The following is a 62,500-nucleotide window of genomic DNA, read 5'->3' as shown; positions in this document are numbered from 1 at the left end:
TTTTGGTTAGGCAAAAACAACAGCAGCAGACAATACAACAACAAAATTCAGCTCCTGGTAAAGAAAAAAACAAAAAAAAAATAGTTTAAAGGAAAGGATGCCTGGAAAGTTCAGCCAGAGATGTGACATGAATCTGAAGCCATGTGCATGCATACAGAAAAAACACAATATGTTCTATGGTCAGACACAAAACTGAGAGCGACTTTTTCACCCTGGTCAATAACCACAGCTAGTTGAGCCAGGGGCAACTTCAGACTAATAGGCTCACCACACACACACACACACACACACACACACACACACACACACACACACACACACACACACACACACACACACACACACACACACACACACACACACACAATAGCCTCTACAATAAGGTTGTAGTTCTCGTAACAACCAGAGGATGGCACCTAAGGTCTTAGCAGTGATGATTTGAAACACAGGAAAAAGATAGCTCTGATTGGCTTTTTTTTTATCGTATAAACATATAAACTTTACAGTGGTGGTATGTTCTGAAATGAAAAATGTGGGGCCACTTTCCCAGAAATATTCACTTTGTAACTTCAAGGTGGCTTTCTGATGTTCTTTCATGAGTAAATCCCCAAAAAATAAAAAATAAAAAAATGTTGATCTTAATGAATCAACAGCATGAATAATTGTACAAACATGTAACTCGGCCCTCTTTAAGAGCTTGTAATAAATAGCACTTTTTATTTACCACTATAATGCTTTTTTTCTTGTGCTAATCTATGAAAATTGCTCCCAAAGCTATATTTTGAAATGATGGCATTGGTCAGCATGAAAATAAGTTTTAAGCACCCAAAAGAGTGCAGAAATGACATTTTAAAAGTAGTTAATGTATTTGATCACATTATTAGATTATATCATTTTTTTTAAATATCGTTTTATTTTGTTTAAAGAAATATGTAGAGTAACTATTATATAAAGTTACAAAAAATGCAGAGGAGTAAAATGTACTATGTAGTGGTGTAGAAAACGATAGCATTAAATAGATATAAACATCATTGTTATTTTCCACTCACTCACTCTTTTACTCTTAGTTTGTCTGATCTGTAAAACAAGGTTGTTAAAAATTGACTCTGTATCCGTGAATTGGTTCCTTACCAAATGAAGTTTTTTGGTTGTTGATGATGTTTGAACAATTTGGTGACCAAAACACAAGTAATAACACTATGAACTGCAATAAATCATTCAATGTTTTTTGTACAGGATTTATTTATTTGTTGTCAGGAAATATGTTGCACAGACTAGATGTAGCATAAAACATATTTACCCTTTTGTATTAGAATTCCTTCACGGTTATTTCTGTTCTTTATCACCTACACCTGTAGTCAAAGTTCAATCTGTGGCAAGGGGATTATTTACTTGGATATTTTTAATACATACTGGGTTTCACTTCTAGAGAAAGAGAAGGATAAAACAAACAAACACGCACTCGTAAAATGTTTGAAGCAGCTACGATTAATGCTAAAATCTTTCAGATGGTAATATGAAAACAATGAGACTGTGAAAAAGTAGCTTTTGGTGATCAATCTACAAATCACCAATCTACAAGTCTTTGGCTTTACAGAGTTTTACAGCCATAACAACGTTTAATTGTCCATCCTTCTATTTTCATGGGTTGTTTTGAGCTGCAGCAAGTAACTGTATTCAGGAAGAAAGCTCTAAAAATCTACTTTGCACCAAACAGTAGATAGACACTGTAAGTAACAGGCAGGTGGAGCATTTTGTTGAAGATCCAGATATTTGATATTTTTACAAGATGTTGGAAGAAACCAGAAATCAAGGTAAGAAACTGTATTACTGTAAATATTGGACTTTTTTAAGATAACTTTATATTGTGTTCATAACTTGTTAATGTCTCTAAGTGCCTCACAATATGAGTTAATGGGGACATTAAAAAGGAAAAAATCCTCTTTTTTACAATTATTGTAGTGGGGTCTGCATGATCCCAAGTATAAGTACATAAATTAATCATCAGTCAAGTTTAACAGCAGATAATCAATGATAATGTACTGCAAAAACTGTTCCAGAAAAAAGTTAGAAAATGAGTGAGAGTAAAAAAATGGAACTGAATTAAGAACAGACCAAGTGAGATGAAGGGTAGATATTTACTGATTTGATAACTGAGGAGTACAGAGGATCAGTGAGAGAGTTGGGATAGGTTAAAGTGTTTGTTAAAGGCTCTATCGGTCCCTATGGACTGAGGCATGAAGCGCTGAATAATGTATGTCCGCTCCTTGAGTAATGAAGTGGAAGAGATGGGGAGGAATACGTCTGGCCTCTCAGGGCTCAACGCAAACTGTACACACTCTTAAGAGCTGCCTGTAGCCTAAACCTCCCTCCCTCTGTCGATCTCCGTCCACTTCTTTCACACACACACACACACACACGCACACACGCTTGCGCACACACACACACACACACACCAACACACACACTGCACAAGACGGCTAAGAGGGTTAGCTTGTTTTTGTTCCCGTAGCCTACATCATTGATGAGAAAGGCCAGGGCATTTATAGCATCCCACTCAGAGTTAAGCAGCTCCAGATCTTCCATGAGGCTCTTCTTGGGAAGGAGCGAAGGAGCAGCAGATAGCATGGCTGCTGCTTGGTGGTCAGACAGGTACTTGGTGTTGGCAGCCTTGTTTGTGGATCAGAACAAGCCTGGTTTGCACTTGTACTCAGTTGATGCAAACTTGTGCTTAACAAGAGGCAGCCACTGTTGGCCGTGTCTTGCGGTAAAAGGAAGGGTCTATTTTCTTTCCTCATGATCCATTTATTGCTCGTCCTCCTTTGTCCTCTTCTTTCGCTCTGAAAATTCCCTCCCTTTTTCACAAAGCAGTGGCTTAAAAAGGTTGGAAAAGTTACTTTGTGTTACCCCAACATTCACATTCCTGGTAGTAGAAAGTGCAATGAAACGGCTGCGCTTCTCATAATGTTTCACTTCCCTCAAGAACACCTTAAGTTAGCTGCGCGTGCAGATTTTCAGAACAAAGATCCCATCGCGACACTAATCTGTTGTCGTAAAATGTATGCAGACAACATTAAAGAATTAGATCTTTCATCAGGAAATGAGAAGATTGACACCACTTTCATATTTGTTCTGTACAGTGTACGTGTTCCTGATCAAATCATGCTTCTCCCTGTGATGGGCTCTTTGCTTTTAACTGTAAATTGACTGATTTGACATACTCACCTAGTCTTCTAACCATTTAAATGACACTACATTGGTGTCACGTGTGGCCTTAACCACATGCAAGGGCTAGGCTTCTCATCAGGATCAAATTTATTGGCATTTACATCATAGACTGTTAATATTAAGGGACGAAGCCTGTGTGACTTAACCTGTCTTTACCTGCAGGGGGCTTTGGAAGCCTGTTGATGACGGTCACCATGCTGGAATTGCATTCTCCCCCTTACTTTCAGTCAACCTAACAACAGGCTAAGAGCTGGAGCTTAGGTGAATCATAAGCCTACTGACAAACAGCTACACTGCACACATCAGTCAGCTATAAGCCTTATTGTGAATAATGCTTATCCTTCATAAAATCAAATTGGATGAGTTATACAGTACAGTGTGTGCTGATAGAGACATGAGCTAATCAGACCAATTTATTTTTTTGAACCAGGCTGTAAACATGTTAATCTCTGCTGTAAAAACAGGCTTTTTTGAATGGTAGGTGATTTCCATTGCTTCTACAGCCAGCCTCAAGCAGGCATTCGACAAACAGCATTTTGCACTTCTGCATCGGCTTCATTTTGAAGTGTATTGCCCAAGAACACTTTGACATGTGGACTGCAGGAGACAGGTAGCAAGGCTTCAAAATCAGAATCAGAATCCGTAATACTTTATTAACCCCAGAGGGAAATTCGGTTGTTACAGTTAAATCTAAACACAATATAGCAGTAGAAATATAGCTACATACAATAAAATATTGCTCATAAAAACAATGCTCACCCTTTTCACCTGCAGCTCAGAAACCTTTGTGAGATGAGTTCCAGGTAAATGTAAGGCTGAAAATGAAACTACACCAGAAATCACAAATTTGAAAGTGTCATGTTAAAGTATCACTGCTGCTATTACTGCATTGCTTCCTCTTTAAAAGTGGCTTCTAGTTTTATTTCAGTTTGTTGTCACACACTGAACTGCTATTCAGTACTTTTTACAGCCAATGCTGAGACATATTCCTAAAATATAGGAAAGTGACTGACAGTGTGTTTGGTGTATGTCTATATGCATTGATTTGTTCAAGTTCAGGGGCTTGTATTAGCTGAGGTTACACCACAGGCAAAATTATAGGGGCAAATAACTTTCACTCAAATTGGCCACACCTCTAATTCTGCACAATAATATAATTCAAGCAGGTGAGTTATTTGTAATTTCTCTATACTTCCAATAGAAACCCCTCCCCCCCTCGAGATCGTTGATGGACGGCCTGCCTGAACAACACCCCCCCCCCCCCCCCCCCCATCCCATCTCTCCCTATCCCTTTTTCAAGCCCGGCGCAGTCTTGGCATGAGGGCTGTTTCGTCATGAGGCATCTGCCGAAGATTTCTGCCGGTTAAAAGGAAGTTATTTTCTTCCCACTGTAACTTTTGCTAAATGTTGCTAAAGTGCTACACTCATGATAGATTAAGCTGGGTCTTTGTAATATAAGTAAGGTATTTTACCTGCTTTTTGTAAAGTGTCTCGAGATAATACTCGTTATGAGTTGACGCTACACAAATAAAGATTGATTAATTGAATGATTGATCAGCTGATTTGGGGCGTTTACTCTTTAAATTATATAATCCAATCAGACTCTGCCAAAACCTCTCTCAACCAATCATCCTGCTGTGGTCACATTTTAAAACCTGTTCTCTCTCCTCCACAGTCAGTTTGTCATTTCAATGCACTCCTCCGCCCCAGCTCAGCAGAGTTCAGATACAGCCTCAGAAACCCACTCCTCATCACATCCTGCACTCTTCTTCTGCCACCACCACCACCAGTGTCTAGACTCTATAGGGGGGTATCCTATCTTGCTGTCTGCCTCATTACGCCTCAGAGTACATCAAGTCATCATGATGGAGTCTAGTCCCCAAAGACTTTGCACATTTATTTCCTAAATTGTTAAATAAATAATTGTTCATTCTTAATTAAGTCTCTCCTGATTGAAATACAGCTGTCATGGTTGGGTTGCAAAGCTTAAACATGGAGCTCTATGCGGGCTGATAGATAGATAGATAGATAGACAGACAGACAGACAGACAGACAGACAGACAGACAGACAGACAGACAGACAGACAGACAGACAGACAGACAGACCGACCGACCGATCGATCGATCGATAGATAGATAAATAGATAGATAGATATATAGATAGACATATTGATAGATATATTGATAGATAAATAGATAGATAGATAGACTGACTGACTCAAGCTGCCATTCCTGGAAAATAAGTTTTTGACACAGTAGCATCTGGTAATAAAGCAACCATGTGCACAACAACTTTTCTCATGCACTCAACTCAAAGGAGGGATATGTGGCACTATTCGAACTCCAGCTGTGTGCACAAACTGGTGGCAAAAATGCAGCATTGATATCATCAGTGGCTGTTACATCATAATGAATACTACACTATTAGTCAGCACAAATGAAATGACTTCAGCTCTTTTGAAACCTCCACACATTTTAACACAAAGATATTTTCCATTTCTGCTTTTTTAGAGCTTGAATAAGAGTTCAAATTTGTGAAATGCAGAAGCTGTTGCCTATTCTTAATTGCTCAGCTGAGTTAACAGGTTTTTGTGTTGTAGCTTCATACTGAACTAACAAAGAAAGTGGAGAATAGTAAAGTAGTGTTCTCACTGAGGTTGTTAGAAGCACTCTCACTTCACCACCCACAGAGATATTTCTTCAAGATGAAATAGCTAAAAACCAAGATGAGGCTCAAAAAGCATCTGCATGTTAAACAGTTATTAAAATTGCATAGATTTTAGACTTTGAGGTAAAAAAAAATTCAAATGTTGCACACTGTGATTGAAAGAACTTGTGATTGGAGTTGTTTGGTCCTCTATCCCAAACACTTCCTGCGCTCTCCTCCCTTTTACCCTTTTACATTAACATGCTTCTATCATTAACCCACTCGCCCCGCCTCCTGCATAATAGCTCGTGCTTGATGCAGGAAGGAGAGGATAAGAATGTGTTTCCTTTCTCTTTTTTTTTTCTTGAGAAGCATCTTGAATGAATGATTGATGTTAGGGGAGCAAGATCAGAAAGATATAATCACGGTCTAACGAACTCATAGCCTTAAGAAATATATACTGGAGGAATGCCATAAATTTATAAACACATCATATATTAATATATAAGTAGTCCACTGAATATTCAAAAAGAGGGAAATAGCTTCATCTTATATCCACAATGCAATGCATGCTTTTCTTTTCTTTTTTTTTTAACCCTGCAAGAAAGCAACAAACACTTGGAAGTTAAATCCTGCCTCTCTGCTTTTTCATCCATAGCTCACACGTTATTTTTCCTACAAACTATGATAAAACATAGCCTTGTTCATGGCCAGTGGCTTAATAAATTGCCATTCTCTGTGAGTGATGTGGGTTTTGTGTGGAGACGTGCAATGTCAGTGTTGGGGGATAACTTCATTTCCAAGCTTTGATCACAGATGAGTGGGAGACAGTAAGTCCGTGTTCAGTATATGAGCACCTTTCACGAGACAAATGGAATGTCAATCAAGCGCCGGTACATAGATGCTTCCTCCCAAGTGGGGCCCGAGATGCTTTCTGGTGATGCAGCTCTGTTGTTCCAACCCTACTCTGGGTGCACTGGGAATATTTTGTCCTTTTACCTCCACATCCCCTCGCTCCATTCCAGATTCCCCTGTCTATTTAATGTTTTCCTCTGCTCCCCAAGTTTGCCCCTTCAGGTTGTCCCTAGTTTCCACAAACATTTCTACATGTTAGATGTCTTGCACGCATGTCACCCTTAATCCTTTTGTAAATTGTGATTTATTTCTCTTCATCAAAACTAATTTAAACCATTTTGATTCTTCCTCTCATTACCTCTAATAAAAGTCACTCTGTATGCATTCGTGTGAGGGCAGGGGATTCTTGATGAAATTTAGAAAAGAGAAATACTCTTTTCAAAATCATCAACAATTTCTTTTGACACTTCCCTTTAATGAAAAAAAACTGATTGCTCCACCAAAGTCTTCATAATTTCAATTCTGTTAACCTTTACAAAGACCAGCAAGACAAACAAAGCGTAGCATAGCATGGAGTAAACTGGGAAACTGTACAGGATTACTTTTTGTTTGAATGAGCATACAAATCTGTTAATTGTAACAATTTGTAACAAAAGTGAAACATTTCCACTTGTGGTGACAACAAAAGTTATTATAATTCTGTATGTTAAAACTCCTGGTAAAGGCTAGGTAAAGTGTATTATATATTGTGATACAAAAAAGTCTGCACTCTTTCCCATACATTTACCAAAGTACTGTGTGTCTAAAATGAATTCAGATATTCTGCATGTAAGCCACAGTTTCTGATTTTCAGAGTGTTTCACTTTAATCTGCTTCCTTCACTCTGAGCAAAGCGATCATGATGAAGTAAATATAAATGTCATTTCTAGGAGACAGTGTTGTAAGCTGTCTCCCCTGTGAGTGGTCATGATTCATCAATTAGTTCAGATAATGTTTTATGATTATCAAATGTGCTGGTAAACTCAATAACAGGTTACTAAATGATTGAATGACTGGGTTGCTTGGCAAGGTGCTTAGGAAACATATCTCACAGGTTTCCTTTAGACTCCAAAGGATACTGTCAAATAGAATATCTTCTAGTATATTTTATGTAATCATTAAAGTTTTTATATAGCCTATTTGTATATTTTCTGTAGGCCTATATTTCTAAGTTACACTGCACTTTTACATCTAAGTAGATGCTAAACTCAGAGATCTCACTGCAACTGCGTTTGTTGTGTAGGCCAACTTTATAAAAGAAAAACTTCTTAAAAGAAAAAAGCCATAACGTTTAAGTTTCTGCGGGATATTTTACTCCTCGTGCTCTCTTTCAGCCCTAAAATCCTATCCCTGCCAGTTATAACACGAAACGTGTAGGATACATTTGAATTTGATTTACTCTCACAAACTCCTTCAACACTTACTGACATACTTATCCTAGTCTTCAACATGCCCCAGCGATTAAAAAAAAAAAAAAAAAAGAACAGATCTAAAGGTGGACTAAGAAGACGTGAAAAAAAATCAGTAGACGAGGACGAGTAAAGACTTTGTCATTAAAAACATGACAAGCCATTCAGTTGGTAACGGTGCTTACTCAAGGGAATGCATAGTGTTTATTTTTTGATTAATTTGCTTGGATGAGACCTGAAATCTCCCCACTCATGAATGTGTGGATGACAGCGAGATTTCTCCGTGGTGACAAGTTATCTAAACTACAGGGCAAAACGATTATGCTAATATTAGGTTGTAGTCATCAATCATCTTGTGTCAATGGGGTGCCAAGGCATCACGTTCCCGGTCCCCCTCTGGCCATAGCCCTAAGTGTGTATGCAGCTGTGTGTTTATTTGGAAGGGAAAATTGATCACTTTCTCTTTACGCCTGGGGGGGAGGGGGGGGGGGGGCTAGTTGCACTTGCGCTTGGTTGGAGCTGTTCTCTTGGATAAGAGCTGATAGAAAACTGGGAGGGAATTAATTGGGAGAGTTTCTTCATCTTGATATGAATACCGGGATGCACACACAGAGTCCGAGATGACGTCAGAGAGACGCACCTTATAAGCAAAGAGCGCATCACAGGGAGAAGCATGGTTTGAACGGGAACACGTACAGTACACTCGCTTTGGATTGCCAGACGGCAGGGAAAGCTGTAAAGGATGCGAAGTATGAACTTTTAAAGATTGTTAGTGGTGTTGCGTATAATGACGGTGATGCGTAAATGTCTCCGAGCCTCCATTTGGAGTAGGTGGTAGGTCATATCAAAATTTAATTTTTTTAAAGTTGACTGTCAAACAAACTCTGAAGTAAGCTACTGTTGAGAACAGACGTCATTGGCACGGATGCTGTTGGATGTCGCCCCGTGTCTGCTCTCCTCCGTCTGTCTCTTTGAACTCTTTTGAGCCATGGCTTACTCCCAGCTTGGATACTCCTACCCTACCACACCACAGGTACAGTCAGTGTTTTGCAGTTTTTGTTTTTAGTCTTTGAAATAAGATGATTAACAGACTTTAAAATCTGTACGAAAATGACATTTTCTTCTGAAATGTAAAAAAGTTAGTCGCACGGCTTAATTTGATCTGTGTTCATTTCTGATGTTTAATCTAAAAACCAACTCAAATCAGAACACCTAACATTCTCAGTTATAGGCTACAAGCAAACCACACGGGTGAAATAAAAATATACTTAAACATGATAAGCAAGTTTGAACGGTATTTGGTTTAAACTAGCCTACTTGATCGACAATACAAAGAATGTTCTTGTGTGTGGAAAATACCTATTAAAATGTTTTCACTGATAATGTAATCGGACATGTGATGTTAATTTTTGCATTTTTATTTTCTAAGTTTCTGACGACCTCCAGCTCTCTGTCCAGTGGTTTGGAACCGGGAACGCCTCCGTCACACCCAGGCCACCAGCTCAACTCTGGCACCGGCATTGGAGTGTACAGCGGCCCTTATGCAAAGAGCCAAAGTTACTACAACACCTGCGCCAGCGACGCCACCGCTCTCTATTCCAGAGTGAGTTTTAGGATTTCAGCCAATGTTCATAATTGCAATTATTTCACCTTTATTTTAAAATGCGTAATTGCGCACATAGCCGGTAAGCACGCGAGGGAAGAAAAGTTGAACAAAGTAAAACTGTGTTTTAAAGTGGACTTCAAATATTTAAGAACGATTTGATTATCATACTTGTCCGAAATAAATTCAAGATTTTGTCACTCTGAAAGAGAAATTAAGTGAATTATTGTGGAATGTGGAGGCATATATTTTGTTACAAAGTAAACACTTAAATCAGGTATTTGCCATTTTTTTCAGGGACCACCAGACCCTAAAGACGGAGCTGCATCTGCACATGTAGGAACATCTCAGACTCCTGCCTACTATCCTTATGAATACACATTGGGACAGTATCCCTATGACAGATATGGGTATGTATGAATACCAGCTAAGTGCTTTAATAGCCCCTAAATTAAACCACATTTATATTCAGAACTGTAATATCTAAACATCATATATTCTCCGCTTGGGACTGCTGACTCCCTTGTGAGATATACATTTACTATGTGCCTGTAGCACTGTTGTGTTTAGTGACCTCATATTCCTTTAGGACTTGTCATCATTGTATAGCTATTACACACTTGCTGATCAAATCTTTGCTGGGTTTTAGTATCTTGAACTAGTTTGAGGTGTTTTTTTTCACATTCTGGTATGATCTAACCCTAACCCACAGTGGTAAATCATTGATTCATAAATTCAAGTCAATAGTTACAATTAAATGAGTAAGGCTAATAATTCTTATTAGCATGGGTTGTTCACTTATTTTTGGAATAGCCCGGCTGCATTTTTATACAATTATAAACTTTTGGCTCAGGTATTCCTGCTCTGATGGTGCGTCCCGTCGTAAAAATGCAACCCGAGAGACCACCAGCACGCTGAAGGCTTGGCTGCAGGAACACCAGAAGAACCCCTATCCCACAAAGGGAGAGAAGATAATGCTTGCTATCATTACTAGGATGACCCTTACACAGGTAGTTGAAGATCTCTTAATAAGGCTGATAATGTCTTTCTTTCCCTCAATAATTTTCCAGTATTTGTAAAAGATTTATCCTTCCTTGTTTTGTCTTCATTAAAAACCTTCCCTCAAACATTCATTTTTCCTTCTTCTCTTCTTCATTGATTGATTGATTTGTCCTATCTTCCTCACTTCTTCTTCACTATAGTACAATTTCCTTACTACTCCTATTCGTACAATTGAATTTTCTTTTCTTACCTCTATTCTGCTCTGCTCTCAGGTGTCTACTTGGTTTGCCAATGCACGCAGAAGGCTAAAGAAGGAGAATAAGGTCACGTGGTCACCCCGGGCTTGTAAAAGTTGTGATGACCGAGGCTGTGATGATGACAGTGACGAAGCTGAGAAGCCTCTGAAATCTGAGAAAGACCTTTCTGGTGAGCAGGGCTTAACATAATCTGTCAGAATGTTTTTCATGTTTTCTCTTAGTATGATAAGCGTGAACTAAGTATTTTCTTTATCATTCACTTCAGATCAACAGTGTGAAGACATGCAGAGTGACCTTGATGACTTTGAACTGCTTGAATCAGAAGGTTCTGACTGTGAGCAGAAGCCACAGTTTCTGCCTGAGGACAATAATGCAAACCCTAACACAGACACCCGACATCGGCATCTCACACGCAACCCTGACCCGCCGCAAGGAAAAGAGAGAGCGTCCCCAGGATGTCACAAACTCACATCGGTCCAACAGCAAAAAAACACCTATTATCCTAATCAGGACCTTCGAAGTACAGAAATCAAGCCAAAAATTTGGTCCATTGCTCACACTGCTGCGTCATTAGATGGCCGATTGCATCCAGAATACCCTCCATGTATGCTGTCATCGACTGGTTCTTCTGGTCCTGGGTATCCATCAAACATGGCGCTGACCAAGGCAGACAGGCAACAGGAATCACCAGTAGCATCGCTCAGAGAATGGGTGGACGGAGTTTTTCATGGTCCTTCTTTCCATCAGACCAAACCAGCCGACGTGTGGAAAGGCTTAAATGATTCAGACAGCAGAACACCCGGACAATCCTTTGAAGTAGTTAGGTCTACGTCTTTGTAGTCCAACTAACACATACAGTACTTTACAGAATATTTGAAAGACTGCTGGACTTGGGATAAAAAGTTTATATTTTGTTGTTCTGACTTGACTGTTTGCTAAGGTCCAACCCTTTGTGTTACTGTTAGCTATTATGTCTGTCAACCTTTCCCTCCCAACATAAAGTTTACAGTGAACAATGACAAAATCAGGCTTCTTGTTTGTAGCCTACAACCATCCATTTTTCCAACTGAAATGACATTTTAAACCCTTTAGCTAGCTTGCTAATTCAGCTATTGTTAACCATGAGATTTTCAAAAAACATTTTAATGGCTGGAATATGAATGTGTCCAGCTTAACTTTGAAAAAAAAAAAAAGAGTCTTAAATATGCACTTTTCGCCCCAAATTCATAATAATGTGAGACTAGAGTTTACAGATCAAGGAAAAGGTCAGCTTATGGATACATGTTGAATAAATCTAGGCTTTGATGACAAGTTCTAACTAATGGATATGTTAATCTTAACCTATCTTGGGTATGTTCTTCTCAAGTTCCTGGAGAGTAAATAACTCAAATTCTAAGAAGAGCAGGACAGAGCTGCTAAAGTAGGCCAAAACTGATCAAGAGAATAGTATACAGTGAATCGATTTGTTGATCTGGACCAAACTATAAATGAAGTTAATGAGAGCTAATAATAACTAGCTTTGGAAGCCATGATTAGTCACTGTTAAAAGTGAACTTGTAAGATGTCTAAAAAACGATGAATTCTTTATTCAACATTTGTTTCCAAGATTTTGGTTTTGTAAAAGTCTGAAACAACCCTACCAAACTCTACACACTTTCAGTGCATAGTATACCACTCTATACTGTTGTGCCATGTACACCACTTTGAAGTTGAGAAATTCATAGTTTGACAGACCATGTAGCTAAGCTATGATTGAACAATCATAGTTCAAAGTAGGTGTTTAGCGGTCAATCAATTTGATCCTATTTTGCTATTTGGATTGATACTTTTGTGAGCCCCATTAATGATCAATTGTCTTAAAGCAAACAAGTGTCTTCACACATTTTCCTGCAGCAAGGTTGTATGGTTCACACACTTGAAAATTATACAATGTTGTACACTTGCACTATAACCTGCACATGCACTGATCCACAAAAATAAAAGACATAGTATTCTGTAGCATGGTAATTTCTATGAATTTGCCCTTACATTAGCTGTCCACTGTGTTGCAACCACTACCGTATGTGCAGCCATAACGCCAATAAAATCTCTTCAGGAATTGCAGAATATACCAAAACAAGCTTGGGTGTGTGTGTGTGTGTGTGTGAGTCAAAGTGTTTGTGCGTGTGTGTTTTAAGGGAGTGAAAGGGGGGAAGTGGGTGGTATTCAGCCGTGACTAATGGAAACACACAGAGGAGGGTACTGCTAAATTGTTAAATCGATGCCACTTCCACCTCGGCTCCAGATATAGCTGCAATCAGCGATGCGTCCCTTTTCATTAGGCAGCTTTTGACTCTGTCAACCTGGGACTGCAAGAAAATCCAACGAGCGCAAAATGCTTCATCAAACCTCCTAAGTATTTGAAGTAAGTGTAGCTTGTTTATACACAGCAGTGACTTTCTAATACAACCAAAATTAAGAGCAATCGCTGAATTAAACAAAGCAATATGGCTGGCATCATTAGTTGCAATGTTTTATGAAAAACACATTTTCATCAACTTCAATTATTTAAGAAAACTTTACAAATTTAGCATCAAAAAACATTCAGACAAACACTTTCTAAAACAAAGAACAATGAGAAACAGACATTTTTCTTCTTCTCAGCCCCATCTTTCTCCTCCTGTTTTTGATTTAGGAAGGGTGATAAAGTATTTATCAGAACAGAGGAGGGATCTGCCCGAGCTTTGTATGGAATTAACCATTTCAGATTAAATAATTCAGGATGAATTCAACCGAGAATTTCATTCTGTTTCTGCCTCATAAATAAGTAACTTTTAAAATGATAAATAATGACATCTGACTTCTTATTTCTTTAAAGTTCTCTTTCTTCCACTCCCAGTCCAACAGGATATCATTTTGGTTGGCTACAAATTCATATATTGTAAATTTAGATCGCATTGGCCTTTTTATAAATGATCCTCTTTTTGATTCTTTTCAAAACAAATCTTGCAGTAGACTTGACTTCAATAAGCAGGTGGAGGTGTCATAAAGTATACAGATAAGAGGCTGACCCAGTTCTGAGTGGGGTGAGGAGATATAAGGCTATACTTGTCCTCACCCATAGCTGTTTGAGACATGACTGGTCTCAGGGACAGAACTAGGGGAAAACTGCCACAGTAAGATTTTATCATAACATTTTACCCTACAATTTAGTGTTGTACATTGAATGTGGTCTAAATGTGTCAAATAAGTTAAAATTGTCTTGAGTATCCTACTCTAAACTACATTCATAATAGTATCATTTAAATCGTTTTACAGTTTCAAATGTTACTAACCTTTTCAAATAGATGGTGAACTTATTGGCAGTTTACATTCGGCAGACTTGAAGTAGTATAAACTAAGAGCCGCATTTCTGTGTAATTTGGCAAAGCAACATTGAGACGTAGAGTCCAATATTTATAACTTTTCACGCAGTGTCGCACCTCTACCCGGCAGCTTTTTTTAGCCAGCTAGTTGCTAAGTGTGTTTGTCTTCTCCTGAGCAAATTTGATCAGTGTTTCAAGCTTTTTGCTAAAACAAAAAAAAAAGCTGCCTGCTTTTAAGTATTACCGTGTGACTTGGGTAGAGTGAACAAAGACAGGATGAAATTAGAGGTAGAAAAAAAAGCAAGCAGAGTGAAAACTATCGTATTAAACATGATTATTTGATCCATAAATCCATCGATAACAGCTACGTTTTGACTGTTAAATAAGTCATCTAAACTACTAGTTTTCTCTCTCAAAATAAAACATCTAAGAGAAAGTTTTAACTATAACAAGGTTGTTGTGACCTTTAAATTGGAGATGTTTAAAGGACTGGAAATTTGATGCAAAATACTGTGAAATACTATCAGGAATGTAAACAGCATTTTTTTCATGGGGAGGTTAGCATCTATTGTCACTTACCTCACATTCTCTATCTTACTCCTCTGCCCACCACACACCATTTCCTCTACCACCTTCCTTTTCCTAACACCAAATGTTTCATTCTAATTTTCTGTCCTGAATATTGCCCTCATCGCTGCTCCCGCCACCATTCTCCCAACTCTCATCTCTGTATTACACAAGCAAGTCACTCAAAACCAGTCCAAGTCCAACACAAGGTCCTGGGCCATCTAATGTGATAGCTCTCAACTGTTGCTGTGTACAGGTTAGGGAATGTGTTAGAGCCATTGTTTATAAGTCTTGCTCACATGCCCAGGAATTGTATAGGCCTTTTAGGAGAACTTTGATGTAAAAGAGAAAAGAGTCTTTTATCAACTCAGAAGACTAACTTTTTGTGAATCACCCTTAAATGTTCAATGGAATGTCTGCAAGGAAGTATTGACAACTTTAAATTACTCCTATCTGCACCCCGTCTAACACCTATTTTCTTTCAGCACTGTGTCTGCCTGTGTCTCTGTTGCACACACACACACACACACACACACACACACACACACACACACACACACACACACACACACACAGGCACAGATATCCACACAGTTCTAAGTCTCTTGCGCCTTGTCACACACACTTTGGTTTCCGGGGCTATCAAAGTGCTGAGTGCAAACTCTCTCTCCTCCAAAAAACTGTCACATGTCGCCAGAGGTGTCTCGCTCCCTGTGGTAACCCTCTGAGCCCCTGGCACAAGAACAAGTCATTATTTCCATGGTAAAGGTCAGACGCTCCATCACCTGACTCTAAAGTGGAGCTGAGTGAAGTTGCCTTGAGACAATGACCAAAGGTCAGTTTCCTGTTTTGCCTTTCATACTGTAAGTATGGATTTGAGAAAGACGGGCTGCTCCCAGATCAGCTTATGGCTCTTTTTGGTCACAGAGGCTTCTAGACATAGAGGTTCAGATAATTGGCTGCAGGGAGTTCCATAATGAGCCTGAGGGTCTGTAATATGACACATCTTCAAGCAGAATTGTTTTAATAGGGCAATTACAGCGACAAGTAGGATGTTTTGTGTTAAGTGAATGATTGTTGTGGATGAGCTGTGTTAAAGTATTCAATGGCATTTAACTCCATTATCTCTTGGGTAGCGTGGTGACTTGAGGATATATTTTAAATATGATAACAGTTTCAATTTATCTTATTTTTTGTCCCAACAGTGAAGGTCATGTTATGCTTTCAATTTGTATATGCTGAAAGAAAGCAGATAAGTGGGTGTAGCCATGGATCCCTGTGGTGATTTGACGGTTTGAAAACATGAATAAGTCAATCTGCAGATTGTCTGGATTCAACTTTGTAATCTGGAGATACGTAACATACAGTCTGTGATGTTAAAGAATATTCTATTATGCCGGCTGATGCATTTAATAGCATTGAATAATTAAACGGGGAAGTTTAATCCAGCACAAAAACACAGCACTGCTTAATTCAGCACGATTCATATGCTCAGTTTCATCTGAAGATTTTGCCTCTGGCAATGCCTCCAACTCATCCAACCACCACCTCTGAACCACTCAGACTTACCAACCGCAGGATCAACCAGTCAGCTCTCTGACACCGACCCGGCTCGCCTGCCTCATTTAAACAATACACCTCTCTCTCCTTCAATCATCCAAAGTGGTCTGACTATAGATGAGGTTAACTACAGCATAAGCCTCACTTCCAGGAGTCACCAGGGCCAATTATATCAGCCTGACTACTCTTCCCAACCTGAGCTCTATGGTGTGGAAAATGCAGTTCCACTGGCTGCATCACTGGGGACAGAACAGGCTAGTGCTGTCTGGAGCCTGAGCCAAGCACAGCCCAATTTGGCATGCAGAGGTCTTTGGAGAATAAGTCTGATGAAATATATATATGATCTTCTTCAAACATGTATTGTTCCGCGCTACTGTGTCTTATCAGGCTGGCTCCCTCCTGATGTTTTTTTGGCTTGGCAGAGCAAGACTCCACAGCGCACATTGTGTGGGCCCCGATGCACAAGAAATCCTCAGGTTCTCTCAGTAAGGTCGAGACAAGCCATATCTTTTCTGCTTCTTGATGAAAGCAAGTTCAAAGTATTGCCATCAAAAGCATACTTACTCATACCCATACTTACACAGGTGAGATGAACATGATGAACATAAAAATGGAGCAGAGTACGTCTTCAATACCTTAATGACAGTTTCAGCAGATCACATTATTGTTGCTGTATTGACCATTTGAAGATTTATTATAAACAACACCTTTACATTTCCTTTGAAAACATTAAGCTTTGGTTTGTGCTTCTTTTTTTTTTAAACTGTCTCAAACCTTGCTTTAACGTCCATTCATAGCAATCCCTTCATAGCATCCTTCTTTGTAGGATGAGAAGATTCACGTGTATGACATTACTGACCTCTGTCTGTAAAAGAGGGGAACTGCATCGATTAACACCAGACGTGACCGTCTCTCAGGCTAGATGGTCTGGCATTGTGTAGTTTCTTGAGCACCTCCTTCCTTTGCATATTTTGTCAGGGATAAAACAAAGGGACCTTGGCATGTAGAGGGTCTGTAGGTGTAAAACAGTTACACATATGGTATGGATATAAATCTTACTTCTATTATCATAATAAAAAACAGTGTGAATATCAGAGCAGCTTGATTCCAACCGCTACAATTACAGCTGTTAATATTATAGTCTTACTTATTAGATTATCATATGTTGCTGCTACTTCTGATACCACACATGCTGGCATTGTAGCCAACATGTTTTATTAATTGTTGTTTCTGAAAGCCCAACACAGTCCCAACGGCATGAGTGGTTAGCGCAATGTTTCTGCTTGTTAACAGGCAGTTTTTCCTGAACACTGCTACATGTTGCCAAGTGCTTCGCTCATGCTGGATCAATGTCGGGTGTCTATAAATAGCTTTACAAAGAGTACGGTTAGACCTGCTCTTCTTATCGTGCGACAGCATTCGATATAAATGAGGGCTTTACAAATACATATTTGATTGATTGAAAGCCCTCCCCAAGAAAGAGATGAGTCTCGTCCTATTTACTGGAAGACTTTTTAAATATCTCAAAATGTATAAAAAACAATTTGATATAGCCTTTAAATTGTAGTTACAGACAGAAGATGTGTTGCAACATTGAAATCATGAGGCTTCAGTTAAAAAAAACACACTCTCAGGTAGACAGACAACATATAATTTATTAACCAATATGGCAATTTATACAGAGAAGCAAAGAAGGATGCATTTCTTCAGTGATGATGCTTCTGCTTGAATTGTAATCCACAGTAGCCACATGTGCCCACTTTTGTATCTTTATCCTGGAAGAGACAAAAAAGGAAATAATTAAAGAAAGAAAGTGAGTAATGACATTTTGGAATGCAATGTGCATACCAAAATATCATTATCATGTGAATATTACATAGAAATACAGCAAAGATTATCTTGTCAGAGAACTGTAATTCAAGGCACAACATACATCCTAAAACTTGATTATTCAAGCAAGAACATTACTATCCTCATTTTTCTACATACCAATCTTTGTTTAAGTGGATAACATGTGAACCCAAAGAGCACACTTACACATGCATCAAGTAACCTGTTTTTCAGTATTCTGATTCTGATCTAATTTTCTGGAGCATTTCATGAATCAGAGGCAGAGTTTCATTATTCAGGCTGCAGATCTGTCTTTCTTCAGATGTCCAGAAGAACATTTCTTCTTTGATCAAGGTGTTTATGCATTTGAAAATATTCCTGCCATCGCTGAAGAACACATTAAACCTGGTAAGACACTTTCATCTGACTTAAAGACAGAAGGCCCTGGTTGTACTCATGAGACAAAGTCAAAGTGCAGAAAAAGTCAGCAAACACATGCACAGCATTTATTTAGGTGCTGAGTTGTAAATAAATCACTAGATATTATGTGCAAAAGATTTGCAACACTATGGCTCCGAACAGGCTCGAACCGTTGTGTTCTTTAATGCATATAGCAAATAAATAAGTTTATCTTTGGGAGCCATAGTGCTGCGATTCATTGCGCATCATATAAACTCCTCAAAAAAAGTTTGGAAACATTATTTCGCCCCTTTAATAATACTAATTGGTGTTGTATTATGTATCGTTGGAAAGCCTGATTAGTCACCTTTACACTGAAGTATAACTTGTAAGGATCCTGCATTCGTGGAATGTGCAACACAGCTAAACGTGTGGGTAGCACCCTCAAAAAATGTGCAAAAATCCCCTGCAATGTTCTCCTGTTGGTATTCACTCCTGTTTTGAGCTTCAAGTGCTGTCAGGTGTGTGCCAGTTACAGGTGTATGACTGGCACGTGATTGGCACCTAATCGACAGCATTTGTGGGATCAGCTTGGGCGTGCTGTTCATGCCAGAGTGACCAACACAACCACGCTGGTTGACCTTCAACAACTCCTGGTTGAGGAATGGGATGCCATCCCACAGCAAAATGTGAACAGCGTGAGGACGAGGTGCCAAGTTGTTGTGGCTGCAAACGGATCTTCCACATGCTACTGAAGTCCCTGACAGTGTAAAATTAACGAAGTGTAAAAAGCTTCTTGCTGCGGGTAGGGAACATTGCAGGGGATTTTGGCAGTGTTGCTCATTCCAGGAATGCACAATTCTTACAAGTTATACCTCGTTGTAAAGGTTTCTCATCAAGCTTTCCAACAATATAAAAAAACACACCAATTAGTGTTATTCAAGGGGCGAAATAATTGACCGAAATAATGGTTCCAAACTTTTTTTGAGGGGTTTATAATGTAAAAGTGGACATATTCAATTAATCTCAATAAATATGTGTGTGTGTACAGGCTCTGACCAGGTTGATGTAGACTTTTGGATGGCCCAGGGCCCCTCCACCACCGTCACATGACACCACTCTCGCCTCAATGTCAGTCACTGGCTCCTCTGCGACCAATTTGATGGCAAAGTTCTTATTCACCTGACACAAACAATGCATTAGAAATAGTCGGTATACAGAAGTGAGAAGTGGAAAACCGCGAAGCAACGCAGAGCTTCAACAAACACTTTCAGAGACTGAAATTGTCTGCACAACTGATGATGAGGGATCCATGTGTACAATGTGTGCTGTATGCATACAGCTGTTAAATGAAGTCAGGGGTGAGAATAGAATAACGCCACCATTTCTAATAGAAATACTTTAAAACAAGTGCTGAACTAGTGTTATGTGATTTACTGTAGTAGTGAGAGGTGTACCGTTTTGAACTTTAATTGATTTACCTTTTATCATGAATCTGTGCAGAAGAAGATTATATTATTTGAATGAATCAGTCCATAAGTTTGCGAATGTAAGGATCAATGCCAGGCTCACACAACAGCAGTGATGCACATTGACTAGGGGTGTAAAGGTACACGTACTACACGGACCGATCCGAGTGCGCGCCGAACAGACGCGCTTTAATCTGTGTTCCCACGCGGACGGCAAAGCGGAAGCACACCGCAGGGTGGAGGAAGGCGCTGGTATGGGACACAGCTTTTAGTTAGTAACTTGTAAAACAGTTCAAACATAAACTGTGCAGATTACTAGTTCCTTGAGCCCTGTCGGTTTGGACAGTTGCATATAACCGGGATGGAGTTCTTTTTACGGACTTACTCTTAAGTTTCATTTTTCATTTTCAGCGATGATCCCGTTCCAACAGCGCAAAAGGGGAGACGCGTCTGTGTGGGAGCATAACCTGCAGCATGATAGAATGAACACCCTCCCTCCCCAACAGACAGCCTTTTGCTAGTCATTCTGAACGGGCCAAAGCCACGACAAATGCCGTTAAAGTTCTTATATCGACAGAGGGAAATATTAATAGTTCTCACACTGGCTGTGGCTCAGTTGGAAGAGTCATCGCATTTCAACCGAAAGGTCGAGGGTTCGATCCCCAGCTGGGCAACATGTCCGATGTGCCCGTGGGGCAAGACACTTAACCCCGAATTGCTCCCGCTGCTCCGGTGGCGGTGTATGAATGGATGAGTGTTGTACTTTCTCTCTGATGTACGGCGCTAAGTGAATCGTAACATGAAACTGTACTGTCCCAGATGTGATTAGGGTTTATTATGTGCTCAAAGGGCATTCAAAAAAGTGTTGCCTTCATAAACTAAAAGGTGCCAGTGTAATTTAAAAGAAATATTTTTACAGGCTATATTAATTACTTCATTTCATTCATATCTTTTATTTATTGGAGACTCTTTTGGTTGAAGGATGCAGCATAAGTTTATTTTATGTTTTTTTTAACAATGCTTAATTTAAAATGTTATTAAAAAGTAACCTGAGCACTTAGTGTGTGTAAAAGGGATAAATGTTCCTAATAAAGAAAAAGAAATGTTGCATCAGGTCCCGTTACTGAACCGAAGCGACATGTTTGTGTATCGTAACACCCCTAACATTGACGGTCTCATTTTAGTGAATTCGTGTTAAACCTAAAGTGTTTACATTGAACTTTGAAGATACACTTTAATAAGCGTGTTTCATCATCCTTACCTCTTTCTGTCTGCCAACAAATCTAGCTCTTCTGGGATCATGTTCATCAAACACCTCAGGGGGGGAAAAAAAACAAAAGATCTGACCTTGCAAACTATGACATCATAAATGGAAACATGTGCGTCACAATAAATAAATAAATGGCCGAAGTCAAGATGGTCACGGAAAACATTTTGGATGAAGGTCTTTAGACACTACTAGCAGCTCCAAAACACAAAGCTAAGCTAACGTAAGGAATAATACGTGAACAATATGACAGCATCAGAGAGAATCACATTTTAACTTACATGTCCGGTGTGAGTAATCGCCTCGCCAGTGTTGGACACGTCTACGCTGTATCGGTGCGCGGGTATAGCAGTGAACCTCAAAGGTGAAACAAACACCTTAGCAGATTTACTGAAGGACAGAAGTCTCCCCACTGCGGCCGCCATGTTTACAACAATCTATTCTCCCAAGATGCCTTGCAGAGGATATGTGTAGTGGCACATTGCTTAGCCCTGAGTTTTGCTTCTCAGGTCCGGAGTACCGGTATACTACCTAATATCCTCTGCGAAACATTCAGATATGTCCTGGATTTAATATGGGCTATACAAGAAGCGAAAACCTGTAAATACAATTTAGACTTCGTTGCTGCTAAGGCCGCGAGGAGCAATATTTCTACAAAGCAAACGGGAGAAATCTGTCTGAAAAAGCCAAACTGAGGGAATAAAAACTCAGCGCGTAGCTCTTACCGGACGTAGTTGTATCCTTGCAGCAAATACATCACCGCGGTCGTGTTGTGGCGATTAAAACACCATATTCCTGGAAATATCCTCCGGTTTTGACTGTTCACCGTCCTGAGGGTTTGTTTACCTTCATTTATTTTCAGGATACGAATTTTCCTGGTCCAATACAAATGTTTGCCTTTTTTTTTTCACCTGGCGCTAGTCGGTCAACTCTGTCATGCTTGTCTCCTTGGGATGTAGCCTATCATGGCTATGCTTGTGGCATTGACTGTATTATTTACATGTTTAACAGTTTTGAATATTTTCACTTGCAAGGTCATACATACGTTCACATCGATTGATATGTTTGTTTTAAGAACCTGACTGCATAGGTGTAAAATGATCTGTATTGTAGTGATTCATTGAATAGCGGAGCAGTAGACTGTCTTTCACACGTCAGATGTTTATATTGATAAAGGAACTATTATTTTAAGCTGAGCTATTCACTTTCTTGTTACCAAAAATAATTCAGTTTAAAGATCAAGTAATAAGCTACTGATCATAGACTGTAAATCTTTAAAAACATTAAAATATGATATTCAAAAGGTCAGTCAAAAGTTAGGTCATGAATTAGTGATATCTTCATTTAGTCACTGTAATAACTTTGCACCATCTCTTGTTCCCCCTCCTCAGCCTGGACACCATGACACCCCTCCTCTTGAAGCACCTTGCTGCCTCTCTGTCTCGCCGAGTGGCCAACGTGAGCTGGATGAATCTTCACCTCGCCTCACCGGCAGCAAGTGCTTACCATCGTCTCTGCACCCTCGCCACAGCTCCCCGTGCTCTACTCCAATCATCGATCAGAATCAGCTCCGTCCAGCCCTCCTGGTCGAGCTCCTCTGCTCAATTTGGACCATCTCTGTTAGGAGTGCGTCCGCAGCTTCCATGGGTCCAGCCCTCTGCAGGGATGAAAACAAAGTCTGCCCTGAAGAGGCGCTGCAAAGATTGTTTCTTTGTTCGACGTAGAGGACGTTTGTTTGTTTTCTGCAAGACGAATCCAAGACACAAGCAGAGGCAGGGCTAAAATATTGAACTATCAATGAGAAGAGTGCTTTAAGATTGTGACTGTTTAGAAATGCTGAGCTGCAATAAAATGTTGTTTGGATAAAAACATGCCAACTGTTTTTACAAATCCTCCCCTTCCTTCATAACACCACTGGCTAAAAATAAATGATTTTTCATATTAAAGCAACTCAATATGTCATTTTTGACATTTCCCGAAAACATTTTATACTGTAAACATAGTATTAACAAATATGAGAAAATTAAAATAATACTTGCTTAATGCTTTTCAATTAGTCTATGCTTGGAAAAGGGGAGACATTTGACCATCTGCTTCTCTGTGGACTATTAAATGCTTCAAGTGTAAGTTATTTTAAAACAAATTGAAATGTTCCTTCTTTTCATACAGTATGAATTTATACAATCATCTTTTGGTTTGGCCAAAACACTGCAAAGTATTTTGTATCTCAATTTTTATGGCGAACTGTTTTCCTGTCCATGAAATACTGTTAACTTGGATCTCATCTATGGTGGCACAGTCTATTCTGTGAAGAACTGATTTCATCACTCTTCCACACGAGGGAGCCATTGACTATGTTAGATAAATATATAATCCACACTAATACAGGTGGTCACTTTGAGTCATTTGTTTAATCTGTTACATATATGGAGTTATCCCTGTAGCTCTGGATAATTCAGTATTTTACAACATTTTGAACACGGAACAGAATTTTGTGTTTGTTCAAGTGTTTGTTATCAGGCTTACACACTTGTGTAGGCCAAGTCAGAAACTTCTTCCATATCCATAAACCTGACTATCTTTGTATCGTTGAATCATGAAAAAGCATGTTACACCAAATTTATATTAACAGACTTTTTAACATGTAAGCTGTGTGGCAACGGGAACCTGAATGGTATGAAAGGTGTTGGGCAACAAACACACTTGTCCACAACTGCCACCCTGCTCAAATAGTGTTTTAAAGGTTGATGCTTACTAATGGATGATCATGAACAAAAAAACATTGTGCAATTATACTACATGAATTATTCTAAGTCTTTGTTTAATTATTTCCAGAGTGTACAGCTGGATGGTGTTTCTCCAATATTTAATACATTTACATATCACGGCAATACATGGCCATAGACAAAAACATGAAAAAAAGATTCCTGATTATCTCCAGAGATGGTACACTACCTGCAGAATATTTAACCACCACCCAACCATCCTTAAACATGGCAGTGCGGGATAGGTTACAGATCGGCCATCTATGGCTTTGATAAACAACTAAGTCTGTTCTGAAAAAGGCATCTACTAACATTTAGAAATAAAAGACACTGGGTATGAGTGGATCAGATGTTGGCGGATCACACTGATCACCGGTTGGTTTTTATTCAGCGATGTGTATGCTGTTCTCTCTTGTTGCCCTTTATTGTGTAGTTAATATATCTATTTGTCAATCTGTCTACATATCTCTTTCAAAATCTCTGTCACTGTGGATCAACACTTGAATTGTAACAAGGTAACACACAGTTGTGGCACGGGGGGAATGCGGGGTATCTGACAGGTTTTCATACTCCGTCGTTACTTTCAAACTAAAAGCCCAAAGAATATACTACTTCCGGTAATCACAAATTAGTACATGTTAGCCTCATGATCAAGATTCAATTCACGATTCAAGATTTTTATTTGTCACATGCTCATACAGATGTGCAGTGAAATGTAAAAGACTGTTCCGCAAGGCCATGCAATAACACTCAAATTACTAAAACACATATATACAGTAAAATAGAAATATAATGCAACATTTAAAAAATAAATATTTGAATATACAAAATATAGAATATAGATCATAAAGATCGCCTAATACCTTTAAGTGGTGCTAAATAATGTAGGCCTATAACTTTTGACATTATATATTTACACAATTTAATGAGATGACGCTCTACAAACAACTTCAGTAACTATCTGCGCCGACCATTTAAACTGTGATGAAGACCTGCTGGTTCAATCCATAGACTATAAGGGTTCAATTGTGACTTTGGATTGAACACACTGTAGGGGGACTTACAAAATAGTATTGATTATTACTTCATATTATTAAAAATGATAGCTTGAATATATAATTAAAATAGGCTACAGTAGACTATTTACTAAATTTATGCCAAATTAAAAAAAACTGGTTAGGGCTTATGCCCCTGTTATTATTGAAGGAGAAACAGCCCTTAAAAGGTTCTAAATATATATATCTAAACTCCTAATATGGTACACTTGACATTTGAGGGTTATTTTTCTGCTACAGGTACTTTATTGTGAATAAAACAAGCGGAAGTGATGCTGGTGTACCTTGCCAGCTTGTTGTAATAAGCCCTCCTCCCCGCCCTGACTCGCGCCCCTGCTGTAGCCAGATGAAGATGGACTGAGGAAGGTACGCTATAACGCCAACAAAACCAAAAAAACAAACTGAGCCAACCTCACGGAACATTTCATACACGACGTTTCTTTGTTTTTAATCAGGACGAGAACAATGAAATCATCAAACAGCCTCCCCTCCAGAGTGGGTAAAAACCCTTTCGTCCACGAGCTGAAATTCACACTGACAGAGAAAATAAAGGTAAGAAGACGATTAGGATAACGAATGACAGTGCTCATATCCACTTTAAATCATCGACATTCTTCAACTAAAAGCGACTGCCAAACGAATTTGCATTTCTTATTCGTGCAGTGTATTTACTAAAACAAACTTAACTCACCTGGATAGTGCTGACAGACCAATAATGATGTTCTCTGAGCTGCTGTGGAAACGCTGTGGAACTAAACATTTTTAAAGTTGTTCCTCAAGAGTCACATTTTGCCCTGACTTTCGGGGAAATGTGGTCACTAAATGTCATGGTAGTCAGTGACAGAAGACGGTAATGCCAAACATAGAGTTGTCATTTTAATGATGACAACAAAGCGTGTTTAAAAAGCTACCACTCAATATAAAAATGCATGCCAACCAATTCAGGGTTAGTATTGTAATAATATTTATTCTTCAATGTGAAGTGGAACATAAAAAAATCCTAGAGATAAGAGCATCACGTTTGTAGTCTTCCAATGTCAAAATAAAAAAAAAGACTATTAAGCTTGAAGGGATCCATTTGTTTATTTGTTTGGTGATCTATAGTTCATCTAACTTCTATGCTTTTCCACCTGCTCAGCTGTAAGATGTATCTTAGACTTGTTGTGTCATTACAGTAACAGTCATTACTCCATATTTTAATGGATGGATCCTGAACCGAGACGCAGCATTCTCTTGACTTCGTCTCTTGTGCCCTCATTGAGAGTCTGCACTCTTCTGCTTTCTTTGCTTTTTCTTCTCATTCATCTAATTGAGTGTGTCTCACAGTGTTTACCCTCGGGTGTCAGCACGGGGCTAAACAAGTTAGCCAAGTTTCATGTGTACTCAAGATACTCCTCATTCGAATAGATCAGTTTCCTGTGTAGCGAGAGTGATTCATGATTTGGTTTAGGTTGAAGTCAAAGTTAAGATCACTTGGGTTATGAGGCTTCTCAGCAGTGGAGACCGGGCTGTCATGTTGACTGTCCACACCGGCGACTCATACTCAAATAGGAGTATCACATTAAAATAAGTATTTAAAAATACTTGTTGAATAAGATTGTGCACAAACAAGATTTCAAAATACGTATGAAATAAGGTGAGCACTCTTGGCAAATAATGGCAGTGGTAGGTGATATGCTCTAGTGGATTAGTTAGAGATTGACATGTGGGCACATCTTAAATCAACTACTGAAATCAATGGTTTGTCACTACTTGAGGTCGGCCGTCTTGCTGAAATACCTCCTCATCAATCAACCAGTGGATCAATGGGCTGTTGTGGATTGTTGCTTTCTGACTATGAAATTGATACCCTGTACCGACACTTCCTAATCCCTCCGACACATCACGTGTTATTTATCTAGTGTAATGAAATGTAAAGTATATTTTGAATGAGGGATTGTTATGAAGGTAAGATAAACCTCAAGCACTTTTAACTCTCGCCTTTTCTTTTTTTTTTCTAAAGCAATGCCCTGAAATAGGTTGTGCCGGCCACAGTTCCACAATCTCACAAGAGGAGGAAGTGCACTCCCTCTCCTCCAACCCATCCAGTTTATCTGTTTATAGCTCCAGGGCTCTGAAGTACAAGCAATCCCTTATAGCGAAACACACAAACCACAAGGCTCACATGAAGGCACATACCTTTATGTCCATACCATCAGTTCCCAACAAATGCACTGATTAAACAGGTTATTCCAGGTCTTTTGTTGATTTTGGTTTTGTATTTTTTAGACCCTCTCGCACTTCAATGTGGCTTGCTGAATGCCATTTTGCTAGATTTTGTTGTCACTTGTCTTAGTTTTCAGTAGATTGTGTGTTTTTTTTTGTTTTTTTTTCTCAAAAGGACAGTGGTTGCCTTGTAAATGTTAGCTGGTATCCAAAGCATGTTTAAGATTGAAATTATTATTCTGCACACAAGATTTATAGAAAATTAGAGGGGCACTACCCTTCAAGTCCAGCAGTAATACAAACCACTAAACCTGCCTGCCATCATTGCTGTTGTTTGGTTGGTTTGTTTGATATGTCTCTTTTTGTTTGAATCAATTGAGAGCAATAGAAAAATGGAATTGCATCCATTCTTCTTGTTTATTAACTTGAAGATGATTCTAACCGCATTTAATATGAAAATCTCTTAGATTCAAACTCAGAAACACACGAGAAATGCAGAAGTTTCACTCAGGCATAGACGTAGAGCATATGAAGTAAAGTTTGTGTTAAAGCAGACAGTATTTGTTTTCATGGGAGTGTGTGGTCCATTAGTCAATTCATAAGTCTTTATGAAGAGAAAAACCCCACTAACTGCAAAATGTTGAGCAGGCAGAGGAAGGTGTGAAACTGAATCAAATAAAGAAGCCATTTTATAGAGAGTCCACAAATTATACAATTGTTTCTGTGCTGAGCAAGTAAAGGTAAAGAACAGATATGTCACTCATGTGCACATGCAACGTGTAAAAAGGATCAACAAAAATAGAAAAAAATCATGCCGAAGTGCAAGTCAAGTGTTTCACTTCAGCTGTAAACAATACATTTAGTGCAAAGAAAATAAAAACAACCCCTTCTTGACTTATGGCACATCCGTGATCCTCCTCCCTGAAGCGTTTTGTTATTTGCAAACATGATCAGCAGTGCTGTAGTTCAGCAAGAGAAACAGTCACACTGTTTCCAGCTGAGTCCCACATTGCTGAATAGTGTAGTTTATACAAACATGCCTGCCAACTCTTCAGCTTCAGACAAAACAGGCTTCCCATGTCATTTGAGCTGCAGTGACTGGACTTGAGTGGCCTGAGAGACTCTACTTTAATCCCAGTTAATACCTAAAAAAACAACGTACAGACATTGCAGATTTTTGTAGCCCATTTCAAAACCAAATCTTACACTTTGTATTATGTTTATTATACGTAGATGTCAGCTAACTCCTTTTTAAGAAATATTGTTTTCAAAACTATTAAGAGTATCAAAATCAGCCAGTCAATCTTTATTTGTATAGTGCAGTTTCAAAATGATTGTTATCTCAAGACACTTTACAAAAGAGACGGCCTGTTTGAATTTAAATGTGTTTATTTAAAAGGGACAATGCAATTTAACATAGTTTCAACATGAAACTGATTTGCTGCATAATAAGTATATAGCCTAGCTATTGCTTATTTCCAACTCTTGTCCCTAGTTGGGAGTAAAAATGTACAACATTCGATCACATAAAACCCCATAACACTATATGAGGATACATTATATGACGAATGCTATGAAGAAGTTTAAGTTACAGGTTTAAGATACAATTTCAAAGTGGGTTCAGTTCTGGTTTGCTTTCAGCCAGCATTTCACCTTTTTTGTAAAAGATTTTAAGTCTCAGATGAATTTTCGTTCAGGTGTTAATATGTTCCATGAGTTTACAACCTTTTGATTGAGAAAGCTGATTGTCCAAATGTAGATCTACGATGTTGTGTGCTACAGTTTCCAGTCACTGTGCTTCTTGTTGCCCTGTTTCCAGACTGTCTTTGAACATATCTGGAGAGAGGTTCAGGGGCCAGATTGTTGATATATTTAAAAACTAGTTCTTACTAGACCTTACTCTTTGTTATATTATAGATACAAAGTATTGGTCATTTCACAAACGCTTATTTTCCTGCAGAAAAAACTCTTTCTAGATGGGTCTTGGACAATTTTCCATCTTTCCTTCTACCTTTGTCTTGTAGTTTGGGAAATGCTTGTCCTTACTTCATGCTAAACACAACTCTTGATCGCTACACCAACAAGAAGAAAAACAGGAGAACACACTAAGTGCCTCCTATGCTCCCAGGTGGGACATCCTTTTCCCCTGGCTTGTTCAAAACAATTAACCCAGGGCAATAAACCTTCACCGCAGGAAGTATGGCACAGTTAAAAGTGTGCTGGGCCACATTGCACGGGGGAGTTTGCTCAAATAGTATGGCTAACATGGAACAGTGTGAAGTGTGTGTCAGCGAAAGTCTGAAAATAATCTTCAAGAGATCTTTTTTTTTTGATTAATCAATGGAATTGCAAAACATGCATACATTGTTTTACATTATTTGGCATCAACAGCATGGAAAAAAATAGTACAGTTGTATCAGGTGATGGTTTTTTGCCTTAATGACACTGTTAGGTTCGTGGAGCCCTCTAGTTGATCCAGAATTAAATGCATAGGTCTTGAAATCCTCTGTTGTGTCGATTGCACAGGCTTGTTGAATGCAAACTACAATGTGCGTCAGCTTAGTTTGATATTGACATGTCAGTATGAGTAGATAGATATTGAAGTATGCCTTTACCTGTTATGCTCCAGGTTTCAGTCGTGTTAACGTCGCAAATCTGAGCAACTGTTTTCATATCAAAGACCCCTGATTGATGAGAAGGTACACGAGTTAAAAAATACATATTTAATGACCCATTCGAGAGTATCTAACTGCATTCAGGGGCAGAACCAAGGTGGGACATGACGTTGGAATGAATTTAAACGGATTGTTCGCGTCAAAAAGATTTTTAATTGATCAAAAAATTAATAAACGTCCCTGAGTGCAGATAGAGTCGTCAGGCATTTGAATCATTTAACAGGAAGAGAAAATACAATTATTTGGATGTTAAAATAGTTGGATAATGCTTTTTTGAAAAAGATTTGGCAGATAAAGGAACATTTCACGCAGGAACACTGGATTGAAACTGGGAAAATGTATTTTCCATTTCATGGGGACTTAATGGGGAAGTCATATCTGCCCCTGCGGATGTGTGTTGGTATACAGCTATAGGAGATGGCTTGTTTCAGGTAATAGCTTGTATAAGCTGTGCACTTGTACGTCTTGTTTTTAACAGCTGACAGAGATATAGGCTGTATATGTGTTAAGGGAGCAGAAGTGCTCAGCTGTAGGATGGGCTTATTGAGCGACTCCACGGCTTTAATGGCCATTGACTGATTTTATGTTTCCATACAGAAAATGTGTTTTTGTGTGTTGGGAATCTCCTGAATGTCTAACATACGTCAGGTGTCTCACCAAATCTGTGAAGTTTATCCCTGGTCAAGAGATACTTCAAAAATAAAAATGAACTACATTACACTTTTGAGTGTCAGGTCACTTAAGTTGTTGGGACTTTTTTTCTGAGGTATTAGTCAACAGACTAAACAATACCCATAATGCAACTCAATAGCAGCTTTTGTCAGACAATTCTTCCCAGGTAAATACTCAAGGCCCCAAGCGGTTTAATATGACGCCATGCAGGTAAACTAACCTCTATATCTAGAAATCAGTACAGCAAAATCTTAAGAGCTTTGTTTTGCCCAATCTTGTTTAAAACAGGCTTTTGGAATCTCTGTTTTGACAAGTAACAGAAATATAAGGAGTTTGGTAACAAACTGTTGGCACTTTAAGAATAATACTTTCTTTCATATCAGAGGGAGGAGTTTCAGAAAGGTGAGCTCAATACGGCAGAAGCACGTAATCAAAAGATAATGGACTAGTACTCTCATTATGCTGTAGGGATTGCTTTCCTGGACCACGCCCCAGCTCATTTTCATGCCACCTACTGTGTAAATGTCAGCATATTCTCCCAGATGAATTCATTATGCTCTGATGATGAGTGTACCCTGCATCAGGCATGGAGGGTGAGGAGGAAGGGAAAAGCATTACAGCATCATAAATCACCCCTGTGCCTGTTTATTTATTAATACAGCCCTGCGATTTGCACCTGGTCTCTTCCAGAGAGAGAATCACGCAGGAAAGATATAGGACAGGGCAGGAGGGGGTTAGAGATGATCCCCTAGAGAACTGGCAAGCAGCACATCAATGCATGGAGGAAAACCGTTGAAGGGAGAGCAACATGATAAATGAAACAGTACACATCCCAATACACATAGGGAGTGAGAGATTTCTATATTGATGACTGGGTGGATGGGTATTGGGGGAGAGGAATTCTCAAAGGACTGGAGACTTTTGTAGAGAAGGTCTTGAGGTTGATGAGAGGGTAACAAGGGACTGGGATGACAGTGTTGGGTGAAGAGATTGGTACAAGGGGTCTAACTAGGGGCAGGAAGGGACTAGAAAGGTCACCCAGTCGGAGTTTACACTGGAGGCCTTGACTTTGTGACCCTGCTAGCACACATATACACATAATATCTATCACACCAAGAGGTATGTCGAGTGAGTCAGCTGACTTCTCATCTCTCTTGTACCTTCAATACATTTTGTTTCAGGGACAACGCTTAAACAGTAAGCCTGAAGTAAGCCGTGTACTGTTTGCACTGAATTTTTTTAACCACTAGCTTACTTTGTGCAAAGCCAGACATTTCTGAACGTATGTTGTAGAAAACAGCATGTCAATAAAAGAAACTTCATCAAACAAACAAACTGAATTGTGATTATATTTTTCCAGAACCTGCTTAGATATTCAATTTCTTCATTTGATACATCCTATTAACTGTAGTCAATCCTTGACTTTTTTTTGTGTCGGCTTCAGTTCCAAGTTTTTACGTAACCTGTAGATTATGAAATCACCTTTTGCAAACAAACAGCCTCTCAGAGCCACTAGCATGTATGTCAAGTCTTAAGGCCCTATCTAAACATTTTAGAGAACATGGCCTTAAGTACATATCGTTACTGACAGGGCGTATCCAACTGTATGGTTTGGGGGTAATATTAACAAAAACAATTTGCCCAGTGAAAACCAATGGACACCTGCATCTGGTGCAATTATGTTTGTCTGACAGATTTTGTTCCGCCCCCCCCCTCCTTCATTCTGCATTTCAGGATATCCAAGCATCATGTTCTGCTGTTAAAGAATGTTAAATACCTTACATAATTATTGTTTGACAGATGGTCTACAAAGCCATATAATGTTAATCAATGGTGAAGTAAGTCATTATATGTGGAAGTGACATGATAATGTGACCTGACTTGAAGAGCCAGTTGGACAATGGTGTAGTTCCATGCAGAGATCTCCAGAATTTAGTTTAACTTTCATCTTTTGAAAGCAAGACAAAGCTTTTTGAAAACCTCATTCATGAGCTTTTCCAGCGACAGACTAAGGTCCAAGAGCTGCTTGCTGTTTTTGGGCTACCGGTCCCCGTCTGGACTCATAGTGATTCCTTTTATTTGGCCTCAGTAGTACAAAACAACAATTGAAGGGTTTCTCTGTTATAGCCAAACATGAATAAAGATACTCTGCCTCTCTCTCTGTTTCTGTCAACAGTGGTGGCTGTGTAGATGGAGGATGGTTGGTCTCTTTGGTAGATGGTTCCATTAATATATTTGTTGATGTCCCAAATGAAATAACCTACTGTCCACAAGGGGAGAAAAACCTGGATACTGTTGAAAGAAAATAAGCATCTCCACATCCTAGTTTCTGTGGCTGTTTTTTTTTTTTTTTTTTGTTGCTAGGTATGATCTTAATTAGCGACTTATCTCCGCTGTAACCGATAGACCAAGATGAAAGAAGAATCAACATTAAGTGCAACCACAACACTACAATACTGTTGATGTACCACCAACTAGACGTACTGCAAGCACCAAGGCCCATGCACTCTGTTTGCCAAGAATGTGGTGAATGATTTCTCAACTCACCATTTGACTTTTTCCATGACTATTTAGATCAGTGCCTTGCACAATTACTCTGTTACACAATTACTCCTTGATGTATTCATTAAGGAATTTTGTTATGCTCAGCAACTCTAATTTAATAAGCAAAGATGTTCACACCTGACAATAACATGTAGTCAAATGTGTCTCCAGTGACCACTTGTGATCGGATCTTTATTCCCTGCTCTTTATGCAAAAACACGGTGTTTATTCATTTTCAAAAGACTTTAAATAATAACAAATGACAAACAAAATGGGATGCAGACTTACAGAGGGAGAGCTGACCTCATGTGGAGTAACAGACTGATGTAATTCATTTGTTTTATCATGAAGCATGATTGCACAGTTTTTTAGTTTATAAGGAAAGAGTAAGAACTTTAGGAAAGGTGAAGTTACTGCGCTGCATCATTTTGAACTATGATGAACTGCTTATGGGTCACATCAGCCAATTGTGTTATTCCGAATCCAAACATATAGAGACATACTTGTTAATGTTAATGCACTGTGCACAGAAATACTGCTCCCTTTATATTATAGACTTCACTTCAAATGCTGTGCAATGTTGCTTGCTATTTCTTTGTTTTTGTTTCATATTTTGTTTTTTATGTCACAGTCCTTATTGTTTCTTTTTTTTTATAAATTGTCATTTTGTACTGTTTTGAGGCTGTGTATGTTATGCATTATTTTTCTATTGTATAGGTTTATTGTTGCGTAAATATTTCTTATTTTTGCTCAAAATAAAAAATGAACCCTTTCTATCTCTGCTCTTTATTACTTTTCAGATAGGACTGATGTCTGTTACAGTGTTCCCTCTGCGCCTGCTCCTGGTGTCCTTCCTCATGCTGCTGGCATGGCCCTTCGCCTTCACGGCCTCCCTGGGACGCTCTGAATATGTTGTTGAACCACAGCCATGGTGGAGGAGGTGTGTGTACTTGTATATGATAAATATTTGTGTGTAGGTATGGAAGCGATTAGTGATCAGAATTCAAATGATAAAGCTAATTTGAAAATTCAAATGCATTAACAGAAATGCTTTTTAATTTTCAGAATATGAGTGTATTATTTGACTCAAAAATAAAATGATGATTAATTTATCTAATTTGAATTTTAGTTTTCAACTTCAAAAATGCACATTCTTTGACTAAATTAAAATGAAGAAGAAAATGACATTTGCTTTATCATTTTCAAAAAATGCCCCACTAAATTTGTATCATAATTCAAATGAAAAAGCTCATTTTAAAATGAAAATACAGTAACAGAAACACGTTTTAATTTTCAGAATATAGGTGCATTATTTGACCTATATTTAAAATGAATATTCAGTCATCCAGTTTGCATTATACTTTTACTCTCTATGTATGCATATTGTATGACATCATTCAAATGAAAACTAAAAGGTCTTTGGCTTTTTCGTTTTCAAAACGCTAGCTTTATCATTTGAATTCTGATCACTAATCGCTTCCATATGTAGGAAGTGTGCTACATAGACATATAGTACCACACAGAAATGTATGATATGATAAACAGATCCAAACAAACAAGCACTTACTCAACTATGGCTTTAAGTCTGCAGAGTGTTTATTGTTGAAAAATGTTAATGACGTATATGTTTGCCAATATTATTTAATCAATACCCTGAGGACTTATGAAGATCCGATTAAAGCAGCTCATTAACATGTCCTTTTGGTGGATACTGAATATAAAACAGAAAAATATTAGTTCATTCTGAAATTGACTTCTTAGCTGAAGAGTAGTGTTGGTTGTACCCTCTGTGAAATTTGTCTATGACTGACCTAGCTAGAAAGATTTGGCAAAGTACATATTTTCTTTTAGAAATTTGGAAAGTTAAAAAACACATTTTGTGCCTACTTGTCTGCCTCTCCTTTCTTAGATTGCTAGACGTGTGCCTACGAGCGATCATGCGAGCCATGTGGTTTTGTGGGGGATTCCATTGGATCAGGGTAAAAGGGCAACAGGCTGCGCCCTCTGAAGCTCCCATTCTCACCGTGGCACCACACTCTTCCTACTTTGATGCCATCCCAGTCACCATGACCATGTGCTCCATAGTCACCAAACTAGAGAGCAGGAGCATTCCTGTCTGGGGCAGTGAGTAATACACATTTCCATAAGCTCTGTGACCCATAGATTTAGCTAAGATACAACATTTTCATGCCTCAGATTTCAGTTCATGAAAATAAGTAGAACGATCTTGTTGAAGACAGTTATTATTTTAAACTCCTCAACATTGCTCAGTTTTGTGATTCCATCCTAACTTTTTTTAGGGCAAATTTCCATAATGAACATAAGACTACTCAATCGTCCTATCTGGGTATGAGTGCTGATGGTTTAGCGGTTAAGTTGTGCCCTATGAATGGAGACAGTAATCCTCCCCACATGTCATCTCTCCAGATTTCCTACTCTATTCATTATCCTATCTAAATTAAGACAAAAAGTCCCAAAATAAGTCTTTCCTAATTTAGTTTTGTTGCATTTGTAGTACTGATATTTATTTTCTTATGTTCTAACATGCATCCAATATCTATTGTTCACAATCATCCTCCCAGCTCTGATCAGCTACATCAGGCCAGTATTTGTGTTTCGGTCTGACCAGGACTCAAGAAGAAAAACTGTAGAGGAAATTAAGCGAAGAGCAAAGTCTGGAGGGGAGTGGCCTCAGGTAACCTAATCCTAAAGTCCATTTGGCCATGATCTGGTCTAACATCAGCTCACAGTGCATTGAAAATCACAATGATTCACACACAAATCAAGGCCAATTGAAAGCAAGTCAAAGCCAGATGCATCTGTTTGTGTTTGTTTGTGTGTGCCTTAAAGTGTTTGTTTGTTGCAGATCATGATATTCCCAGAGGGAACTTGCACCAACAGGTCGGGTCTCATCTTATTCAAAGCTGGTATGTGTTCAATCCCCTTCTTCCTCTTGAAACCATGAAACCAAAATTCAAACAAACTCTTGAAACATATTAACAATGCAGGCCCATTTTCACTTACAGTATTATTCCATAAATGGACTAGAAAACAGATTAAAGGAAAGAAGGTCATCTTTGTTGTGTTTTCTGGTCATTTACAACCAGGGCTTCATTAATGGAATATTAAGGGTGTCTGAAGACTTTGTTCAGCATTTTTTATTCAAATTTGCCAAGACTTAAAGGATTCTTTTTTTAAAGGCTTACTGCATAGCTGCCAACTCAACATGTTAGATGTGAAATATGTCTGTAGAGTTGGGATCAATGTCTTGCGTCTAGCTAAGCAACATCATAACTAGACACATAACTGCTGGGCTAGATCTGTTTGGCCTTGTTAACAGCTTACATGTGTGTATGAGTATGTGTTAGGTTGAGTATACTCTACTCAAGCCATTGTTCCCTGTCTGCTCTGTCAAATCCCCTTTCTTCCTGTTGGTAATTCTGTTATTTCTAGTTCCCCCCATTAGTCACATTCTGTCCTCCTTTGTGTGTGTGTGTGCGTGTGTGTGTGTGTGTTTGTGTATGTGTGCGTGTGTGTGTGACAGCTTGATCTGTCTGTTGTATGAGAGCAGTCCTCTCTGGATTTGTCTCCTCTTGTTAGAGCTCTTCACTGGTTTCCAGCACAACAAAGCAACACATGTTTGGTCTGTTTGTGTTCTTTATGTGCATGGTGCCACCTGTTCACGATGTTCCCTGCAGATACTGTACCTCCTGTCTTCTTTTGAAGGGCTTTTAATAGAACCATCACTTTCATATTGGCCCTTCTCTCCCAGTCTGTCCACTTGCTATTGTCACAGTAATATTCGGTGGGCCGGGACAGTGATCATCTTTTTCTTTTATGGGTGGTCAGACTAAAATCATCATCACTTGGATGATGATATCATTCTTTCTCTTATGTGTGGTCAGACTTATATGTATGGCCAGAATTGATTTATTTAAAATAGTTCTGTCATTATCCGTGTTTAATGATGTTTAAAAAAGATAAGTTAAGTTAATATGAACTGGTGGTATGGTTGTCAACAGTGTAAGGAAGGTATGAATGAGACTTCATGGTTAGCAGGAGTCAGCAGTTTCGCCTTTGAGTGGCAGAAAGCACATACTGGTGTCAGGATTCAGTAGGAAGTAAGCAGAAAATGACTTTTATTTAGCGTAAAAGCTCCTTCTTTACAGTAATTACTGTATGTCTTGACAATGTTCTCCACAGACAGTATAGATCCTCAGCTGATGCAATGTGTTTATAGACATTTTTCGTAATTGTAACGTTACATTAGTATACCAACAGGACAGCCAGCATAAAAAGAACAAAAACAGAAGTACAAAGGATATCCAGTTCAGGATGACTCAGACATTTAAGCAGATCAATCAGTCAATGAGTCCTCATCTGAGGTCAACAGATAATGTTTTTATGAGTATACTAAACATAGAATCCTGCAAAGTCTGATTAAAACAGATGGTTTTAAAGCAAAAGATAGTGAAATATATTAGTCCATAGTTTTTTATAACAAATTAAATGAAACAAGTGAATTAACTTCCCATTCATTGGCCTAATACTGAACTTATTTCCAAATATATTTCATGAAGTGAATGTATCGAACAGTTTCTGTTTACACTACTGAAATGATGCTTTGCTAAAGTTTAGTAGTTGTTTTGTGTGTAGTTGTCGTATTGGAAATAAACAGGAGGCAACAACAGTTTTTTGATGATTAATCAAAGAAAGCCTAGGTACGATGAACTCACTATGAACTGCACCCCTCTGTGGTGTGACTGACTGTACAAACAGATCCAATAAACACAGAGTGATCTTTTTACAGACTGCAGTTAGAGTTAAAGTAAAAATGAGCAGAAACATCACTGAAATATGGATAAACAGCTGGATCCCTACATGACTACCTCCAGAGTTTATTCAGTTTCACATCATTACCGATCAAACTGGGATTATGTGAGCTCTGGGAACTTTTCTCTCTGGGAATCAGGCCCATTTCAGTGTCAGGAAATCTGGCCTCGTATTACAAACATCAAATCCATGTCCATGGGCCACTGTGTTTTTGATCTCTGTCATGTCCAAACACCCTACTTTTAGCAGCTGTTTTACTGTTATTTTTTCCCCTACTGAAGACAGCTGTGTTGCAGAATGCTTTGCCACCCAGTCCAAGTGAGCGGGCGTGGTCTGGTGGAAAAGTGAAGTCAATACATGTCCTCTATTTCAATCTTAATTGAACACAACAATGTTCTTTGTTAAAAATACCTTTTTACTCTGCCAACCTTAAAAGTGTCATATCAAAGTTGCATTGACACCAGCCTCCCTCGCCTTAATTACTACTTCTTTACACATAATTAAATGAAGTTTAATAAATGTGTTTTTCAACAGCCTGTTGGCTTTTACTTTTACCTTCAACACAATATGATGCAGTAATCCTTTGCAGAAAGGCTTACTGCGTAACAAAACAATATGGAATGATTTGACTCTGCATTTCCTTCAGCTCTGTGGTTAGCAACCTGCTAGTGTGCATTGGAGTATATACATGTAGTGATGGAAGAACTCTATTTTATCAAAGCAGCTCATTTAAGCCTTAAAGATTTAAACTTAATTCTCATTAGTTATCCCATGGTCACTTGTTCAAAGCTCAGACAGTAGGTTGAATAGAGTACTACCAGACATAAATTCTTTATGTAGCTTCACTCCGCTTGTCTGTCATCAGCAGCACATTATAGAATCTTTTTCAAAAGCTCTTTGCCAGAGCTGGAGGTTAGTATAGGGTTGTGAGCTTATCATTCATCTTAACCTGTTCATGACTCAGCCCAACACATTGTTCTTTATCTGCTGTGTTTGAATCAGTGAACCTTTTGTAGAAAACCCTGATGTAAAAACAATGTGGTATACTAACAACATGAGCATGAAGTGGTAAAAATATCTAGCTGCTAAATACAGTTTTATATACTTAATTGGTATGTGTGATTATTCACTCTCTGTTGTCTTCTTTAGGTGCTTTCATACCAGGACTACCAGTGCAACCGGTGGTGCTACGATATCCAAACAAACTGGTAAATGCACATTCCTTTGATATTTTTTCTACTTGCTCCATACCTATAATCTTGAACATACTGAGCTCAACATACCTCCATGAATACACCATGTACACATTCTGACACACACCTGTGATGTAATGGTTTCTCCTGTGTTGAATGACTTTGTGTTCAGCTAGGATGATATTTCATCCCCCTTTTCTCTGTCTCTCTCTCTCTCTCTTACACACACGGGTGTCATGTCTCTCTCTCTCAACACTTCTTCTCGCTCTCATGAATACAATTTTATTTTACCTAGGTTTTCTTGTCTATGATTCCCTTTGGGCTGAGTTTAGTCATAGTGCTGACTTTAGCGTCAACATGGCAGGCTGGTAGTTTGTACATTCCAGGCCAGACTCCTTATTACCACATACCATAAGTGTTTCCTGTCCATCTCTTTTCATCTTTTAATTTAGCTGTAGACAAAGTTTACATAAACATTCTTAACAAAAATATTTTTAATGTGACATATCAAAACATACTATAGATCTTCTAAAGAAAAGTGTAATACGTCATGTGCGATAGGAAGCCGGAACCCTTTGCAAACATTAGCCACACGTTAACTGCTGACAGTTTGCTTGTAGTCGCAGGTGTTGAGGTCTGGTAAACACTCCCAGAGTATTATATGTGGTGGTTTAAGGTGATTTGTGATCTCTCAAAATATGTTTTACGTCAAGAATCAATTATTCATATTCCAATTGTGACAGAAGAGTAATGTCTGATATGATAAAATGATCAAGTCGTTTTGTTATGCTACAGGTCACAGGTCAACTTCATGGTGACATCATCATTTGTTTTATGATAATCCATTATTTTAAATCATTTCACTATACATAAATACGTTTGCATTTGTTTTCTGAGATACTAAACAAGTGTTGCAACAATATCGGTACACAGTGTGACAACCACAGCCACACCTGGGTGGGGTTTCCAGTGCCCCTTAGGGCTTTGCATGACACAGAAGGACCAAACTATGAGCCTGAATCAATCTCAATCAGGCGAGGCCAGCAGGTGAATCTGTGTCTGTTGTGAAGATAAGTCTTGGACTTTAGAGAAATATACCATTGAACGATGTGAAACATCACCAACACAAAATTGAGGCTATTTCTATATTTAGTATTTCAGCTTAATTTCATGTACCTGTATTTATTTTAGAACTTCTTTTTAAAACATATTTTATCTTTAATCTTCTCTGTGATTTTAATGGTTTGTTTTATTGTTTTTTTTAATTTTATTTTTCCCTTTGTCGTGATGCTTGTGATGTCTTGTGTGAAGCACTTTTAATTGCCATGTTTCTGAAAATGTGCAAGATTCATAAATTTGACTTGACAATACTTGGTAATTAGCAGTGAAGAATACGATGTATTAGTGGATTTGGATTAAAACATTTCTTTCAACCTAAACACTCAAACACACTAACTTTTTATTTTAATTTTAACAGGATACAGTTTCATGGACATGGCAAGGCCCTGGAGCGTGAGTGTTTCTGTCTTTATATCACACATCTACATGTTTAGATGCACCAGAACCAAGATTCAAACACAAAGCTAACTCTGCCCACTGCTAAATATATGTATGAAGCCCCAGTGGCTTCTTTCTAGTAAGAATGATTTCATAAAATGAAGTCAGGAAAGCACATTTTTCTCCCAGTACTATGTACAGTCTTGTTGTCATGCATTTAATGTCTTATCTCCTTCTGATGCTATTTTTATGTGTAAATACAAAGCACACTTTTCTATACTTCAGGTTCAAGATTCTTTGGCTCACTCTGTGCCAACTTCATAATCCCATGGAGATAGAAGTGAGTTTCTTAGTAAAAGTCAGTAAGACTTTATTTTCTACTTTGTCACAGCTCAATCTTCTTTCCAATTAGAAAGAAATGTTAGCCCATATTTGAAAAAATCATTGTCCACCTAATGCCTCTTTCCTTAGTACCTGCCTATTTATACGCCATCAACCGAGGAGAAGGAAAACTCTGCCCTGTTTGCCAACAATGTCAGAAAGCTCATGGCCAAGTAAGTGTGCATTAGTGAGATTGCATAGTGTCTGCTGGCCAGACTTTGGATCCACTTTGGATTGTCTCTGTGCATGCTTGTTTTGGATATCTATAATTCTGGGACATAAATAAAGGTCCATATAAACATGTATTTTTCCTGATAGAGCCCTGGAGCTGCCACTCACGGACCTGTCCTTTGATGATCGGGACATCAGCCTATCACATGGCCCTCTATGCATATATAATTACAGCATCCTGCTTGAGTTCAACCGGCGGGTGTGCCGTTTGGGGTGAGTGGAGAGAGATGTGCTAACTGGTTGGACTGGTTAGCAGGCAGGTGTTCTCACTGACTTGTAGGCAAAAACACTGACACCCATAGGTGGTGCAGAAACACCCAGATCAGTATTGTACGAAAATGCACATCAGGTTTTATATCCAGAAAGATAATTTTTATTTCTTTATAGTTTGTTTAATAATAAAGTTAACTGGAATGTGCCATTCTTGCAAAAGGCACCAGTCCTCTTGTAAAAAAAAACAGTCAATCAAAAGTTTACGAGCTTTTAAAAAATGTACTTTTTAGATCATTGATAGTTTTTAAAAGGTTGGTGGTTAGAATTGTCACCTAAAAGTAAAAAGCTTTCTTGCTCTATGCCTGAAAGGAGCCTTTTCTGTGTTGACATTGTGTCTTCTTCAGTGTCTGCGTGGATTCTCAGTGTACTTTGGTACTTTGGTTTCCTCCCACAACCCAAACACATGCTTGTTATTGCAAATTGCCTTTAGGTGTGAGCGTGAATGTTTGTCTTTCACGACATGTCAGCTCATGACTGATCCAGAGTCCAGTGTGTACCCTGCCTCCGGCCTAATGACTGCTATGATTCACACAATTCCCTTGAATTGATGATAGTTCTTTAAAAATAGTTCAAGCCAGTATGCCAAATAAAGGCAATCATGAACCAAAATATTGTAGGCATAAAACTGTCAGGCCAGTTTTTACCTGGAGAACTAAACTAAACCCTGCATCATAAAATATGACTACATTTCTCACTCTTTTTCCGTATTACCTGCTTTAATCTTACAGGATGTGGATAGATGTGTGGAATTGTTCAGGCTTATCAAAGGGAAGGTGATAACCCTTTTTTCAAACCACTTTGGTTCACTGTATATTAACAGACTGAGAGCAGGAGCCACATCCAAATCTCTGGAAGAGCAGGTCAGAAGAGCCAGAAAGCTGCAGGGAGACGGGTTGGGTTTGGAGGACTTTGCCCGGTTCCTTAACCTGCCAGTTACAGACGCACTCGCCCAAGTCCACAGCCTCTTCGACAAGGTGAACACAGACAGAGATTCATGAAACAATAGTGGTTTTTTTTCTGAACAGAACTACAATCAAATTTGCAGCATATGACCTCATCATGCATGCTCATAATTGTTTCTTCGCTTACTAAAATCCTTTTTTTTTTTCCCAGCATGGAGACGGATTGATAGACATCAGACTCTACATCATTGCTCTGTCTACCGTCTATCAACCATCAAAGACAATGGAGACCCTGAAATTAGCCTTCAAGGTGAGGACATTTACCACAGAATCTTATTTCACATAGCTGTTAAGTCACTCTACTGATATTACATGTTTTTGTGCAGATGTATGAGAGTGAAGACAACGGGAAAGTCCTAGAAGACGATCTCGCCTCCATCTTGGAAATGATGTTAGGAGTTGAAGAGGTGGAGCTTTCTGGTGTCTTTTTATCGCTTGATGGATCTGACGAAGGGAAGATCACGTATGGTGAGAATCAGAGTTTGTTTTGGTGCTTTCAAACTTGCAGAAAACTCCTGAAAACTGTCATTTGCGGGGTGAGCTGCATATATGAACTAAATACAGGACTCTGTAGAGGAATAGAATCTGATTATCTTCATTTTAAAAGTGAAAATTGTCATAGTAATTCTTCTAATGCTTCAAAACAATAAAGCTAATTTCATTTTTATGTGAAAGCACCACACGTATCTCAAGTTTAAAATAAGGTATTGAACCTATCCATGCAACACAAATATAATATCTTAGGATTGTGTTAAGGAACATTTAAAAATACTAAGCATTGATATTTGAAATCTTTCTCTTTATTTTTTCTCTTTTCAAGATGAACTTCATGGTTTTATAGAGCAGCATCCATACTTCATCCAGGATTACCTTGATTTTAAAAACCATCCACGCAAACTCTCCATTGGCCGACCTAAGAGCTGCAACGGCCAGAACCACAACAAAGACGTTTGAAGAATGCACTTAGACGATCTAGTGACCTTCTCAGCCTAACAGCTTCTCCAATGGAGGGTGCCCACCGCCTCTGTGCCTTCAAATGCAGGAAGAGAAAAGGGACCAGACATAGAGTATAAACATTAAGGATAAGGATGGATGAGTGTGCACAGATGATGACATATAAATCACTTAACACTAAAAAGTGTTTTTTTTCCAGATTTTTTTTTTTACCTTCCTTTGTTTTGTTCCTGAACTTATTATGGTTTAAATAAATTGTCTTTTGTGCTCTGCAAATACATTTATTTTAGTTTTATTTTCCACCTATTAATGCAAGGTTTTTAAGAGTTATCTATTTAAAGAAGTGTGTCAATCAGCTCTTGTTTTGAAGCCAAGCATTGTTGTTTGTCCCACAGTGCTCTTTATTAAAGTAGTAAACATAGAAACATTAAAACTGATAATGATGGCAGGTTTTCAAACCAAACTAGGAAACAAATGCTGGGTAAAACCCTGATCAGCCAATGCATCTAAAGAGATCATTTATTTATTCATGCAGCTGACTCACTGCCAAATAAATATCCAAATCAAGAACATTTGGACCAGTTGGTGACTAATTCAATTTTTAATGTTGACTAAAGACCTTTTCTTTTTTAATCTGCTCAATTTTAATGTCTATATTGGTTTGCAAAAGTTTTCTCAATATTTAAAGGAAAGTAATTTTTTTAGGAATAGAAAATGAGTTAGAGGATTATTATGCTTTTTAGAAAATCCTTTCTTTCAAGCTCATAGCGTTAGATATTTCGCTTACCAAATACTCAGGTTTAAAGGGTTTTGATCTCAGCTGGCCTTTGCTGGACTGACATGTTTTGTACCTCATGGCTGTGATGTTCCTGTAAAATTCATTTTTCAATGTAATACAGAATTAAAAGGTCCTTTTTTAAAAACAAATTAACTGCTTTCTGTTGCTGTCACCAACTGTTTTTATCCACGAGATGGCGCTCTGCTTTAACACATTTATCTCAAAGCGGTATGACTCCACATGAGTCTCTGAAAAGGGCTTGCAGTAATCGTATGAATCAAGTCAATGTTTATTGAAGTGCAAGCCCTAGTTGTTAAGTTTTCCCTTTTAGTAGTATTTACTTTTTTTTTTTCTTTCATTCACTTGTGGTGAGTTGAAAGAACATCTGTTCATAATGTTTCTCCCGAGGATTCTTTCATAATGGCTTGTCTTTTCTTTGTCCACATGGTGGTGCTAGCTTTCTTATACACCACAGAGCCCATGCACCGTTGCCCACCTGATGGACAGGAAAAGCATTACCTCATCCCTTCCTTTCATTGCTTCAGGTAAAAATAGACAGATTAAGACTGGGCTTTGATGAGAAAAGCCTACAGAGGAGGTGTGAAAGCAGGGAGAGAGGGAAAAAGATGGAGGACAGAGACTAAATGGATTGTTCTGCTCCAAATCCAATTCCTAATAGCTGGAGGGAGGGTGGTAGGATGGGAGGAGGGGAAAAGAGTCAAAGGAAGAGGAGAGGGGGAATAGAGATATCGCGTCTAACAATTAAGATCTGCCTTCAGGGTCTAAAAAGGAAGCTTGAGAACATATAAATTGCTCATTGAGCAGTGGCTCTCTACAGTCTCTCTCAGATCTTGCTGCCTTAAAGGAATCTGCCATAAAGACAGCAGCTGCAACCCGCAGCCCACAGCATGCATGTCTTCACAGTACTTAGGGATCTGTCTCCAGCAGTCATCCGGACCGAGCAAAATATCCCCTACTGTAAACACAAACCTGGAGCTAATCCCAGAGACTGTGGAGGAAGCTTCACTGTAAATCCACTTGAGACCAAATGTGGGTATAGTACTTACTAGGGTTAAAGATCCAGCTCAGCTTACAGGTGTCTTTGTTTGCTGTGTACCAGCCAGGTTTATCAACCTCCCCTTAGCTGCTTGATATTCTCTTAGCCAGATCATGGAGGTCTTATATTTAATCTTGTAAGTGTTGAATACTAATAGATGGCACAAATTATTCAACAATGAGGTTCCTGTGGTCTGAAGTCTTCACTGCAATTATTCCTAGCCAACCTAAGGGCCACGGGGTTAGGTGGGAAGGAGGTTGAGTTACTTTAAAGATATATTAATTGTCATTTAATTACAAAGATCCTTACCTTAAGTAAGGATGAGCTCTAGTTAGCAAATGAGATGAGAACTGTTTTGTTTAAATGGGCGGAAATGAATGAAACGTTAATAATATTGAGCTAGTCAAGTGGTTTAAATAACTAAGATTGAATAAATGAAGCATTTTGTTTGCTAAAGGTAACAGATAAATGTTGAAGAAAAAGCAATTGAGTTTATGAAGCTCAGGGAGTGAATGAATCATTGAAGTCTCTACAGGTGATGGAAGAGTTAACGTAGTGTGCTCATCGATTCTGATCATTGGTTTAAACAACCTTGAAATATAATGGGTATTTTGGTCTTAAACGAGGCTAATCTCCCATCAAATCAATCCAGTATAAGATATACTTTTCTTTGCTTTCACTGTTTGTTTCCCTTTGAGCCAGCAGTATTCAATTGAGCTATATTTCAGTTGATTAGCTGTGACCTGATTCTGTTTGACAATTCACTGCAAGTGTAAAATATATTTCGGGGGAGTGATTGATGACACATCTGAGCAAGCTTGTCTCCTGACACTCAGGTTATTGTGTTTCAACACGCTCAACAGCCCACTTAGTTCATTGACAAATATAGAACATTGAATCATCACCAGAAATATCTAGTTTTGCACAGGCAGTTGTACTCTAAACCAAGGCTGCGTTCTGAAGGAGTAAGCGATATATTTTTGAATAATTGTATTTTCTTTCTACTATTTCCAAGGGAAATAACAAGGCATTGTCATGTAAGACTTCAACGCAAAGTCCTATCATGATTCAACCATTCAAAATTATTCTACAATTCTACAATTCACTTAGCAGACACTTTTATCCAAAGCGACGTACATCAGAGAGTAACACAAGCGAGGATCTAGAAAGGAGACAAAAATGTCAGTAAGTGCAAACGAACAGCTTTAAGTTCGATCGGACACACAGGTGCTGACAGGCATTGCACAGAGGCAGAGCACAACATTGACGGCAGTTCTTGAGAGCTCTAATCCGTATAGAAACCATCTTATAAGTCGTCGTTATCAACAAAACCATCGTCATTACTGAGCCAGCCCTAACTATAAGCTTTATCAAAAAGAAGAATATCTTAAAAGTACAGAGGTTGTCTGCATCTCTGACCTTGACTGGTAGATGATTCCAAAGAAGAGGGACCTGACAACTGAAAGCTTTACCTCCTGTACTACATTAGAGACTGTAGGTACCAGGATCAGGCCTGCCTTCTGGGAGCGCAATGGTCTAGAGTGGTAATACAGCACTATTAGCTCTTTAGGATAAGATGGTGCCTGGCTATTAAGAGCTTTGTAAGTGAGAAGAAGGATATTTAAATTATACTCCGATTTAATAGGGAGCCAGTGCAGAGAAGCCAATACAGAGATCTTTTTTCCTAGTTATTTTTCCTAGGATATGTCTGAATTTAAATATATTACAAAGGTGAAAATAGGCTGTCATTTAGATGTGTTTTATATGAGAGTTAAAGGACATGAATAAAATAGAACTCATAGATTCTTAACGGTGATAGTGGATGCCAGGCTGATGCAATCTAGGACAGTTATATCATTAGAAAAAGTATCTCTGATGTGTTGAGGACCAAGTACAATAAAAAAAAACTTCAGTCTTGCCTGAGTTAAGCTGTAAAAAAGTTCTGGTCCTCCAGGTCAAAAAATGAGTGCAGGGAGAGTCACAGATCAGTATAGTCAAGTATGCTTAGATTTCTTGAAGGAGTTTATCTTAATATGCAGTTCCTCTTCGGTTGTCTCTGGAACTTGTTGGCCGGAAAAGCCAGGCTATTAGGACTCATTTGATGATCATCATTTTTCTGTAAAACATTTTATGGCAATCTTTGAGACATCTTATTCTGAGTACACTAAAGTGGTACTCACAGACTGATAGATACTGCCAACTGATGCTTCAGACATCATTCCTCCTCCATCTGTTTATCAGTATCTTCATATAGTCTTTTATCGGTGGTATTTTAATCAAAGTAGTTAATGTTGCATTTGCAGTCTTATTGGATAAAGTATGTAAATAATTTTGGCTTTTGATCAAGTCACTGCTTCTGGTTGGGTTTAAAGAGTAGGCAAAATCTTGTATGGGCTATTGGCCTCGCACCACAGAATTATCCTCTTTTGCCTCATAAGGATTACATGCTACACCTGCTCAAAATAAGATGGGATGCATGCTTCTATCAATATCTCTGAGTCACTTTCCATGTTTTCATATCCAAGCATGCCCATTTTTGAACATTCCTCCCCCATGATATACCCAAACATGTCTCTTTTTTTCTTCTTCTTCTTTTGGACACATCAATGTCAGAAGCTACAAAAAGGATTTCTTAGAAAAAGCCCCCCTTAAAGAACCATATGTTGCTTTATAATTTTCATAGACATAACAGCTAATAGATATAGTTTGCATTTGGAACACATTAGTTAGCAATGTTAACAGGCTCAACAAGTTGGTTTAGATGTTCCCAAGCAATTATTTCAATTCACTTTGAAAGGGTCTCAAAGTAAAAAGCTGTTGAAAATATATATGTACACCTTTGGTGACTGCCATTGATGGTTGATGGGTTGAACCAACAGAATATCACTATAGAAATATAATTCATCCTTTAGGTTTTTCCTTTATGTTGCACAAAGTGCATTGAAACGTGCACTTGATGGGGGGGGGGGGGGGGGGGGGGGCACAAAGGTTATTACAGTAATGACAAATGTTATGAACTGGCCTGGATATAAACTCTTTGAATGGGCTCTTGTCATGTTTTCATGTATTTACTACTCGTTTCGGATACAGTTTTCTACTGCTAACTGCAGAGGATGCCATGCTAAAGTGATTAAGATCTTTGAATAAGATCCACCTGCCTCCCAGACAGTCTTGGGACTTTTGGCCTCACATAGTAAAAAAAAAAAAAAAAAAAAAAAATGAAACAGAAAGAGTTGTATGTATTCATGCCATTTTACATTTGACTTATTCTAGATTAAAATATTTTTGTCATGGCTATATTTTATGAAGTCCTTCATTTTGATGTAAGACCCAAAACTACATTCACAGAATATCGTTAAAATGAATGAATGACTCGTGTATTAAAGTCCATTCTCGACTTTATAAAACAGTTTTATATAAACAATTCTAAATCATTATTTTTACAGAACTCGTTGCATGGTCCTCCTCAGCAGATGGAATTATGAGCTTTGTGAAGCCAGGTGGTGGACCTTGAGTTAAGAGGGTTTATAAAAGAAATAGATTAAATCCTAAAGAGCCTGCTTCTAGGTTTTCACAATGAAATTATGAGTGACCTGAAGTTAAAGCCTATATGCTCAGAATTACAGACAAACGCATACTGCTTCTGGTTTCATCACTGAACCAGATCTGCACCTAAGGTTGTCTTTCTTCGACCTAAAACAAAATGTAAACAAAAAAAAATCACACACCGATTCTATAAGGCTATGTGGCTTTAAATGTTACTTTCACTTATTCTAAACCTTATCTACTGTATATCCATCCCAGGAAGGAAACATCTGCTGTTGTTGTTAATGTTCTCTGGTTCACTGCTTTTGATCTGTATTTTCACCTGAGCCGTTAATGTTTGGTGCTTTAGTATTCATAGCAGCAGGATGGCATCAATGACTTAAAAAACTATAGTATTTATGTTCAAGGAATTTAGTAACGTGACTCTCAAATGGGTGTTTTTAAGACACTTTTAGAAAGGTCTACTGCAGAGAAATATGAATGATCAGGCTTTAAAGACACAGGAATTACCTGTTGTTAAACTCAGTATATTGTAGGGCGCCGGTAACCTAGTAGTTGATGCACATGGACCCATGTGGCTACACAGTTTTCAAAGTGGGCAGTCTGGGTTCGAATCCGGCCTGTGGCAAGTCATTCCCCACCCTCTCTGTCCCGGATATTTGACTCTATCCACTGCCCTATCTCTCAAATAAAGGCCCTAAAATAAACCTTAAAAAATATTAGTACATTGTTAGTTTCTGTGATTGATGCTATTTACTGACAATAAGAAGAAAGTAGACTATCATTTATTTGTTTTATTTATAATGGACTAACTTTTTAAATAGGAATTATTGATAGAATAAAATCAACTTTGTTGGTACACAAGCAGGCTTCCATCTTCAAATAGATGGTTCATTAACACTTCCTCCTTACCATAAACGACCAACAGGGAACCGCTTGCACCGCCAGCCTATGTTCTCAAGTTCTGTTTACCTACTTACCACTTTACTGTTTTTTGGAGACAGGATGTCACACTGAATGTATACACTGTTCATGTGTCCTTTCAAGCTGAAAAAGTAAGATGATTGTAAGAAAAAAAAAGTTTGTTCGTATTTCTTATTGATGCCTCTTACGAAACCGGGTCTTATATTTAAATAAAGTTAAATGTAGACTCGACATCACAGTATACGTTTGTATCATTCTAGTATAAATATAAGAAGGCAGGTTCTGTAAAGCTAATTAGATGTAGATCTAATATATTCCTGACAGAGTGCCTAATGGACAGGTCGACATTTTGCCTGCAGCAGACTTTAAGTAGGACTGAGGCCTGTGTGTGGTTAAATATGTTTGTGTGTGCGTTTCCTTCTTGCCTTCAGAATCAGTCCTTTTCACTGCAGCCATAATTATCACTGTCTGAGAGTAACCAACAGTGGCGGATCTCATTATGCCATGATATGGGTCGCGTCTGCATATACAGGCACACATACATTGCTTATTTACATATGAATGGAGCCAGTTTTGCACACACCCAAAAGCAGGAACACACTTGTCTATCCACCCACACACACACACATTAACCAACACAGCATTTACATATAAAAGCATTCATGTGCAACACACCCCTTACATAGTACGCACACACAGCAGCCTATTCATACATGCACTGCACACATATGGGCTCCTCATAAATTTAGACACTTCCGTCAGAAGGCCTTCTCCAGCCGACAGGGATATGAACCCAATATAGCATCCCAGAGATAAGCCAGTGACTCTGGAAGCAGAACTAATATTATTTGCACGGTGTCGAACGTTTATCTGGTGCCGCCTGCAAAGTGATGGTTTGGTGTCACTTTTGTTTAATAATGATGTGCCAATAGTAATATGCCTGCTGGCTGGAAACCTATTACAGTTCAAAAGATTATCCAAATACAATCTAATTTGGAATATTGCATTTTGACAGCCTGTGACTGGAGGAAGTGGGATGGTAATGCGATATTTTCTTTCCTTTTTTAAATTCCAATTAGCAGTTTTAATGCTCAACAAACCAATGGTGACTGCAAATATGCAGAGGTGTCTGTCTGTGCCAGATCTCATGATGGGTTTCAGACAAAGGAGAGGGAAAAGTCACTTTTACACAGTGTAAACTTCTGATAAGGACAGTGTCATGTTAGGGCTCTCCTGTCAGATGACTTTAAATTGACATTGTGAAAAAGAGATCATCTTTACATATTTTGGAGGGGAAGAAAAAATGTGTCTGACTATGAACACAAAAAAAGTCTTGATTATACATTTCTGACTCGTACCAGTGATGTGTTGTCACTCAATTGAAGCAATCTTATTAACTAGCTGCTTATATAGCACTTAAATGTACATACAAAAAAATGTTCACCGACAGTTTTGTGACTTGTAAACGTTAATTAAAAAGTGAAACGATATAATTGTTGCGTAAAAAGGGAAACTTTTGCTAGTCATAGAGATCAGGGGCCTTATTCACAAAGCCTCCTAAGCACTAAGAGTAGCTCCTAGTGACACACGTCTAAGAACATTTTCATGAAATTTTCTAAGAATTTTCCCCTAAAAGTTGAGACTAGATCCTTGTCAAGATGACAGTTATTCACAAAGTGTCTTAGCCTCTTTCCCTTTGTGAAACATGGGTCTTAACTGAAGTATTCTTTTGTTTGAATCCAATTTGACAGTGCTCATATGTTTTGTTATTATAAGAATATTAGTTTATTACTCTGCCAATTAGTGAATTTATGAGGTAATGAGGCAAAAAAATATGTTGGACTCTGCATCTTGATTAGGAAAATTACCTATACATCTATTAATTGTTTAAATGTGCATGGTTTACATTTGTATTCTAAATGTTGTGTCTAAATATTGCTAATATAAATGTCCCTTTCCTTTTATTCCTTTTTACAGTTTCAATAGGCCTGCCTCGTAATGTTTCTTACCACATTGGTGATTAGTGTACTAGTGCAGTATGTATTGTTATAATTATCTCTAAATCAGTGATTCCCAAAGTGGTGTACGGGACCCTTGGCAAGGCTTAGCAAACACAATGCACACTGTTTTCCAATGCAAGCAAAGCATGGTGAATTTTGTGAGAGGACTTCAAGGTAAATTAATCTACACCAGATGTGACTGACTGTGTTTAGTGTATATCGATATATGTTGATGTCTATGGTGAGGGGGCTTGGAAATAATTTAATTTACCAAAAGGGGACCCAGCAGAAAAAGTTTGGAAACCACTGCTCTAAATGGAGTAAAAAAAAAAAGTGTTATTGAATTATTTAGATTTTATAATAAAGATAAGCATAGATATATGTTTATTCCCACTGAACATCAACAATAATCAGTGTTTTCCCAGCTGATATTTTACATGAAAAGTCTGATTGTAAGATATATCAGCAGCAAATATCTTCAACTTGTATCTTCTTAACATATTTTCTCTTATTCCTTAGAGGCTGTGCTACAGAGGCTATTTGGGTGATGAAACAGAGTAGTAGTTTGCACATGAGATCTTGTTGTTTCGTATTCAGAGCCTCTTACATCAACTGAGCATTAGTCCATAGTCTGTGAGATGTAGAGAACTTCACTTCACTTCACGAAAAATGCAGGTTAACACTGTGTCTAAAATGGCGCATATTGTACTTGAACACTTTAGTGCAAAACTGGAGGGTCTCTTCAAGTAAAATTACGTTAGATGTAAAAATCGATTTGCTGACATGACTGAGGTGCAGAAGCGCAGAAAAATATAGTCTCATGTTCGAATTTGTGAGACATAAGCATTGTCAACCTCAACCAATTCTAGAGTTTTTAATAGTTTATTGTAAATGTGATTTCTTCCAGTTGCTTCTACTTGTAATTGAGTGACATGCATGTTTAGTTTTCTTAAAATTAAAAGGCCAAATTCCGTTTAAATGCATTCAATGACAAATGAAAAGTTATATGACCCCATCTCTAATGGCATTTCTTTCTAGCATGTGGCTTATATTTTCTGTCCAGCTTTTATTATTTTGACAATGGTCATACCTTTCTGGACCAACTTTACTGACATCATTCTGCTCATGTGTTTTTTGGATTGATCATTTCATGTGCTGAATATTTTAAGACGATTTTAAGAGCAGAATGTTGATATCTTCTTGGTTCAAATGAAACCCAGCTTTTCAATAGTTAGATGGAAGAAAATAAAATCCACTAAAGGCAGATAAATGTACATTTACAACAGATGTCATTTTGACTACTTAATAAGAAACTAGCAGAGGAGGAGGCAGGAGGTGGTTGATAATGGAAATGGTACCAGCAACGAGTAACAGGATTAAGAGCAGGAAGCGTAGTGAAATATGAGCAACAGGATGAACAATTGTAAGATGATAAACATCACCTCAGGTACTTGCAAGAATGTGATTGGAGGTTATATAAATCTGTCCTGATTAACCCTGCTCAGCAACAGGGAATTCCCCAAACATAGCATTATGTGTGAGTTCTGCAGTCATGTGACGTAAATGAAAACCATGTGGAGGTTTGAGCAGAGGGTCAGGAGTCCTAAAGGCTTAAGATAATATACCACAGATATTACCACTTTGTAGCTACTGTTGTTAATGGCACTCATTTTTTTTAGGTGCATGCAGTGATGGCATGGGATTGAATACATGTAAAAAAATAAAAAAATTAAAAAAAAGTTGAAATCCCTGAGCAGCAAATTTTTTCTTATGTTGTAGAACGATGATTTAAGCCACAACGTGTCATCAATGTAGTGAAGCAAACCAAAATATGACATTGTCAGCTGGGCAGAAAGACCAATAGGTTGGTTTAGGTTAAACACCTCAACACTGTTTGTTATGCAAAACATTCATGTTCCCACAGAATCAATTCTATTATATATTTTTTGCATTTTAATGCACTTTTAAATATTTTCTATCTTTACTATTTTTAATTAAGATTGTGTACATGAATCATATTTTTTTAAATGAGGGTTAACATGCTTAAATAATTAAATATATCTCAAATCAGTCAACAGCCGACAGCCAGGTTCCTTTGGTTCAGTGGTTTAAGTTTGTCATCTCGATCTCGATCCCCAGCTCCTGCTTTCACATGTCAAAGTTTCCTTGGGCAAGACAGATTTCACAGATGTTCTGAAAATGACAAGTATTGGTACAAATCATTCTTAACCCTTCACATCTTCTGGGAAATATAAGAAGCAGCTACTTATCTGATTAAACAACAGATTAGATGTTACAGTACACAGTACTTGTGCAGCAGACTTCCAGGTGCCCAGAGATATGTCTCCAACACAAAAATACACATTAATGTGTATGCCAATGAGTCAAGCCTAACGAAGCCCAATCCTTGGCTGTGTGGATCTCTCCCACAGCAGTGTGACTCACCCCGAGCTTTGCAGTCAGTGATGTGGATCAACCTCTATCTTCACAGGAAAAACTGCTACGGCTTTCACTTTTCTATCTCATTATGCACTAACAAAAAACTTCCTAATAAACCAAGCATGCTCAAATCAGCCATGCGAACATGCACACGAAGTGAGCAAAAAGTTGTGATGGTACTGATGCTAGCATTCACAGCGATCATTTTTTTACATTTTTTTCCACTGATAGAAAAAATTAGAGATTTAAAGCATAATTGGAAAATAAACCAATTGATTTTTTATATTCTGTATAATGATTATTTAAGGTCATCATACCTTACCATACCATACCTACCTTACCTTACCTTACCTTACCTTACCTTACCTTACTGACTACTCAAAGGGCTTTTAAACTGTAGGTTACACCTACCCCCTACCCCCCTTTCACATAATGTATGAACATGAAGTTCCCTCCTGTGTGTGATTTCAGAGAAGATGGTATGAGTCACCATCACAGCTGTGACTCATCTCCAGAGTAACACAACGTACTCATACATACTTAAACACACACTCGCACACACAAACACACAATCCTCTGCATGTTCCTACAGCTTCACCTCACATGCCACATCCCACATAAAAAATGTACAAGTTCTTGCTATACTGCGCATGTAGTGCTCCCTTTGGCAAAGTGTTTTATGTATGTGCTCCCTAGCTCTTTACACTAATGTACTTTTAATAGTTTTGCTTTTAGGAAAGTTTTTGCTCTGAAATGTTGCATTTAAGGACTTGAGACAGATTGAACTACAGCTCTGGATAGTTTTATTTATATTTCTTTTTTATGAGTTAAGTTAAGAAAGTATTTTCAGTAGTTCTTTTTGTTTGCCATTTTATTTTGTCTTTTCCTTTCTTTTGTTTCTGAATTTGCTGTGTGTGCGTTTTTTTATTCCTTAGTCTTGTCTTTATTGTTTCCGGAGATTGATACATGCAGAGACAAATCAGTATTGAACGTTGACTCACATTGCATTAGTGATAATAATGATATTTATATTGGTTAAAACACTATTGGAAACAACATTGATAGACATATGAAAAGACAAATCAGTGACGAAAGCATTGTGCATTTTTTTTGGTTGGCTAAAACCAGGACAGAGACTGTTCAAAACCGAGACATATTACAGGATGGCCCTGGTCAAATCAGGACGTACGGTCACCAGCTAAAGCCGGACAGTCCCCAAGGCTTGAGCCAACCGTTGAAGCCAATTCTTCATGGTGGCTGAACCTGGTAATGCAGCGTTACATGGTGAATGGTAAATGGACTTGAACTTGAGTATTCTGACTACTCAAAGCATTATTATACTGCAGGTCCCACCTACCCATTCACACACATACACACACTGATGGCATTTACTTAGATATCAAGAGTTTCTCTCTAAATTACAGATACTAGTCAAATCCAAAGAATAAGTAATTTATTGTTTTCATTTTACATCAAATTTACCCAACCACAAAAGATACCTTGAAAGTTTTCAAATGTATATCGACTACTCTTCGGAATCGGAAACAATCCTTCATTTGTTTTTATCCAGAACATACTCAAATATTTTTGGTTGTTGTTCAACATTATTTAAGGAGAATAACGAGACAAAATGGTCAATTTCCAGAAAAAAATACATTTTCATTTATTTCGAAGACATTGTGAAGGACAATGACATTACTTTTTATACAGCTGATTCTGAGTATGGGAAAATTTGACATGCTATAGACAGACTCCAAACTGAACTTTGAACATTTTTTACTAGAACTGAACCACAATGCTATAAGAAAAAATAGAAAATAAAAATAGGAGAAAGACATTACAACGAACCATATTTTTAAGAAATTGCATTTAATAGTTATTTACTATACTGTGTACCTTATATACCTGGCATTAATCTTTTGTATGTATTTTCTGTTCTGTTAATATCTCAATGGAAAAAAAAACACATCACCACAAAAAAACATTTTATACATACATTTAATATTATCTTGCTAACTGATATTCCTACAATATCCATAGTTTTACATTATGTGAATGCTTATTTTAAATTTTTCTTATTTCATTTAAAAAAAAACCAATTACATTGTATAACTTTAGCATTTAAGTTGCTGTCCTTTTTTCCGCCACACCAACTCCTTCGATTTTTTTTTATGGCATGTATTGCCTTTTTAGTTATTCAGTTTCTACATAATTTTTCCTCTTCCAGCTAATTTGAATGAATTGGATGACCTGATCAAGAAATTGGCCTGTGCAAATTCTTCTCGCGACAGTGCTTCAGTCACTTGCAACTACTGTACCTGCAAACAAAAACATGATTGGTGTGAAAATAAAGAGAGTGGAAATGCTGGGCCAATCAGAAAATAGTCTTTGTTCTGAGTTGAAAATAGAGCACTTGAAACCAAACTGTTGCCTGGATACACAGATTGTAGGCAATTATGGAGCCAGATTATAGTGGGGAGAAAATAGGTGATGTTGTCAATGGAGTACGAGCATGTACGTAGGCGCGTGGGTGTGGGTACGAGTGCATTTGTATGTGTCTGAACATGTGAGCAACACAGCATGCTTTGCTTTAGTGGATGTAAAAATGTAGAAATGCTAATTATTCTTCCAATTGTAGAACCTCTTTAATGTCCTGTGATCTGTGTATGGTGAGTGAAAAGCAAAATGGATTTTCTGCGGGATTAATGCTAAATCACTATCTTGTTTATTTTGAAAGAAAGAACAGCAACTATTTAAAATATTGATACAAATAAACCAAACAATGCCATCATATTGCTGCCCTTTTGAGTGATAAACATATCATACAGTCTTAGGGGAGCAGCAAAGGCGCCTAGAAACAAAAGAGCAGGTCCAGTGTCTTACAGCAATGCCCCATCCAATATGTCCCTTTCTGTAACAGTTCCCATTTACGCAGACATTCAGCCTTGTCACACCTGCTATCGGCCTATTGGTGGAACAACATCACACATACTCTGTGTTTGTTCCTTGTATACAGAAAGTAAGTAAGGCAGACAAAATACCTAACATTCCTGCCTTGAACAGGTTGCGTCGAACCAACATTATGTTTTTTTCCTGAGAAAAAGAAGGAGCTGGATGCTTAAGATCCTCCACTTGTCAGTCTCTCTATGTTCTCTCGACTGTACTATAATTATTGACGAGGGGACAATATATTCACACGGTTTGACTAACTGCAAATCACTTTAAACCATTGATTTTATTTGTGGAGCAGTTGTTACTTCAACAGAGGAGATAAATAACAAGAGTAGACAGTGCAACATAGTGAACTAGGATTACTACTTCTTCTTCTCTGGACTCTCCAGCTCTTCATTTTTCACACTGTCAAGACAGCTTTGTAAAAAAAATATGTAAATTCCGGCATCAAAGTCATTAACTTTTCTATCTTTGAAAATATTCAACCTCTTTGAGACGGTCCTGAGTCTTTTGTCTAAACGCAATACTATCACAAAACAACGCCCATTTAAAGAATAATTGATCGGAAAACCACTTATATAAGGTCCAAAGACTTAAAAACAAAAGAAAAGCCTGCATACGAAATGGCTGGGTAGCAATCACTTTTAAGAAGTGAACTGCACATTTTCCTCTTTCAACAGTGTTACTGGTATTTTCTCCTCTTTTGTACTTGGCGGCTCAGTAACTACCTCCCTTGGGATCCTGAATCCCCACCAGTTTGACCGAGACTTTCTTGTTTGTTCCCCAGGCCCTGGTCTGTAGAACAGCCTTTCTTTCAGATTGGACCTTGGGAGAGTCCAAACAACAACCCCTATTGCTGCCAGGGCTGAGCCGAAACAGGTGAGCCAGATCCCAGCTGCAGTGCTGAGGTGCAGCCCCCTGTTGAAGCTGATGGCTTGTGTGTCTACAAAGAACATTTCTCCCTCTCCAAATGACTCAATTCTGTGAGGAGTGGTGTAACAAACTGATAGGCTGGCAACTCCTGCAGTCAGTATCAGGAGACCCAAGGCCAAGGACACCTAGAAGGAGAAGGAGACAGACATAATAACCATTTGTGCAGCTCCTCTGGTGGCCGTATTTGCTTAGCACATTTCATTTCCTTCAAGAAAAAGGTCATTTTGTTGTTTGTGATGCAAAAAATACAAATTTGCAAATGGTCAGAGGGCTTAAATGTAATACAGTATCTCACCTTTACAAAAACCATGACGCTACTGCCTGCAGTTCATCATTTAGAGAAAACAGTTTAAAAATGACTGGATGTCCCTAAATTACATAAATACACAACAGTGAATTTGAAAAAACAGTTATCAGGTATACATTAGCCTTACACTACGTTATTACATTATACAACTGATGTCTAATAAGAAGGGAAAAAGACTTGTTTTATTAAAAACAATCTTCATGTATTGTCCAATTTAGTTATATGTTTGTCCCATTGAGTAAATTTATTGAATTGCATATAATGAAAGTAGATACTGGAGGGCATGATTTACGTACCTTCCAGATGGCTGAGTTCCACCATAGGGTTGACCTCTGGCTCTGAACAAACCCTTGAGAGTCTGGGTCTCTCTCTCGCATAGAGGAAGCGCACTCCTCATAGAAGTGGTGCAAATAGGACCGAACCCCAAACCGAAGACAGCTTGAACCTGCCTGTAAAGTTGTTGTTCACAAGATTGCCAAATTAACAGAGAAAACAAATCCCCAGTGATGCATCAGTCTGCATTGCTATTTATCCATCCAACAATAACTTATTTTATAGTAGATGCTAGAACAGTTGCTGTGACCTCATATATCATTACTATGTGTTGTAATAATATTTTCCAATGAATGATAATGTACTATCAAAAAAGCACAGGAAGTGTGATTTAGGGCAGGTCTGGGATATGTTGGCTTTTGTATTTATCTCACCCTTTTTCCACTTCTTTTTCATTGTTCTTACTTTAAATGTAAGCAGTTAGTTCCCTGTTTGTTACAAAATATTTCCACTAATGGCACATTACAGGGTTTTTTTTAATTAATAAAAATGTAGATATTCCCTAGGGGCGAACCATAGCTCACCTCATTACCATAGGTTTCCCCTCCTGAGACCGAGACACAAGTCTCAGAGCACAGAGCCATCACACCTTACACACCTTGTACACCTAGAGATGCAGACAAAAACTGGTGGTAAAACATATTCAGATTACCAAACACATCTACCGTACTGTTTGTGTATACATGTTAGCTGCTAGGTTGTTGCAACACAAACACTGTTTATCTGCTGAATATGGATTTCCCTCAATAAAAGCCTCCCTCCCTTAAGAGACTACTCATCAATCTTGTACCGTGCCATCAGGTTGCCCCAGTTATTGTTGCTGCCTGTGAACAGTTGACGACTACCTTGGCCCTGAGGTGGCTCCAACGCCACCCACAGATGAGTCACACATATGAGTGCATGCGCAAACCCATATGCGCACACATGTCACTGTTGTTATTCTCCTGAGGTTGTTTGATTGATTCCCTTCATTCTCTGCCTTCAAACTGTTTTTCTTGGTGGCCACACAGGCCTGATCTCAGTCTGTACTCTAGAATTACTTAAATCTGACAGAAGTGTGAAGCACAACCCTATAAACAAATCATCAGAGCTGAAAACCTGACACAGGAGTGTGTTTTTACCCTTCTCCAATGTCAAACTATTAAGCTAGGTACAGTGAGTTGTTACATACTATTTTGTGAGTCCATCTGATTTGTGTTTAAAAGCTTCATAATGTGAGGATATAAACAAAACTTTCAGAAACAAACATGTCATGCCAGTATGGTACACCCTATGTTACCTCATAATTCAGTTTTAAAAACACAGTTTCAGAACTGAGACATCATTTAAGCCTAAAGCAACTTATTACATTTTTATCTTTTGTTATAGGCTAAACACAAATTCATAAATACAACAGTCATCCCCAATGTTTTTGATCATTATTTATAAGTCCTGTAACAACACTTAGTTTTCTTCTAAAACTAATGGTTGAACTTTTTTTATAGTCTATTAAATTAATCTTTAATACTATGCTATAATGTATTGCCTGTTTTGTAGTTGTTGTTGTTGTTAATTATGTTGTTGTGAAGGATGAATTTGACTTATTATTTCACCAAAACGGTTTAAATCGGATGCCTCTAAACAAAAAAACTTGGTTACTCGCAGGACATTGGGTACAAAACTAATCTGTCTAAATCACTTTTGTGGCTTCTTTTTTTTTTTTTTATATTATATCTCATGTGGATTTCTGAGCTTTTCTTGGACTGTTCTCAAACGCATGAAAACTTGCTCCAAGCTTTGTCTGATTATTCATTCTTATAAAGGATATCTAACCAGAACGCTGTCCATGGTACCCAAACTTCTCTCCTGACGCTAACATCTATATCGAGTCATGTTATCTTAACTGGCCACATAAATTGTAAGTTGCTTTCAATTTTGGATTCTGTAATAGCTTACACATTAAAAGCGGTCGTATTTGATACGACTTTGGATTTTTATTTCAACTCAGCGCAGAAATGGACCGACCAGCACTCTGGACCACAGTGAGACATCGCGGCCATGAAGCCTCGGTCCGTTTTACACTTTTTGTTCATCGCACTTTACCACGACTATATACATCTGCTGTCCTCCCTTTGTAACCAGATTCACAAGTCTGTTCTTACCTTACCCCCTGGTCGGAGTGCCCCTCCTTCTCACTGGAGATCCATGTGCTGTCGGACCGGTTGATTTCGCTCCTGCTGATACACTGAACCGAGAAAGTGAGCATGCGTGAAAGTGGAAGTAAATAACCGATGTCTAAATAATAAGTGACATCTGTCGTATAAGCCCTAACCCCTCTTTATCAGACGAATGATTTCATTATAAATCCTAACTATCACCTGAAATCCCACATAATTCTGATATCCTAAAAAATATGGATGACTATGTTTTTACAACATTTGCAACAACATTTTAAGCTCTAGCTACAGAAATAATTAAAAATGCTATAGGAAGACTTTAAAACTGGATTTTGGCGGTAGTCCAACATTTGATACTCAGCTTGATAGAAACAGTCAGTAATATGTCAGCAGAGGCACTGTAAACTTAACATGCAGGTCGGGGTGGGGGGGGGGGGGGGGGGGACTACATCATTAAACAGGAAAACACTGAAAACGAATCTCGGGATAATCAACAGAAAACATACACACAGAGAAACACAAGGAGAAATAACAAAATAAAACACTGAAGAGTCAACTAGGAAACATTGAACACACAATGGAAATGAGGCAAAATAAACAACTCTAAAAAATAAACATTAAAAATATAGCCTACAAATTACGAAACTAAACAAGACCAAATCATGACACTTTTGTGAACAACAATGAGATAATTGTTGTGATGAAACATTTTTATCAAGTCTTATAGTCTTTCAAATCTTATAGGAAAAGGTTATGATAACAAATGATGGAAACAAAAATATTGAATATTCAAATGTATCCAGTCTACATGAAAAGAACATTTTGTTACCAGGCAGAATAACAGCACAATGTGTGTGTGCATGAGGTTAGTGGTTTATCATCCTTGTCTATTTATTATCTGAGCACAGTATGGTATAGGCATAAAAGCCTGGATTGAGGTGCCAAGGAGCCCTTGAGGAAAACTGTTCTTGTTTGTTATTCATCACACACAGACACACACACAGACACAGACACACACACACGCACACACACACACACACACGCACACACACACACACACACACACACACACACACACACACACACACACACACACACACACACACACACACACACACACACACACACTAAAGGTTTTGCATGAGCAAACTGTGAGTGAGAGAATAAGAGAGAGAGAAAATTTCCATGGTTACCAGTCCAGCAGGTCAGACACAGGAAATGTTGGCTGCTGTTGATTGGCTGATAGATAATTACTCTTCCCCTTAAGATGGCGAGCAAACAGCATCTTTTTATCTGTTCTTTTTAAAAGCTGTTGTAAAGCAGTATCATTCATTTGAGCAGCATGCTCAGCTGCCCTTA

General features: G+C 38.2%; 5 protein-coding genes across 5 annotated transcripts; 3 read left to right on the top strand and 2 right to left on the bottom strand.

Annotated features, from left to right (window-relative positions):
• Positions 1-8,823: 8,823 nt before the first annotated feature.
• Positions 8,824-12,209, top strand: irx4b (iroquois homeobox 4b). The gene is made up of 6 exons (XM_061059481.1): positions 8,824-9,211; positions 9,608-9,781; positions 10,079-10,191; positions 10,635-10,791; positions 11,056-11,209; positions 11,306-12,209. The coding sequence occupies exons 1-6, from the start codon at positions 9,167-9,169 to the stop codon at positions 11,878-11,880; spliced, it is 1,218 nt and encodes a 405-aa protein (XP_060915464.1). The 5' UTR covers positions 8,824-9,166; the 3' UTR covers positions 11,881-12,209.
• A 5,939-nt stretch (positions 12,210-18,148) lies between these two features.
• On the bottom strand, positions 18,149-21,924 carry ndufs6 (NADH:ubiquinone oxidoreductase subunit S6). Its single transcript, XM_061059784.1, has 4 exons — positions 21,758-21,924; positions 21,471-21,524; positions 19,800-19,922; positions 18,149-18,286 (listed from the first exon to the last, which is right to left on the bottom strand). The coding sequence occupies exons 1-4, from the start codon at positions 21,899-21,901 to the stop codon at positions 18,218-18,220; spliced, it is 390 nt and encodes a 129-aa protein (XP_060915767.1). The 5' UTR covers positions 21,902-21,924; the 3' UTR covers positions 18,149-18,217.
• A 915-nt stretch (positions 21,925-22,839) lies between these two features.
• Positions 22,840-23,345, top strand: mrpl36 (mitochondrial ribosomal protein L36). Its single transcript, XM_061059785.1, has one exon. The coding sequence runs from the start codon at positions 22,878-22,880 to the stop codon at positions 23,256-23,258; it is 381 nt and encodes a 126-aa protein (XP_060915768.1). The 5' UTR covers positions 22,840-22,877; the 3' UTR covers positions 23,259-23,345.
• A 2,281-nt stretch (positions 23,346-25,626) lies between these two features.
• lpcat1 (lysophosphatidylcholine acyltransferase 1) lies at positions 25,627-44,639 on the top strand. Its single transcript, XM_061059579.1, has 14 exons — positions 25,627-25,848; positions 34,193-34,332; positions 35,302-35,516; positions 35,975-36,087; positions 36,259-36,319; positions 39,375-39,433; positions 40,896-40,930; positions 41,201-41,255; positions 41,387-41,469; positions 41,615-41,740; positions 42,621-42,774; positions 42,914-43,012; positions 43,089-43,230; positions 43,583-44,639. Exons 1-14 carry the CDS (start codon positions 25,762-25,764, stop codon positions 43,714-43,716), a joined length of 1,503 nt encoding a protein of 500 aa, XP_060915562.1. The 5' UTR covers positions 25,627-25,761; the 3' UTR covers positions 43,717-44,639.
• A 13,204-nt stretch (positions 44,640-57,843) lies between these two features.
• On the bottom strand, positions 57,844-59,631 carry nrsn1l (neurensin 1-like). The gene is made up of 3 exons (XM_061060219.1): positions 59,510-59,631; positions 58,949-59,101; positions 57,844-58,470 (listed from the first exon to the last, which is right to left on the bottom strand). Exons 1-3 carry the CDS (start codon positions 59,567-59,569, stop codon positions 58,057-58,059), a joined length of 627 nt encoding a protein of 208 aa, XP_060916202.1. The 5' UTR covers positions 59,570-59,631; the 3' UTR covers positions 57,844-58,056.
• Positions 59,632-62,500: the final 2,869 nt, after the last annotated feature.

Source organism: Labrus mixtus, chromosome 16 (genome assembly GCF_963584025.1).
Source record: "Labrus mixtus chromosome 16, fLabMix1.1, whole genome shotgun sequence".
NCBI lineage: Eukaryota > Metazoa > Chordata > Actinopteri > Labriformes > Labridae > Labrus > Labrus mixtus.
This window is presented reverse-complemented; position numbering and strand designations above follow the sequence as displayed.

Bases quoted from the DNA above. Each gene is read 5' to 3' on its own strand.
- irx4b (XM_061059481.1), top strand. From the start codon at position 9,167: ATGGCTTACTCCCAGCTTGGATACTCCTACCCTACCACACCACAG. The intron at 9,782-10,078 runs GTGAGTTTTAGG...CATTTTTTTCAG, and splicing joins CCACCGCTCTCTATTCCAGA to GGACCACCAGACCCTAAAGA. The intron at 10,192-10,634 runs GTATGTATGAAT...CTTTTGGCTCAG, and splicing joins TATCCCTATGACAGATATGG to GTATTCCTGCTCTGATGGTG.
- ndufs6 (XM_061059784.1), bottom strand. From the start codon at position 21,901: ATGGCGGCCGCAGTGGGGAGACTTCTGTCCTTCAGTAAATCTGCTAAG. The intron at 21,525-21,757 runs GTAAGTTAAAAT...TCCCCCCCTGAG, and splicing joins CGATTACTCACACCGGACAT to GTGTTTGATGAACATGATCC. The intron at 19,923-21,470 runs GTAAGGATGATG...TGTTTGTGTCAG, and splicing joins TTGTTGGCAGACAGAAAGAG to GTGAATAAGAACTTTGCCAT.
- mrpl36 (XM_061059785.1), top strand. From the start codon at position 22,878: ATGACACCCCTCCTCTTGAAGCACCTTGCTGCCTCTCTGTCTCGCCGA.
- lpcat1 (XM_061059579.1), top strand. From the start codon at position 25,762: ATGAAATCATCAAACAGCCTCCCCTCCAGAGTGGGTAAAAACCCTTTC. The intron at 36,320-39,374 runs GTATGTGTTCAA...TGTCTTCTTTAG, and splicing joins TCTCATCTTATTCAAAGCTG to GTGCTTTCATACCAGGACTA. The intron at 41,741-42,620 runs GTGAGTGGAGAG...GTATATTAACAG, and splicing joins CGGCGGGTGTGCCGTTTGGG to ACTGAGAGCAGGAGCCACAT.
- nrsn1l (XM_061060219.1), bottom strand. From the start codon at position 59,569: ATGGCTCTGTGCTCTGAGACTTGTGTCTCGGTCTCAGGAGGGGAAACC. The intron at 59,102-59,509 runs GTGAGCTATGGT...ACAACTTTACAG, and splicing joins GGGAAACCTATGGTAATGAG to GCAGGTTCAAGCTGTCTTCG. The intron at 58,471-58,948 runs GTACGTAAATCA...TTCTCCTTCTAG, and splicing joins GGAACTCAGCCATCTGGAAG to GTGTCCTTGGCCTTGGGTCT.